At 36.3% G+C, this 60,948-nt stretch overlaps 3 protein-coding genes across 7 annotated transcripts; 1 reads left to right on the forward strand and 2 right to left on the reverse strand.

Moving 5' to 3' along the window:
• The first annotated feature begins 6,380 nt into the window (after nt 1–6,380).
• On the forward strand, nt 6,381–14,605 carry lrpap1 (low density lipoprotein receptor-related protein associated protein 1). The gene is made up of 8 exons (XM_066720100.1): nt 6,381–6,662; nt 7,823–7,967; nt 9,392–9,522; nt 10,448–10,568; nt 11,042–11,197; nt 11,417–11,499; nt 11,766–11,942; nt 12,205–14,605. Exons 1-8 carry the CDS (start codon nt 6,501–6,503, stop codon nt 12,271–12,273), a joined length of 1,044 nt encoding a protein of 347 aa, XP_066576197.1. The 5' UTR covers nt 6,381–6,500; the 3' UTR covers nt 12,274–14,605.
• On the reverse strand, nt 14,003–43,118 carry dok7b (docking protein 7b). Of its 5 annotated transcripts, none has more exons than XM_066720093.1 (16): nt 43,033–43,118; nt 42,873–42,918; nt 40,608–40,838; nt 38,829–39,029; nt 35,473–35,592; nt 31,864–31,971; nt 30,549–31,438; nt 27,509–27,583; nt 25,787–25,835; nt 22,717–23,439; nt 21,393–21,481; nt 20,981–21,050; nt 19,630–19,695; nt 18,085–18,162; nt 17,502–17,681; nt 14,003–16,079 (listed from the first exon to the last, which is right to left on the reverse strand). In XM_066720093.1, exons 1-16 carry the CDS (start codon nt 43,084–43,086, stop codon nt 15,943–15,945), a joined length of 3,117 nt encoding a protein of 1,038 aa, XP_066576190.1. In that variant the 5' UTR covers nt 43,087–43,118; the 3' UTR covers nt 14,003–15,942. The 5 variants fall into 5 exon arrangements, with proteins under 5 accessions (XP_066576190.1, XP_066576191.1, XP_066576193.1 ...); XM_066720094.1 differs by having other exon boundaries at nt 17,529–17,681; nt 21,390–21,481; XM_066720096.1 differs by lacking the exon at nt 22,717–23,439 and having other exon boundaries at nt 21,390–21,481.
• Nucleotides 43,119–44,708: 1,590 nt separating this feature from the next.
• hgfac (HGF activator) lies at nt 44,709–60,380 on the reverse strand. The gene is made up of 14 exons (XM_066720104.1): nt 60,112–60,380; nt 59,479–59,545; nt 58,587–58,680; nt 55,876–55,949; nt 55,364–55,477; nt 54,273–54,404; nt 52,594–52,734; nt 52,104–52,278; nt 51,775–51,872; nt 50,405–50,657; nt 49,587–49,726; nt 46,409–46,549; nt 45,630–45,775; nt 44,709–45,169 (listed from the first exon to the last, which is right to left on the reverse strand). Exons 1-14 carry the CDS (start codon nt 60,163–60,165, stop codon nt 44,999–45,001), a joined length of 1,800 nt encoding a protein of 599 aa, XP_066576201.1. The 5' UTR covers nt 60,166–60,380; the 3' UTR covers nt 44,709–44,998.
• Between the last annotated feature and the right edge of the window lie 568 nt (nt 60,381–60,948).

The raw sequence follows: 60,948 nt of genomic DNA on the forward strand, positions 1-60,948 counted from the left end.
CATAATGACAGAATCTAGACACACTGAGGACAGAAAAGTAAACTGGAATTATTTTCTTTAAATGTTCACTTCATATTTTACTTATTGTTTAGTTGTTGTTCACAAATGGAATTGAAGCAGTAAATAGCGATATACAAGTTATTATTAGTCATTATTTAATTTCACTATAAAACACTCCCCTTGCTATAAACCTCTCATTTGAATATTAATACATAAAAACAAATATATGTACTTTAATTAAACAGATTCACTCAGATTGAGCTCTGGAAACTACCACTTGTTCACCATAGTGGACTATCTGGTGGGGGGGGGCTGTAGGGTCCTTGGTAAACTGGTAAAACTGCAGCTGCTTTTTCCCAGTCTTCTATGGCCTTCTCCTGAGAGTTGCTTTTATACTGGGGATTATCTGATAACATGTCCTCCAGAAACTTATCCTCTGGTGCTGGCAAAAATATGCAGCGGCTGGGGCCTGGTTTTCTACGTTTCTCATTCTCAATGCCACCCCAAATACCCTTGAAGAGTGATGTTTGTTCGTCTCCTCTGTTGGAATTTTGATTTTTTGGTTTTGACTTGCTTCTACTTGTCCTCTGAGATCTCTTTGCAGGCACTGTTGAACATCTGCACTAAAAAGCAAACAAAAAAGTAATTATTATATAGTTCTTAATTAATAAATGCAATTAAATGAAAAGTACATTGTTGAGGAAAACACACTTGAACTGTACTTCCTTTAATTTATATGCATTTTAAATGTGTTTGCACAGCTATATAAAATTAACCAACTCAATATAGGATACAGCATATCATTTGAGAACTATTGGAAATTAATACAAGAATGATTACTGATAGTTTAAATAAGTGATAAATGCTGTTTACAATCAACTTGTTTGTGGGTTGCTATTCATGCAGCATTATTTCTATACTTATATTCAATTGGGTGGCTACAGTACATTATAGAGATTTTAAAATATACAGTGAGGGAAAAAAGTATTTGATTCCCTGCTGATTTTGTACGTTTGCCCACTGACAAATAAATGATCAGTCTATAATTTTAATGGTAGGTGTATTTTAACAGTGAGAGACAGAGTAATAAACAAAACAATCCAGAAAAACACATTTCAAAAAAGTTATAAATTGATTTGCATGTTAATGAATGAAATAAGTATTTGACCCCTTCGACTTAGTACTTGGTGGCAAAACCCTTGTTGGCAATCACAGAGGTCAGACGTTTCTTGTAGTTGGCCACCAGGTTTGCACACATCTCAGGAGGGATTTTGTCCCACTCCTCTTTGCAGATCCTCTCCAAGTCATTAAGGTTTCGAGGCTGACGTTTGGCAACTCGAACCTTCAGCTCCCTCCACAGATTTTCTATGGGATTAAGGTCTGGAGACTGGCTAGGCCACTCCAGGACCTTAATGTGCTTCTTCTTGAGCCACTCCTTTGTTGCCTTGGCTGTGTGTTTTGGGTCATTGTCATTGTCATACCCATCCACAACCCATTTTCAATGCCCTGGCTGAGGGAAGGAGGTTCTCACCCAAGATTTGACGGTACATGGCCCCGTCCATCGTCCCTTTGATGCGGTGCAGTTGTCCTGTCCCCTTAGCAGAAAAACACCCCCAAAGCATAATGTTTCCACCTCCATGTTTGACGGTGGGGATGGTGTTCTTGGGGTCATTCCTCCTCCTCCAAACACGGCGAGTTGAGTTGATGCCAAAGAGCTCGAATTTGGTGTCATCTGACCACAACACTTTCACCCAGTTCTCCTCTGAATCATTCAGATGTTCATTGGCAAACTTCAGACGGGCCTGTACATGTGCTTTCTTGAGCAGGGGGACCTTGCGGACGCTGCAGGATTTCAGTCCTTCACAGCGTAGTGTGTAACCAATTGTTTTCTTGGTGACTATGGTCCCAGCTGCCTTGAGATCATTAACAAGATCCTCCCGTGTAGTTCTGGGCTGATTCCTCATGATCATTGAAACTCCACGAGGTGAGATCTTGCATGGAGCCCCAGACCGAGGGAGACTGACAGTTATTTTGTGTTTCTTCCATTTGCGAATAATCGCACCAACTGTTGTCACCTTCTCACCAAGCTGCTTGGCGATGGTCTTGTAGCCCATTCCAGCCTTGTGTAGGTCTACAATCTTGTCCCTGACATCCTTGGACAGCTCTTTGGTCTTGGCCATGGTGGAGAGTTTGGAATCTGATTGATTGATTGCTTCTGTGGACAGGTGTCTTTTATACAGGTAACGAGCTGAGATTAGGAGCACTCCCTTTAAGAGAGTGCTCCTAATCTCAGCTTGTTACCTGTATAAAAGACACCTGGGAGCCAGAAATCTTGCTGATTGATAGGGGATCAAATACTTATTTCCCTCATTAACATGCAAATCAATTTATAACTTTTTTGAAATGTGTTTTTCTGGATTTTTTTGTTGTTATTCTGTCTCTCACTGTTAAAATACACCTACCATTAAAATGATAGACTGATCATTTCTTTGTCAGTGGGCAAACGTACAAAATCAGCAGGGGATCAAATACTTTTTTCCCCCACTGTAAATCATAATCTTTCTTCTTTTTATATATTCAGTATTAAGTTTACTGACACTTATGTAAGGACAGCATCTATATAAATATTTATAGTTCTGTTTCTGTTACACAAGGCATTTGAAGAGACCCTTGACTTGATTCTTTAAAAAAAAGGTTTGCAGTGTCAAGCAATTACACTTGTCAGTTAGCAGGAGAAGCTGACTAAACAGTATTTTCATGGTTGGCTAATTGGGTCAAGCAATTGGAGATCTTTACCCTAGAGAACAATTTGTAAAATACTTCGAAAAGTATCAAGAAACTAGGAAACTCATTTAAGTATGCATGCATGACTTCAAACAGTACATTCTGAACATTATAGAACAATTTAATAACTAAAACATCTGTATCATCATAAAATGTGCACAAATTGCAATTTCTGTCAGTTAGGAGAGCTAATGACTTTCAACATCTGCATTATTATTATTACTTTTACTTTAATAGTTTAACAGAAAATAAATAGATAATAGTGATACATATTTTGCCAATCAAGGTTGTTGACACTTTTATTTTTAAATAATAATAATAATAATAATAATAATAATAATAATAATAATAATAATAATAAAAAATAAAGACCTTAATTAAAGATGTTTCCTGAACCTGTTTACATTCTGTGAGTGCAGTCTGCAGTCCTAATATTCATAGACTAAGATTTCCTGGCGTCCAAGATGACTCTCGACCTTGTAACCATTTACTGTAAAATCGTGTTAAACATTGCAGGTAGCCATTTCTCCCTCGACTTTCTCCCTCACAATCTAAAAATCAATACCCATCTATATGCTTATGTAGTGTATGCAGTCTACTTGGCTTCACACTCAGGCCCACCTCAGAGAGCTTGATCTGCACAGAGCGACTAACCTGCTATGCCAAGAGATCAGTGCACTTATACACAGGGGTTGAACAATCTAGAGTCTAGATTAGATAGAGTCTGATACAGTTAGTCCAGTCTGCCATGTGAAAAGGAAACTAGTAACATGAGATATAAAATAAAATCACAATCAGCTTTGAGCACATATGATTTATAAAACCTTGTAACCTACAGGGACAATCAGATTATGCCTTAAAGAGCTAGTGTCATAGTTTCCAACAAGAGAGAGAGCTAGATATTGATATACATATGAATATAGATATACATATACAAATACATATAGATGCAACACTCTATCATCCAAACACTTTGTTTTTTCCTTCATCTTTCGACTTGCTGATGAGTAAATCATACTTGCTTTACTGTCACAAGCTAGTCAAATATTAATGAAAATGGTTCTGGTGCCTGCTTTGAACTATAATATGAGGTATCCAAAGGGAAATTGCTTTCCTGGCCTTGAAGTAGTTAGTTAATCTTTATAAGAAATGCAATGTGTTGTAGAGAATAAATTATTACAAACCTACAGGCCAAAAGTATACTGTTCTAATGTCAGGAGAGATATGAATCTTATTGTTTAAACCTAGAGAGAGAGAGAGAGAGAGAGAGAGAGAGAGAGAGAGAGAGAGAGAGAGAGAGAGAGAGAGAGTAGATGGATAAAGCTTTTTTTACTTCAGAGCTGAAAAATACCTGAATAACTAATCTGTGTAAAGAAGTGCTCACCAACCCCTCTGTCCAACATGGTGAGGTAAGGCTAACAAACCCCCATGATATTTAGAGGGTGCTAAAAATCACAGGCTGCCATAGTTTTCTGACCCTGGCTACATACCACTGCTGCAGAACTACAAACTTCAAAAATTGGATGAAGAACTCAGTCAAATTAAATGAAACATTGTAGGCCTCTGTGAAATTAGAAGAAAAGGAGAAGAACTAATTGAACTGTAGAGTGGACAAATTTTAGTTTCTCGTGGAAAACAAAATTGTCACACAAGTGGCGTTGGATTCATTATATACAAGAGACTGAAGAACAACATAGAATTTGAGAGGACTTTTGACAGATCAGCAAAAATAGTTATTAAACTAACAAAGAGATATCAGCGTCAGATTGTCCAAGCTTATTTACCCCATGTTCAGTATCATCTCAATATGAAAGTGGAACGAAGTATTGAAAAGCGGAGTACAAATTAGAACTGAAGAATCGATTTAGGATCATTCCAACACCATGGAAACTTCAAGAGAATTTGGAGGATTCAGTACATCACAGACAGGATAATATCTCTCAAGAAACAAGTGAACATATGAATAAAATAAAATAAAATAAATTTGATACAGTCAAACCCCAAAATGAAAAATCAATTACACACTGAGCTGCCTTTCTTTCTGTGTCTTGAGACACTTGGTTCCCATAACATGTAATGTTCCTTGCTTTGAATCAAGGTAAACAAGATGAATTTGACAACAAACCTTGTTGTTTCCACGACTCACAGGAGTTACTAATCGGCATTGAATAAATATTGATTGTTCTTTCAATTAATCCCATATATGGATTTTTTCTTTGTTCTGTCTTGATGTTTTAAACTAAAGCCTAAATGGCTGCACCTAATTTAGCTGAGTTCAGGGATCTTCTGTATCTCTGTCACCTGTTTCTCTTTATTATTTTATTATTACCATTATCTAATACATTTCTTATTGATTCACTGTGTATGCATGTACATATCACACAAAACAAAGGACTGACTAATATAATTTGCTCAACATGTCTAACCTTAGTATTTATGACATATCAAAGAATCTATAGGCAATAAGCAAATGAAGAAGAATACCAGAAAACTTGTGCTTCATACAAGTACTAACCCAAGACGTTTCTCCTGCACATGTGTTTGCAGCCGCCTTCCTCCTGTCTCTTAGATGAATCTTTCTCAGTGTCCATCTTGCCACTTTGTATCCGACTTCTGCGGCTGCTCCTGCCGTGCAGTCTTCTTCTGAGAAGGAGGATGTCTCTTCCAAACTGCTGGGGACAACCTCTTTTTCAGGACAGTTGTGAATGTCCATGTTTAAAACACCTTAAAACGCAGCACATTAGACAAGTTCACAACAGTCTCTTGGTTATTGGTTTGCATGCAAACGGCAAGGGACGCGGAATAGTATTTTTTAAAACATTTTAAATTTGAATATTGTTATCATGGCAAACCGAATTGAACTGCAGAGTATTAAGAACTATTAATAATGTCAACGTTTCGACAACTTTCCCTATAGTTTCCTTTTCTGTATCCAATGAGAAATCAGCAATATTTTAGTAATAACACAGGTGTAACGCCAACTTTGTTCAATGTTGGTATGAAATGTTATGTTCTGGAAACAGTGTCAGTAGTAGTAAAATGTTTCTGAAACGGGAAATAACACAAACATGCAATTGGATTTACAAATACAACTAGTGCAATAAATAATGAAATAAAAACGTTTTAAATGCAACACATTTTCCACTAAACATTGCAGACCAAAGTGTGCGTTTCTATATATTGAAACTCATATAATAATAATAGGATGGTATAAGCATACATACACACTATACATAGACATAGGCTTACATTTTATTATTATTATTATTATTATTATACAATTGTTAGCCTATTATTATCATAATCATCACCCAGCTAAATTACATATCAATTCTACTTGTTGGTGTAGGCTATTGTTGTAAACATAATATATAACTTTAAGGACAGTGTGGTTTAGTTGCACTTTCAGTGCTGTTCTGTATCCAGCGTGGATGCTCCTTATTTGCTGAAACCGTTTTTCAGCCTCCGTTGCCAGAGAACATTATTTACGGGGCATTGTGGGAAATGTAGTCCATGCCTTCGTTATTGGATTGAGTCAACCTCACCTCGCCAGCAAACAACGGACTACATTTCCCAGCATCCTGTCGCTTCCCGTTCCCTTTAAACCTTGCGTAAATACGGAGGAAAACGCTCTTTGAATTAGAGACATAACTTGTAGGGATTCGTGTGGTTAGGTTATAGTTATAACTTTGCTTTATATTGTTTATTGGAGGGAAATGAAGATGTTGTTCATGGTGGTGCTGATCTCGTATTTGGGGCTTGGAGTTGCAGGAAGTAAATATTCTCGAGATGTGAATGAGCCCAAACCAACCGAGGGTAAAAATATCGGTGAGTTCAGGATTGCCAGACTAAACCAGGTCTGGGAGAAAGCACTTCGGGTGAGTCAATAACTTACTCAGTCACATGTTTCCTGAGATCTAATTTTCCCTTTGTTGTGCAACCTTTCTGTGAACAAAAATGTGTGCATTTGATTTAGCAGAAGTGCTGAAACTAGAGATCCTGACGTGAATGTGTCTGTATTGTATTTTACTGGTGAGACGTGCATTATAGTAACAAATGAGAAGGCATGTCTTGTGAAGAAAGTATTGTGCTTTGTGACTTCTGTGCAGAATACATTTTCAAGAAAAAAACGAGAATATATTTGCATCTCGAACACAGTAGTGTATATGTCCCTTAAGGTGCATTAACCTTATCATAATGTATTAAAGTTTGTTTTCACTGATTTCAAACGTCAACTCTCAAAAGTACCATTTTCCAGAGAAGGAAAGGGATATGTGAATGAACAGCTTTAGGCAATTATTTTATTTAATTAACTTATGTTAACTTTAGTTACTTGTTAGCTAAGTCTCTTTCAACAATCAATAACAAGGGTAAGCGAATATTAACCCCTGGTAAAGGATGATGCTGGTCCTGATGACCTGAACCCAGTGTTGGTCTTTGGACCCAGTTCCTCAAGAAATTGGGAAGCAAGGTGTGGGTGGGACACCTAGCCTATTCATTAGTTAAGTCTTATAAAAAGGATTTAGGCTAGGTTCCTGTTAATAGACAAAGATGGTTGTATTTAGGCAGAGTAACAAGTTTCATTACGAAGAGGAACTTCTCACGGTCTGTTAAATGATCTTTCATGGCAAGAGTTAGTGTATTATTTCAGTATCACAAAGACCTTCATAACCGCAATAAAAATCTTTATGTATTGCTGGCCACGCCCACTTTCATTTCACCTGACTATTGCATCTTTCCAACAGTTCTCATAAATGTATTCAATGGGAACTGCTTTGTTGTTTCTTCTTCTTCAAATCTAAGGTTTAATTATTGTAATCCTGTTTTGTATTTTGTATTGGAGCTATCCTATATACCCTTCATATCCCCCCCCAAACACACACACACACACACACACACACACACACACACACACTGTTTGAGCTGTACTGAACATGCCATGCTATAGGCTAAATGGTAAGTACACAAATCCTAGGTGTTTACAAGTCCATGGCAGCTTTGCTGATAACCCTACCAACCCTATACTGTTTCCTTCCAGATGCAGCTCCCTCCGGTGAAGCAGGCCGAGCTGCACAGCGACCTGAAGATCCAGGAGAAGGACGAGCTGCAGTGGAAGAAGTGGAAGGCCGAGGGTCTGGACGACACCGGAGACAAAGAAACAAAACTGAGGCGCAACTTCAACGGTGAGGGACAAGACCCATTGCTAAAGAAGAGCAAGGATTAATTAAGTGGTGCCTAGTTGTTGATTTATCTCATTACGGCAGTCAAAGTACTTTAATGTTTGATGCCAGTGTTGAAATCGTACCATGGATGGCATGAACCTTGTGTCTGTAACACTATATAGACCTAGGAAAGGGGTTGAATTGCTTTGGTAAAGTAAATAAACTAAACTATAAGTTAAGGTGAAAAGAAATGCCTGAACACTCCTCAGCTTGGATTTGAAGAACAATTAAGACCTTTATTCTTTCTAATGAAGTCTGTTAAATATATATAATTTCATAACCATAATTTAATGAAAGCTGCTGCTCCAATAGTAGGCAGATTTAATTTAATAGTGTGGGACAGCTCTCCCCTACAGCTATTTTTGTAAATTAGATCTTGGTAAAAAAAACAATCAAGTTTATTTTATTTCTACAAGGGAGTTTATTTCACCGACAACAGAAAATCTACATTTGTAAGGATGTGAAGCTTAGAGATCAATACTTCCACTGAAACTTCCCTTCACAGTCCAACTGTTTTATAGATCATTACTTTCAGGCTGTCTATTTTAATTCCCCACTGTTGCTGGCAGGAGGTAGGCTATGTTTTAGAATCGATTGGCCATGTCATCTGTTTATTGGTAATGGATTACTTTTTATACATGACTGTATGTCATGTACAGCTCTGGAAAAAATTGAGACCACTCCAAGTTCAGAAATCAATGTTAAGTGGTCTCTAAATTTTTTCCAGAGCTGTATATTCTTCCCATGCAAAAAAAATATTTTGGCATAATTTCTGTTATTGTTCACATAGAAAGTACACAAGTACATTTTGACCAACACAAACCATTTTCTTCCTGCCTGAAAGCTAAGATTTTGTAATGTTCACCTTGCCAGCCCTATCAACCAGAGATCGTAAGCGCTTGTCTTTGTTCTTGTTAAATGAAAGCTTGTCTGTCACTGCAGCCCTGGTTCTCTCCACAGTCTGTCTACTGTGAAGGAAGATAAATGATGGAAACCCATTTATGAAGCTCAGAAGCTTTATGCAGCTAAACTTCTGATCCACAATCTTAATTAATTACCGTCTGCTTTCTTCTTTCTGTATTGTCTGCCTAATTTCTGCTATATTTCTAAAATCAAGAGGCAGCCGTTTCTTTGAAGGGAACCTGCAGTTTTAGTCTATTCTAATGAAAGCATACTGTTGAGTTAGAACTGTAATTGGTCAGTATATTTGATTGTCCTCAAAATACATCAGACAACCCTGTAATTGTGTATTGTAAGGCAAACAGAACTTTAGGGTCACATTTCTCCTAGCCAGTAAACTTCAATTAATTATTTTACGTTGTTTTTTGTTTTGTGTATTTTATTTACTACTGCTTATTTCAATGTATATGTTTTATTTATCAAAGTAATTCTTACTAAGTATGGGCTGGATGGGAAAAAGGATTTGAAGCCCTTGGAAACCAATTACCTTCAAAACCATGAAAGCAACGACGTGGATACATTTGATGACCCCAGGTTGGACAAACTCTGGAACAAGGTTAGGACATTGTTTTAATTCTTATGTGCTGTCATTAGTACTCTCACTATGAAACACATTATGTATGTCAAGTGATGCATGTAGGAGTGAAGGTTAAAAGTCTTCTTTTGAAGAATACAGTGTGAACAATTTATCTGGGTGATCTGTATATTGCAGCATCAGCCAACAAAATTCAGTAGTATCTTGGGGATTAGGTTTAAACGGAAATGCACTAAGTTTTACCATTATTTATTTGGCACGTAGGAGTTGGCAAGAACATTTTCAGATGCGGTGGGAGAAGCACACAGGTCATGCAGATCCGAGGAAACGTTTCACTTAATGCCTAAGCTGTAAGAGTTCTGCCCACTGCGCTTAATCCCATCCTTGGGTTCAGGATTTGGGGAATTTAAAAAGCGGCTTAATGAAAAGCATACAATCATGTTTCCCTTTTGGAAACAAAAAAATGAAACTTGTAGGTGTACGTATAAAAAGGTCTTTGAGAATATAGCCACGCTACAGTAATACATCCTCCGATCCTTTAAAGCCCTGCAACCAGCAGTCATGTTATGAATGTCTGTTGTTTCAGATACTCTACCGTGAGTCACCATATCCTGTTTTTATTGGTTTGCGTTTTTCACATTGTGTTTGCATCTTCGTAAAGGGTATGAGCTATGAGTGATAGTTTGTGATTGACATGCTTGTCTTTGTGTTGGTTTGTCTTTTGCATTAGTGACTGATAAGATGGAATATTAAACTGTGTGCAAAGCTTGTAGAGATGGCAAAGACAAAATATGGAAGTCCACATTTTGAGTGAAATGTTGGGATAATAGATTTAATTTCACCATCTTTCAGACGGTCAGATGATGGCTGCTTCATATTAACTGCGGAGGTCAATTACTGAGCAGCACCACACTAAAAGCCTTTCGTAAAATGCTCCTTTTCACAGGCAAAAAGCTCGGGCAAGTTCACAACTGAGGAGCTTCAAAGTCTGCGCAGGGAGTTTCAGCACCACAGGGACAAGATTCAAGAATACAACCTGGTGATGGATGCTGTTAGCAGGACTGAAGGTGATTTTTTTTGCATTTCTGTTCCTTTTTCTTTCTTCATACATTTCTTCCACAAAATGTAACCAACTGTAGAGCTTTTACATTTGACATTCCATTGGCTTTGATGTAATTTCTGGATTGAGATCTCCAGTTATATTTCCACCTAGTCAGTGCATTCCGATACCAACCTAGGATACATTGACAGACACGTGTGTATAGAAATGTGGGTTTTCTTGGAGCTGTTTTCCATTCAGAATCATTCAATTTGACTTCTCAGACATCTCAAAGCCTGCATGCAATTTTAACTACAATTGGTGAAATACTGGTGTTGTCCTTACCTAGCAAAGAATCTGCAGGTTTTTTTGGCAAATTGCAATAAGAGATGTTCCTTTTTTCAGTTGTTAATCGTTCTTAGTGTTGGTACATTTACCATCAAAGTTTAATTTTGTGAGCGATCTCCTCTTTAAAATGAGTATATTTCATATTTCCTTCAGAGATTCACAAGAATGTGGTCAGCCCCTTGGAAGGCGATGCGAAGGAGCACCTTCTCCATGAGAAGCACGCAGATCTGAAAGAGAAGATGAGAAACCTCAACCAAGGCTTTGACCGTCTGCGCAAAATAAGCCACCAAGGTTTTGGAGAAGATGGCGGTACATTGTTACCTTTTTAATTGAATTTCTATGCATGTATGTTTCAGCCTGATCTGTTTTATCTAGTTAAATGGTTTCCTTTTGAACTTTTTGTAGTCGCTTAATATTACAATGTACATGATCCCTTTGAAGTCCCAAACACCCCACTCCTCAATTTAAAAGTTGTACTAGTCTAATAATTAAAATCTAAGTCTAGTCTAATCCACCTCCCATTTACAGATTTTAAAGAACCAAGAGTCATTGAGCTGTGGGATATGGCCCAGAGGGCTAACCTCACTGATGGAGAACTTGACTCCCTTAAAGTAAGTTTTTAATATTGTTTTCATATTCATATTTAAATTTAATTTGGGGTATGTTCGATTTTATTATTGTTAAGAATTACTTATTTTTCTTAATGTTTTTCCAGTTTATTAACCCCAATAAGTAAAAGCAATACTGATTGAGTCTAGTCTTCCCATTGTTGGACTGTTGGAGCTTTGGTGGTCTGTATTATTTTGTAGTGATTATTCTTCAGAGAGCAGAAGATGTGAAGAAATTATTTTAAATTAAACTATTTTCAATTGAACAGGAGGAGCTGAAGCACTTTGAGATCAAGGTTGAGAAGCACCAGCACTACCAAGAACAGCTGGATCTGTCGCACCAAAAGCTGAAGCACGTCGAAGCCCTGGGAGATGAGGAGCACATAAAGAGAAATAAGGAGAAATATGACTCCTTAGCTTCGAAAACAAGAGAAATGAGCTATAAGGTAGGTATTTAGGATTTTATAATATTTGCCCAGTGAGTCATTTGGTGTATGAATTTCATGTCATAATATGCCTTTCAACATCAAAGTTACATGAGTTTTCAGTTTGAATTCAAAGGGATCTTCTACTGAATTGAAAGGTTCCCCTCCCCTGATGATGTCCACAGTATTTCACTGAATAACATGCAGTGAGCTCCTCTAGATTACGCTGCTGTGCTTTATTTAAATAAAAAAGAGATACAGGACTTGTCTTTGTGTGTTTCAGATGAAGAAACACATGCAGGACTTGACCAGCAAAATTACTCGGAATGGACTACACCATAATGAGCTCTGAGACCTTTTAATTTTCATCTCTCCACAATCAGAGAATAATGCACAAAGCGTCTGCCTGTCTACTTGATCAACTAGGAAGACTAGTTAGGGGTCCCAATCATATTGCTTCTGTGTTTTACTTGCTCAACTTTGTCCAATTGTAGAAATGTTTTTTCTACGACACTGATTTTGCACAAATTCAAATGTGTCCATTTAATCAGTGTGTTTATGAATGAGTGTGTGTATATTTGTGATTCAAAAATGTTATGCTGAGGAATATCCATTGCGATTACTCAGATTTTAGCTTTCACTTTTAAAAGCTGTGTTTTGTATTGTGCCCCCTCCAATTTTCTAGAGCAGTAGTGGGAAGTTAGCATGGGAGTTATGAGTAATAATCGTTTCTTAAAACCTCGAAACAAACAAGGGCACATTTGGTGGAATTAGGAAAAATGTCAGCTGGGTTGGAAATGTGGCCCTGAAGCATAAGCATTGCCTCCACACTGCTCTGGACCTTTTCAGTGGTTCCTCTGTGTAGTATGGTTGAATATTTTGGCAAGTAACGCATTTAATTTTAGTCAAGCAATAAATACTGTAGGAAATTAGAACTGAGAATGCTATGGAAAAAAATAACTGAAGAAACTTGTATATTTTACTTGCACAGAACTGTCATTAAGGAAGAATTGCTCAGCACTGCCACTGAAAATTAGGTAGCGATGCCTAGACAATGATGCAAATAAATCCCACGTCAATGGGCATGATGTAGCCCATTCCCTCTTTGAAAACGCACTAGTGACAATGAACTTGTCTAACTGAATTCGATGCACGGGGACTGGTTATTTGGCAAAGACTGAAAAAAATAGGTGAGCTTCTCTATTTGATAGCTACCAATTCCATCAACAGAGTAGAAGTCTTAATCTGCCATGCAGTAATGTACCGCTGTTTTTAATATGCGTAATTAAATTTTGAATGTGTGTGAGGGGAAATAAATCCTGTTCTTGAAAATGGTCTGCACACTTAATGTATATACAACTTTTATCAGGTGTGCATTTTAATAGTTCTTTTAGTTAGAAAACAAGCCTTTATTTAAAATATTGTACATCAAATTACATTGCTGGTGATTTCAAACCCATGAAGTTAATGACAGCTGCAGGAGTGAGCTGGTTGAATTCAGTATCTGTAATTGCATGAGATTGTTTTTTATGGCAAGATATTTTAATGACGGCAGGTATTATACATGTTGGAATTAGGAGTTAACAAAGTAACACTGTAAGTGTATTTCAACTAATAACTGGAGAATACCTGGAAAGGAAGTTATATTAAATTAAAGAACAACTCCTGAGAACTGCAGTTTTCCACCTTGGCAAGAAGAGATGCACAAAATGGGACACCGGCAACCTTACTTAGTAACTGCCTGAGACAAATATGACCATGTAGTTTTTGTTCATTTAAAAATGTACATGTCTTGTATATTGTGTGGTTGAGTTGAAAACTGCAGTCTTAAGAGTAATTATTTCAGTAGTATCAATCTTGGGAAAAACTGAATCATTAATTTGATAGAACTAATATCTGTAGACTAGTGCTGGGCAATACATCAGTGGGGGAAAAAAATACTAAAACCATTTATTGCTTCATTTCTTAAAACAAAAAAATATGGATATTAAGACATTCATAATTTAAGACCTACATCTTTGGGATTAGAGTTGTGCATAGCTATGTAAAGTAAAAGTAGAAGATAAAGTGTAAGCCTGCAATCTTATTTCATTATATATTTATTAGAAATAGAAAGGTCAGAAAAGCAAATCAATTGAAAAAATACAGACTGCTTATAATGTTATTCAATTTACATCAAATCTGTACAAAATTCAGGCATTGCAGGTAATCTAAAAGCAACATTTATGTACAGGCTTTTTAAGAAGCCATGGGTTGAGCTGACAATCGTAAGAGATTGGGCTGTTGATTTATTTTCTAGCTGCATATACTTTAATGGAAAAGCTCAAAACATTTTATAAAACTGTACTTGCTTTCATCTAGAAAATGCCACCACAATTCACTTATTACAAACATTTACAAACGGTTTAACATTCCCACACAAACTTAGTATTTTAACTAACGTGACAAAACATGAAAAGCTTTTTCTATTTTAAGAGAATGCTTGTGTCAGAAAATACTTCCAATAAAATAAACAAATACAACCATTTCTCTGGCATTTCTAAAAGGATTTGTGATATTTCCAGCGCAGCTTTGCTTAACTGAAATTAAAGGGATTTAATATAAAGTACATTATATTACTGCCTTGAAACTTGGCCAGTGAAATTCCACATTTTCCATTTGAATAAAGAAATCATTCCACTACAGACCTTCAGCATTTTTTTTGTTGACCAAGACTTTTCAACAATAACTAAAATACTCTTCCAATGGCTAACACTTTGCTGATGTGGAAAGTTTTCTTTCCCCTCCTACAAACCCCAGAAAGAAATGTTTCATCATAATGTAAATATTCAAATTGTTAATGTTGCATCAATTTTGAGTTTAACCACTCATTGGACTGAAGATTTTAATTTAAAAATGCCATACTGTGTGATTTGAAGCGTCCTTTTAGCATAAGACTGACATTCAGAGGTAAGTTGTGTTGTGATAAACTGTTTTCTAATGTATTTTTACACAATCTAAACACAGACCTCTCTAAAGCACTGCATACAAATATATGCACCTTGTATTAAAATAAATAATGGAAAATGTTCACACACCCACTAGTGGATTCTACACATTCAATGCCCCATGTGTGCACAAGCTTGGATAGCTTTATTCTCAAAATGTTTTCTCTGCTTTAATTTCTGATAAAATGTTATGCTATAATGTACTTTTTTTTTTTTTTCCTACATGCCTCTATGTTAGTATTTTTTTAGGGTTTTAATTTGATTTTTTTAATTGTCACTTTAACTTGGAATACTTCAGGGTTTGATGGTGCCATGCTCTCTAACTTTTGATTTCAAGAAACTCTCAACTATAAACATAATTCAATCCCTACCCTCCTGGGTGTAAACTTGACAGAATCCAACAGTACACTTATTTTATACTTGGTTACTTGATTTATATAGATTTAAAAGACACCACAAATTGAAGTCTCCAGGGCTCAAAAAGGGATGACTCAGTTTATCCAACAGGCATATCTCCACACTGTTCACAGACACATAGCATTTTGTCAGATAATGAACCATCTGCGATGGCAGAGGCCACAGATTGCAATACCACTTGAACACATGGTGAATTCAGACAATTTACAGGTAAGTAGCACTAGCTGGATCGCAACAGAGATGGGGATAATTTCCAAGGTGGAGCCGGTCTGTGGAAATATAGAAAATCATGAGGAGAGAAGTGAATATTGACAACATTTCTGTGAATGTCAAGCCTGAAAATGTATCTGGTTTTTAATACATTCTATTTGAACAACTCACACACAACTTGGCAGGAACGTCTGTTGAAGGTACATAAAATTGCCTGTTGTGTCAAATGGAAGAGCCAAACTGCCTGCTAGAACCATGCATCAATAACCCTTGCATTGACACGATGCACCGTACTCTGGAACCAAGTGCGCTTCCATCGCCTTTATCGAACTGCCCGAAGCAATATTCCTGTAGAGCAGGCAATCCGGACAATGTATGGATCTTGAGATGGACGTTCCACCATTAGGTCACTGTAAAGCACCCTTCTTCTTCTGTTCAAGTTCCTGCAGTCGCTCCTCTCTGAACTGCGCATGCTGGGTCCCCACTTTGTGGGCCGTCTCTGTGGCAGTGATATCAATCTGAGCGTACTTGGTGGAGCCGCCTCCTGTAGAACAATCGAAAGCAACATTGTATTTTATTTCAATGGCTTTTAAACAGTGAACATCAAATTTAACTGCCTCAGTGAAGGGCACAATCCATTACTCCAAATGCACTACAGAATCTAAGAGTCAAATTAAAGCTATGCACGGTTTATTATTGCATTATGCAGTTAGCCAAACAAGTGGAAAGTAATAGGTTAGTGTTTAATGGCATATTTTAAAATGATTATTAAGCCTCACTGCAACAATAACTACTATACATTGTTTTATATACATTGGCAAAGACATATATACATTGCACTATACAAGTTGTATATATTTCCTTACACTCCCTGTCATTTAAAACACACATAATTAAATATTTGAACATATACATCATCTTTGTATTAAATCTGAAAATAAAACTGACACAGGTTTGTTCTTCATGTAAACAAAGTCATCTTTGTTGTAATGTTCTGCTGCTTTGTAATCAAATGTGATATGGGCTTATAAACATTTGACCATTACCTACAAAATGCGACTACAGGCATGGTTTATAATTTGGTTTCAGTGTTTTATACTGAAGCGACAGCCTTTTGAATTCTGACAAAAAAGTACAGAGGAATTCCGATGCATTTTATACCGACTGATTTTAAACATTGTAGTTCTAGGACAAGGAGTTTAGGATGACTGTGAGTATTTGTTTGAACAGATTCTCTCCCACACATAAAATAGGAGAATTCATTGGGATAAGCTATACAATTGCGCCAGTCTGTATAAGACTCGTAGGTGTTGTGGCAAGTTAGCAAATATAAACATTCCTAAAATATAAATATTAAGGATCTTTAAAAAGTTATTACAAAATAACAAAGTTTGAAAGACATTATTCTATAAGTTAATCATGAATGTGAGTTTTTGATTGTTTTTTTCTAAATCAGACTAATAGTTTATTATAACACTATATTTTGCTTATTAATAATACTAATCTTTAATTCAGTCTTTAAGATAGTACGTGTATAATAAGCATATTCCATTTAAAGATGTTAAAATGTCAATGTTTAGCTTTTATCATTTCCTCATTGATATGTGTATGGTCTACACTAATGTTTGCTATTCATCTCATACTACAGATGAAACATTAGAATACAAATGTAATACAGTATTGGAAGATAATTAACTGCATTGACCAGAGGAGATTTTTAGCCATAATGATGACAAAAATGTCAATTATTTTTCATGCTTCCTCAGTCTAATCTGAAGAGATGACAATTCACACAATGCATAATAGTCTCCTAAGATTATTTTAAATTATCAGTCTTATCATGCGAGTTTCATTGTACTCAAAATAGTGTACCATCATAATAAATGAAAAAATGCAGAAACAACCAAGCATACATAACAAGAATCACAAAAGAAAGCAAACCATTATTTCAAGTATATATTCTTACTATGTCTATGGAGATGTATTGTGTTACCTCTAACTCCAGAGCTAGGGTCCTGCAGCTCTAATTCCATATAATGAAGCTGCTTCTTAGACGTTGGGCTGACAGGAATATTAACATAGGTTACTCCATCACCACGAGGCTTGTCTGGCACTGGCAGATCCGCCGGGAACACTAACATGCCCCCTAGCAATGCATAAATAATTGAGACTAAAACACTGGCACCCCTGTTTAAGGACACCAATTAATCAACAAAGCAAAGGGTACAGAATCTGAGGAACATTACAGAAGCCAAGAATAAGCAACATATGCAAAGTAATGAATCGGGAAATGTTTTTTTTTGGTTAATTTTTTGTTAGTTCTTTAAAATGACAAACTTGCTTTTATCTTTATTTACTTGAAAAGTTTTCCATTTAAAAATATAATTAACTCTCTCTCATATATATATATATATATATATATATATATATAAATGCAGGCTGGGTGACTTCCTTGGCAAATTATGTATTTGCTTTCACAATCTTTCGAGTCAGATATGACTGATGTCTTCAATTTCCTAATACATGTATAACAACAAACATTCACTAACCAAGCTCACCAGGTGTGGCGTCACATCTCTTTGGCATTTCAACAGCAGAGGCCATTAACTCATAGCTTCCTCTTGGATCTAAACATAAAAAAAGATGACACATTAAAAAAAAAAAAAAAAAAAAAAAAATATATATATATATATATATATATATATATATATATATAATTTGCAAACTGTACTTCACAGTCTTTTAGCAGTTAGTTTACAATAACAAAATTATTATATTAAACAAACACTTCTGTCTGGATATTAGCATTGCTATAAAATACTTGCAATGCATTGGTGCTTATTTTTGCTGTGTTTGGTCATTAAAATCTATTTTAATATTTTAGGTTTACTGTTCATAAAGAAATTCTTATCAGAGAAACAGTTCTGTGAGGCAAGGATGAAAACAATAGAACTGAAAGCATCAACTACTCTGAAGTGCCCTGTTTGATGCATGAGAAAAGACCAACTGTAAATTCTGTAATATTGGCAGAATAGGTAAATCTGCACTTACAATAACGTTATATAAATAATTTAAAACACTGACAAACTCTGATGTGTATTTAATCTTGTTTTTCCTGGCATTGAGATGTATGGGTTCAATGGGGCACTAATGTTTTCAGTCATTTGTTCTTTTGCTGCCTTGTCTCTGAAACCATTAGGAACAAGCGAGGTCTCAGCAGGTCTGTCCATTTACATGGTCGAAACAAATGAATGTTTAATTGATAAACTGCCAACTGCTGTGAAATTATGGAGGCTGAATATCAAAACAATCACACCCACCTCCAGAAACCAAACAGAAATTGGTATTGTGCTGCATGTAATATGCCAACAAACACCATGAACTACACTGAATTGAGCAATGTATAATCATTTTGATCCTCAAACATCACTCATAATCAAGCTCCTTTTGTGTAGAGTTGGCATTATTTACTAATAACTGTAGACTACAGTTCTTTGAAATAATAAATCAAAGGTTTACAATCCCTGCATCATGTGAAAACCTTGGGAGTGGGTGTGAGAGTCAAAGATGGCTTCTAACAGTTTCCTGAAAACTTAAAACAATGTTTGATGTTTCTATAAAGTTACTTTGTAATTATATTCAAACTTTCTTTGCATGCAGATCAATTCTGTTCTTGTTTTGTGATGATTCTAAACAACTCTTTATCTTGAAATTTAGGAGATGAAAATATTTTTTCAATCATAAAAGCTGACAAATCCTATCTCTACTTCAGTCTCAACACAGATCAGGCCCGGGGCTATGCAGGGAAATGTAAATTTCAGATTAATTCAGGGCCGGAGAAAGGTGAACTTTTGTTATTATGTTTTAATCAGTGATAAGTGTATGGAACAAAGTATGAAGCCATCCTGCAAATCCTGATTCATTCAGATCGTTTGTGAAATGGACCGACAACAGAATTACACAGAAAAACAGTAAAGGTTCATAACCTTCCTTCTAAATGAAAGCATGCACTTCCGAAATATGACAGGCTGTACACAGGGAAAATGCATAACAAACATTCTGTTCAGCTCATCATTATCAGACTGTACTCTCACCAGCAAAGATGCTTTGTTCTCTGTGCAACTTTAATGTTCCAGATGTGCCTGGTGCGGACGTGGCTCCTAAAGGAATAGGAATGGGAAAATCAGCCTTATTCACACGTGCACACACACACACACAAACACACACATTATATATTTATATATACATAAATCATGTAAAACACTGTAACCTGTATATGTGGATTGACAGCTGAAACACCTCAGCTGCCCAACAGCATAAGCTACAATGAAATTCTAATGATGATAAGTGACTATGACTATCAGAGTATGATTGCTCTCATCCTCTGACATCACCTAAACTACATTATAGCTGCCTCATTTTTATGGAGGCATCCATAAAAATGAGAGCAACAATAAATATAGTCAATTACTTAGTGGCATACTGCCCTCGCATGTTAAAAGGACCCTAATCCTTTCTGATAATACATCAATGCTTTTTGGGCATTTTGTCATATAATATAGGTCTCATTATGTCGTTTTCTTACTGATGCCATTATTAACAACATGTATACCCAAATAAATACTTAGAATAGATTTTCCAGACCTTGAAAATATGTATTACTTGATAAATGCAGATCTTACAGCAGAAAAAAGTATCTTCACTGATAAAAACTCAATCTCTAATCTGTTCAAGTTTTAGTTTAACCAACCCATCTTCCAAAAGACGATTTCTATAGACTAATAACACTTTCCAAAGAATGAAAAGAAGTAAATGTGTTCTGTTATAGCAGCATTTTCACTTTATTCATTTGTTCTTGTATCTCAATGTAAACAGTGGATAATCAATCAAGCAACAATTTCATATGCAGTGTGGGCCCCTGGGGTCTTCCGAAATAATTGCGTTTGTTCTTGAACAAATATTATCCACCATGCGCAACAAAATAAAGAACAATCCTGCTTCAATCTAGCAGTGCTTGGAAGATCACACACTCAGAGATTTCTTTGCTGATTTATGATATGACAAAAAATAATCAATTAAAGACAACTGTGAACACAATGAAGAGGGAAGTTCCATGTGGGTATTTATTTTAGTAATGAGAAAGTCAAAGACGAAGAATGTATTCATTTTTAATTTTGTTCTGTCTACCCTCTCAAAAGAAACAATAAAAAATACAGGTATTGACCTGGCCATAAAGTGTCACCTCTGAGTTATTAAACCGTGGCCTAGTGTCTCAGATAGTCAGCCAGACAGAGTAAAAACACACACGGATATGAACGTCAACTAGGAGAACACAAACTGTGGAGGAAGACAACATGTGATTAATAAAAGGAGAAGAGATGCGGACAAAAAGCAATAGACACTACAATACTGAACTACAATACATTTCAATATGGTGTAATTTACCTTCTGTGTCATAGAAGATCTTCTGTTGACCACAGCTAGCCATCAATTCATAGCTGCTTCTTTCATCTAACTGAAATGAATCAGAGGTCACATTTAAACAAACATGCTTTGATTATAGTAATTATTGAAATATATATCTTCACACATATGGATGTATTTGAGATGTGACAGTCATAGTTCATGCTGGTACAGCTCTAAAATGATTAGCCAGTCACTTACATGTATCGTGCCTACGGTGGAATTAGATAATTTCCCACCACTACAAAGTTTGTTCATGTCTTATACAGAGTTGTCTTCATAACAAATTCGGGAAGGTTTATACATCATAAATGATATAATTTCAATCCCATACAGGTGGGCATAAAAGTATTCTGGTGATGACACAAATAGTGCTATGCAAATGCACAACTACCTCAGCTGACTTCTCAACTCCCCGTCCTTCCATAATCTCATAGGCTAGATCTCCTTTACGTTTTTCATCCTTTTTCTTTGGCTTCTTGTCTTAAAGAGGGAAAAAAAAAACGTTTTAAATAATACATAACATATGTACAGATATATTTTACTATATTGTTTTTCAAAACACAGACCGCATCAGTAAATAGAGTGCTGTAAATAGAATGTGTTATATTGTAGTGAAACAAACTTTGTGTGGACCACTTCTGTGATCATGCAAAACCTCTGATATTTATTTGAGACCTCTGGCTATTCTGCACAAGGTTAGTAATGATGTATTGTGAGATTTGCCAAAGCATGTGTATAAAGGAATATTTAAATTGAAAGTAAAACAATCCCAGTGGGGATAATGCTTCCAATTATCCCCACTGAGATTCTGTAACCTAACGGAATAAAGCATATTATGGACAAAAAAAACGTATTGTTTTACTGGTAACTCTTTACTCAACAACAATTAGTTTAATTGTAGCTGGGACAACATTTACTAAACCTATATATTTATTTCACCTTATAGAGATAAAATCAGTTTTAATACTGATGTTGCTGTGCCATGTACTTTATATCCTAATTTATCTGTTTTAATACTCAGCTAGACCTTCTAGTCATCAAAAATGTATAAAGCATGTTCATATTCATATATATGAAGGGAAATAAAATGAAGGACAATAACACATGCATACATTACATTTACATATAATATATGGAGATTTAAATATTAATATAAAATATATAAACTCAGGACTTAATCTTCTAGTGAACATTAGACAATGTTTAATTCAGTTAGATATGTATATATTTGGTTAGTAACATTGGCCAAAAATATCAAAAACTCAAAAGACACAAATACAAACACATTTCAAAAGTCATGAGTCTGAATAGTTTGTCTGAACTGCCCAAGTGAACAAAAATTTTGTTTTGCTTTTTAGTCTGAATTTCTGACATCTGATGTCATGGTTCTCTTGTTCATGTGCAGGTCCCATGAAAAGGCTCTGCTACAAACTTGAAAACAGTGCCCATACAAAATCTAGTAAATGTACAAAATAAATAGAAAAGCAGTAAAGAACAAGAAGAAGAAGAAGAAATAATGACACAAAAGAACAGAATATTTATTAAGATCAATGACAAGAACAGGGAGAAGACATTTACATTCAGAAGAAACAGGAAAGGCCTCAGGTTGCCAGAGGTGGTGCAGTTTGAAAGGCCGAAAAAAACTGGCGAAGATCACAGACATAAGAAGGAAGTGGTGGTGGGGCATGGGAGTTGCATTTAAACACTTTTCTTACCTTCTTCTGATTCTCTGCAGCTACTGACCATCTGACTTTGGTCCTCTACTTCCTGAGGCTGAAAACCTGAAGGCATTTCAGCAGAGTCCATTTCGGCCACTGGCATGAGACTCATCTCCAGCTTGTCTGTCGTTTCCCCTGATAAAGGCGACTCTGTGGATTGTGATCTTATCGGAATGTCAGTCGGTTGCTGTAAACCTGCCTTGTATGTGTTCAAGATCTCTGATAAGGCATTACTTTCAGGAGAACTGCTTGTGAAGGCTCCATCAGCAGTCACTTTGTTTGATTGCATATTTTCATTCCCCTTACACTTATACATCAACTCATCGCTGTCATTCAGACACACCAGGAGAACGGAGGGCTCTTTGGTAACATCTGGTTTGACAAAGGATATGTATCTCTGAGTGGATGCCATAGGTTCATACAGGCTTTGTACACTTGTCTTTGAATTTGAATGCCCAATTGTACAGTAATTACTGTACAAACACATGTAGTCGCTGTACTTTGGTTTTCCTAGGGTTGGTCTCTTTTCATCGCCTTTATTGACTCTTTCCCATGCTAAATTCCCACACATGTGATTGCTCATCACTGTATCCATAACAGGAACACTTCTTGCATTCCAGATGTCTTCATAATCACCGTCTTTGCCAGCACTCTTGGGTCCACATTTGCATTCTGCTTTCTTCTTGCTAACTGTCTCGTCATGGTCGGTTTTGATACGTTCTACAAAACAGTAGATAATCTCTCCAGGGGTTTCTGCTGAAGTAAATTTATCAGATCTTGCTTCGTGACATATATAAATAATTTAAATACACTCACCAAGATCGTGAATTACACACAGCACTTTGAAGATCAACATGATTAAATTGTACAGAAATTACAGAACTTGACATTTAAAAAATGCATTGAGCAAGACTAACAGCATAAAGCCCTTTTGATTTAAGAGTTATATAATATAACATAAGTGAAGGAATTACAGGTTATGATGCATCATTTCAATTGATTATAAGTTGATTACAAGAATGAATACATCAATAAATAAAAATCCTGAGCCATTTACAGCCGTGCCATACTTCAATATACAACTTCATATTATAGCTCTCTGTAATGTAACCTAAGCAACTCCAGTAAATGAGTCATTTTTACTGCTGTGCTCATTAGTATGCTAGTGAATAATCCAATTTAATATACTGTTACTTTCTAGTCACGTCAAAGAAAATACTAGCCTTGAAACAAGATTTCTCTGCATAGCCATCACGCAGCATAAGGTTTTTTTAAATAAGAACCTGCCAATCAATTTTGTTAACCAAAAATGCAACATTGCGTGGGAATATAGCATATTGTCAGTATACAGAGAATCAGTATTCTTGTAGAGGCAATTAAATACACTATAACACCATACACACTATACATACAGTAATAACAAGAAAATGTGTACAGCTATATTTTTGTGAGCTGTCAGGATTACTCTAATCTTGTCATGAATATATACTATTCCCTCTATGGACTATGAAAAATGACATGAAATTGAGCGGTTTCAATTGAAAATACACAATTAAGTTTCAAATAAAAAAAACAAATACTGTCCAATTATTCTAAAATAGAGACTAAAAATAAATATGAATTTGATAGAGTTCAATGTTAATAAAGTTGCTTGGTTCTTGTAAAGATGTACAAAAACACAAAGAATCTGTTAAGCAAAATCAGCATAATACATTATAGAAAGCAGCATGACTGCGCAGCTGTAATGACAGCATTCAGAGTGATTCATTATAATAAACAAACCGCATGATAGCTGTCAGGTGGTTTCACTTTCCTTACTTAGTTTTTCATAATACTGCAAAGGACAATACGATGTGTACAGATGGATCTCCAGAAAAAAATAATTAATTACAAATAAATCACAATTTTATCAGATGAGTAAAAAACATACAACACTTAAGAATGTACCTGGTTGAAACATTTCTGAGTTAACACAGTAGGGTGTAATGCAGTTTGTGAAATGAGTTTGATGAAGACTTTGTGATTCTGACATGCAAGTAATATGTCAATACAATTATTACCAGGGACACCCAATCAGAAAAGATGTTGGTATTTTTGATCCAACAGAATAAATACCAATCACAAATACGGAGTTATCCCCATCACGTTTTGATTTATAAATAGTATAACTGTCTTCTAACAAGACATTAAACCATGCTAGGGTACAGGTATGCACTTTTATGATTTGCGGGTGGGTCAAAGTTTAGATTTGGTCAAGCCCTTGGTGGCATTCAAAATTTGATTATTCAAAGTACCAGTAATGGTTTTATGTGTGTGTGACAGTCACTGATTAAAACAGAACTTTTTAGTTTGTACTTTTTAACTACACGCACTGTTTCGTGGATTTATACCCTTCTGATATAGTGGCATGAGTAAAACATCACATTATGTCTAGAGAATTGTGATGTTCGTGTTTATACAGCACATTCAAATCTTCATAATCATAATTCATAATCTCACATTCAAACTTTAAATATATGAAAAAATATACTCAAATTAATATAAAACTAAAATGAGTTGAACCCCCCCAGGTCCTCCTATACAAGCAACAGACACATGCCCATGCAGAGTATGCGTGTCTATGGATTGAGCCCTTTTTCTCTTTCCAGCATAAGTAATCTATTTTAATGTTCACAAATGATCAAAAGAAATATAAATGACAAAGTAACTGGATAAATAAACACAGACATATATTATTATTATTATTATTATTATTATTATTATTATTATTATTATTATTATTATCATTGGTGTAACACAATTTTTCAGTTTAATCAAACTGGGAAAATATTATAAGCTATTATACTTCTTAAAGGTGATAGCCTTTCAAAAAATATCCAACAAAATACCATTATCGACACGAGGGAGGACACAGTACCGCTGTGTCCGTGGAACAACCATGTACCATACTGACAGTCATGCGCTCGTGTGTACCACTTCTTTTAATCATTGAGAGAGTCAGCCATCTGAATGCTAAGCAGTGTCATGGTTTACTGTCTGATGGGTTTAAACATTAAAAAAGACATACCTGGTATAGCTGGCATGGGTAAGACTCCTGAATGTGAGAGTGTTGTTCCCTTCGGAATAAAAAAAAATCATATGAGCATTAAAAAAAAAAATAAGATACATTAACTATGCAGTCAGTATTGTTTTCAGAGTCCTATGAAATTGGATGCATTGTTTGCTACATCAGAACTGGATGACATTCAAATGAAAAGATGACCCACAACCAGTACAAATACCCAGGCATTTGAACAGTGATTTTTAATTTTTTTTTCAGTCCAGCTGCTTTTGAATACAGCAAACACTGCTGAGAAAATGCTAATTGAAAAGGAAAGCTCATTTAACCATATTGAAACTAATGAAGTGTGAAGATGATTTCAAGTGACCATGCCCAGTCTAAAAAATATTGAAGTATAACAAGCTAGTAAACAACATAAGATATATAAAATAAATTACTTGTTTTGTGTCACTAACATTTTGATCAGTTACAGATGTAAAATTCAGTGTTTTAGTTTGTTCTTTAGTGTCTTTCTATAGACTATTAAGTTGGTTAAGTTTATTGTTCATTAGATTTCAATATGGAATGAACAATGAACAATTCCCAACTCTCATTTTATACGCAGTATGTGGGTGTGTCTTTAATCCCATTGAGCAGTGGTACCCAACCTCTACCCTGCTGGGATTTTTTTTCCAACTGAGCTTTCATTACTTAATTGAACCCTTAATAGAACGAATAATTTCCTAAATCAAATCTAATTATTTTAAACAGTAGGGGTTTTAAGTTAAGTATTGCATTGTATAAATAACTTATTAAAGAACCAACTCTTTTATTACACAATTTCAAACATCAAATCTAGGCAGATTTTAACTTCAATTAAGGTTAAATTGGAACAAAACCAACAGGCTCTTGTTGTGGTCATAGAAGGTACAATAAATATTTCAAGGCAATAATATTATGAGGGTTTTCTTTATTCTATTTCAGACTATTGAGCCAACGTTTATTTATTTTCATTAACGGTCAATAATGGTTTTAATTGAATTGTGTTCCAGTGTTCCTTTGCCTCATCTGCCAGTTCCTCACATTCCAATCCTTATCTATCACCCCTGAAAGTGCACATACAGCAATGTACTGAAGATTATTCATAGAGCAGTATCTCAGATCACTGTCAGCCCGACCACACAATGGAGTGTTATTGCTATGCTTCTGGCTGCAGCATTGTGTGGGTGGGTTGAATCTAAGACACTTTAATGAGGAACAGCAATTACCATGTTCACAACGAACAAGTAGAAAAGACCAGACATGCATAATAAAAGCAAGTTAGAAATCATATTGAAATAAAATAAATATGTAAAAAGTGCTGAATAAGTACATACCGTTTTTATTTTTTGGTGTGGTTTAATATATATCATCATGATTTATTTGTAATTAAAAATAAATGAAGCCTTGGACATAGAAATAGCCATTCAAGATGTACAGAAGCTAAAAACCAAGAAGCTTTTGCACTTTTACAGCAGTGATCAGTGGTCACAAATGGCTACAGAATACACTGGCTATAAACTGCAACTATGATGAAATCTTTGAAGTGGACTTCACAACAGTAAAGAAAAATAAGGATAACGATGAATACAAAAATAACAGGTATCCTAGAACAGCTCAGACACAAGGGTGGAGAAAGATCTTACTGGAAAGTAATACAGGATAAAAGATTTGTTCCATCAAATTGAAACTGAATTTCACATCTCTTACCTCCACACAATATTTTTTCTTAGCTGTGTACCACTGCTCATGGGTAATGTAGTTTGGGTGAAATGAATGATTGCACTATGTGGAAAAGGGAAAGAAAGGGATTTTGCTTAAAAATAAGGTGTTGCCATTACATACAAAATAAAACAAAAAAACATGTACATTAAGCAAATTAAGGACATATCATCTGCCTATCATCACCTGATGCCTGACATGTCAGTGATCATGTTTAAAGGTTGATGGAACATAATTTGTGAGACTTTTAAGGGTTTACATTTCTTAGAGTTAGGTTTGAGACCAAAGACAATTAGGACCATTTCATTTATGAATATTTCTCTATGCTGAATATATCTTAATGGCCTGGACCAAATATAAAACTTAGCCTACCAAAAACTTGTGTTTTATAATTCCAATACTTGATGACAGGTTTGTTATCGGGTCGAAAGAATAACAATCTATCAAACACACAGGTCCAACAAGTGCCAGAGTTATCATTTGCATTTGATAGGGGGGTCAAACATTATGATTCACCTCAATACAATTCCTAAAAAAACCTAATTGTATATTTGTATTTGTTAATAAAAATCAAACAAGTGTGTGATTGAAGGAAATATCCTGAAAATACCCCTCAAGAGTTTTATATTCCTTCAAGCCAAACGAGCAGGATGGGTTGAATGGCCTCTTCTTGTTTGTAAATTTTCTTATGTTCTTATGTTCGTATGTATAATAATATAGTGTGATAGTTCTCTGTTTATGTTAACTGGAGTTTTTGCGTTGATGAATGTTTTGTTTGTTTGATTGAACATCTGAGTCCTAAACTCAAATTACATCAAATTGAGGAACAGAAAAATAATAATCAGTTATAACAGTATAATCATACTATAAAGTAGCTGAGGATTTTGGATTTTGAGTTCATTTAAGTATAGAGCAGCGTTTGTGAACCTGGCTTGCCAATAATAAACCAGTGCAGTGCAAGAATTTGTATAGCCCTGATGTACAGAAGCTCTGTGACTTTTAAGTCAAGGTGAAATCATCAAATATTTCTATGGAAACAGAATCGGGCATATAAGAGATTCTATATCTGTTCTGTCTTTGTTTCCACAGGCTGTTTTAATTCAGATTCTCAGAAAAGGATTGATTCATATGTAACCTTGAAGACTTTTTGTTTGTTTGTTTTTTTTATTTTTGTTTTATTCTTCAGCAAAGGAAGAAAAAATTATGTTGGTAGTGCCTGGGTTATGAAAAGGGTATAACAGAACATATTGTTTGAAGCCTCGATGAGACTTTTGCTGTGACAATATTCCATAAACACATTCTATTGTGAGAAATGGATTTGTAATCATGCACACATGAAAATAACCACTATTATAAACATTTGGGACATTATTCTTCTCCGGCCCAATGTAACAGAAAACTTATTGCAGTATTTTTGAAATTCTTTGAAAACATCCGAGCAGGTGAAAGCTTAATAATCCTCCATTTGAAACCTTACAGGAAATTAGTTTTGTGACAGAGGCACAGCTCCAAAAAATTTAAAAATCCTAAATTAAACAATAGTTATCTTGATTGAAATGCATTCTAGTGTTCCCACCCACTGCTACAATTGTCTGTAAAAGCCGCAAATTGCCATTTAAAGCAAAATGGTGCTATAAAATATAAAAACATATATACTGAAAAAGCTTTCACATTAAATTATACAAACTAATTCTGGTTAAACAAGACATTCTTTCCCCCTTTCAAATCCCTGCGCAATATAATGTTATCTTTTTCAAGCAGCATGAGATAAAAGCACAGAATACCTAAAAGCCATTGTAGTTCTACCATCTTCATAATAGCAACATAAAAAATAAAATAAAAACCTCATGTAATAGTAGCTGTGCACACATTTATTCTCCCAGGTTGCAGAAGTGTAACCAGATTCAGTCAGCTCTTAAGGTAGAGCACTGTTATGAAAACATGATTTGCTGTGAAGGGGAGATATATCCCAGAACCTTAAAAATGTGCCCGAATACAATACAAGATGCAGGGATTGAGATACAAATTAGTAATTTGGGTTGCAATACTGAAAATAAATAAATAAATAAGTGAACGAGAGAATACTCTGTTAATCTTGCCTAGATTAAGAGAAGAATCGCTCATTTTGAAAAGGCATTATAAAGCCCCAGTACAAAGGGCTGAACATGCAATTGCAATGACATGAGCTCTCTGAGGAAAATTAACGAGGACTCAAATCTAAGTGCATAACCACTGAAATGAAGCAAGAGTTTTAAATAAAGCCATCTATAACTAAATGTCACAACTTTAATTGGTTTGAAAGTGCACAGGATTCACACTTTGGCTAGTCTCATTACAGTCCTCACACAAACCACTAAAAGGTTTTACACCCGATATTTATCACAGAGAAAAGATTACAGGTGGTCAGCAAGTTGCATGAACTGTGTAAACTATCTATTAAAAAAAGAACATTATGCATGCAATCTTTTTTTTTTTATTTCATAGCCCAGTAGTAAATGTATGAAGATAAACTGATTTAAACTGCTTGTCTTAACATGTACCATATATTAAGAGTTCTACTAACTTGCGGTTGATAATTAAACGTTAATATCCTGCAACTTCCTGAAAAGACTTGTATACATCTTCATAATAAAAAAAATGAAATTGCTGTCAGTTTCTTCCTACTGTGATTAACCTCAAGTTAAATAGTTTCTTATGTAACCTTATATAAAAATATTGTTTTATAGTAGTGAAACAAAAGCAAAATGAATAACAGAGAAAGACTTACATGCAAGAAAAAAAAGAAGAAAGGGATAGAGAATTGTGAAGGCCTTAAATGAAGAACATTACAAATATACCTATATACCTGAAATATATCCTTCAGTTTATGCATGATTCACGCTTTAACCTATAAAAGATGAACCTTGGATCCAGTACGGACACACCTCTTGCACTTTATCCTTTTGCAGTGTGTGATTCCAACCTATGAATGTTCTTATTACCTTGATTGTGACAAATAAATAATTGAAATTAGGCAAGGTTACTCTACCTTTAATCCTCCACAGATGGGGCATGTAGCAAACAGAGCTCTTGAGATCCCTGGGGGTGGGGTGCATATCTCACAGGGGTCTGTGGAGACACCAGCAGATGGCGCCACCTCACTGCTCCTGGATTCCAGCATCTGTCCCTGCGGGAGTGCAGCACACCACCTTGGAATAAGATCCATGTAGATCTCATCGGAGTCCCTGGAGCTTTCCTGGCTTGACGGTTTTGCAAGCCTCCTTTCCGAGCTTTGCTCAGGTGTGGCTGCCTTTGTGTCTGTAATACCTGTGGGGAGGGACAGAGCTGCCTGGTCCTTTGGAAGAGTGCTCTCCGGGCTCTTGCTCCGTGCGTCCCTGGTTGCAGTCGCTTGTAACACACTCCGAGGCGTGTCATAGAGATGCCTGAGCGAGCTGGGAACCTGATACTCGGAGCCCAGACCCCGCTGAGGCTCGCCACGCTGGCAAGTGCACAAGCTCTGATCGGATGCAAAGTTCAACGGTAGGCTAATCAAGGATCCAAACTCATCCCCGTGGCAGATATCCAGGCTGCCCGTGTAGGAAGAGAAGCTTCCAGAGTATGAGGAGTGACTCCCAGTGGCAATCCCACTGTCGGAAGAACTCTGGCGACCTATTTCCTGCAGCTTCCTGGACCGAGGAGGCTTTGGAGGTGGCCGTGTTCCTCGCATGACTTCAGCGTACAGCTTCTCCTCTCCCTGCAGTGCAGTCTTCGTCGCTGGCAGGCCCTGAGGCTCCAGCGGCGCGCTGCTCATGGGCGGCTCTGGCCAGATCGCCAGGCGGCTCCCGATGCTGGTGTCTGAGTGGCTGGTGTCAGAAGAGGAGCTGGACAGGCTTCTGTCATCGCCCAGTGCACCTGATGTGCTGTAACTTGAGGTGGAAGCTATATCAAAAAATCAATGACAAATTAATACAAAGATCTGAAAACAAGAGAATAAATGATTTTACATAGCCCACTAAAACTAAAACTGATTCCTTAACCTTTTGAATTCCCAAGACTACACCAAATGATTCTCCAAGTATAGCTGAATCACAAATTCATTTTTGTTAAAAATGCAGAAACAACTCGAATATGATAGATAACCAGAACCAATGTCTTACAAACCATGAATTTATCAACTATTAATCTTATACTACTATCAGTGAGAAAACTTGTTTTACTATAAGCATTACAAGACAAAGCTCAACTAGTAAAATCAGTGCTAATCAGTGCTATGGCCACTGCTTGTGGAGATGCTGTATTAATAGTCCTCCTGTAGCACATGTCCAATATCATCCTGCCAAGTCTGACCTGCTGCAGCGTCCTACCTGTACTGCTCTGCCGACTGGAGTGAGACAGGAGACTGAGGCGTTTCTCCAACTCAAGGGCTTCGTGGCTAACCCTGTCTTCCATGTAGGCTGGATTGGCATTGGGGTCTGTGACAGAACACACATAGCATGCAATGGGCGTGTTAGTGATCATATATGCACACTTGTACATATCAAACTAAGCAAAAAAACAGAAGTATACATGTTTGGTGGAGTGCATCAAATGGAAAAACACAGATACTGAAACTCGTGCAATGTCTTTGGTGTCAGTCTGTGGTTTTCTTGACCCAACAATAAGTAAAACTGGTAACTATTATAATACCTCTAACACTAAGGACTACACCTCTCAAAAATGACTAAAATAATACATAAAACTATTCACATCGTTATATGGGTTGTAACACATGCAATACATTGCAAAGTCAAACAGCTGTTCATGGAAAAATACAAGTTTCACTATTCACTAGAGTCACTATTGATGTTTTAAAAGATAGATTTGGTCAATGATAATCCATAGTTCTGCTGAGGGAGTGAACTTGCACAGTGCCGTTATGGACAAATTATGTTATTTTATGTATTTATTCCTCTCAAACTACCTTTTACTCAGGTATAAATACAAAAAAATACTCATAACACTGTACTCCTTATGTCAGTTTTTACCTACTCTAGGTTTACATCAAATATATTGAATGTGGGGCTGTTAAGGACAAGTCAAACAGGAGAATTACTAGGTGTGTACAGCTGACCATGGTAGTACGCTAACTGTGTACTTCCTAAATATGGCTCAAACTCGTATTACCAAAATATGGATAAACCATGGGGCAGAAGGCCAGTTGTAAGATATGGGGGGTTTATCACAATCCCCCTATGGAATTACACCACCCCCCCGGAGTGATTAGCCATGTCCTCTGCAACGTTGAGAGAGCTGTGACTTTGAGCTCGGCTGCCGCTGAGCCATGTTCTACGCCGTTTGTCCTGTCTTACAGTTTAATAATAGGCAATGACCTAAACTTCTGATTAGGTGCGTGTAAGTGTGAAAAAAAGGCAGTAGCTAGTCCTGACAGCTGTCAATAAATATCCTGTTCTTAACTGTCATGTAGGAGACATACAAAAAATGGAAAGTGATGTTTGGGGAGTTTTTTTTCCCAGTCAAATAAAGAAATGTAACACCTCTTCTTGTTTGTGATAGCTGCACAGCAGGACAGAAAATTCCAGCCCTGAATAATACATGTTTTGAAGCAGAAGACAACAGGAATTGGAAATCAATATTATTGCTAAACCTGTTTGGATGCATGCAGAGAAAAGGGTTCAAATGGGGACGTGAATTAAGATTTCCAGAAACTGCAATGTTCATGATATTATTGTTAATCTAACTGTAGGACATACGTCAACAAGTGAACTGTGTCAAATGAACAATTAATACAAGACCATAAACCCACTGTGAATATGTATGAACATAAATAATGAAATAGTTTACTTTTGAAAATGCCTTTATGAAGCAGCAATATTTTCGATTTTAAATTTTCATCGTTTTCACAAAAACATTTAAAATCCACTAAGTATGTCAGTACAATTTGTGAAATCCAAATCTATATATGTTTTAATCTCTTAACAGTTGCACATTTAAGATTAATTAAAAGGTTTATAAATCTAGCAGCTTATGTTGTGAAACTATATGGCATAGTGATGCTACCAAGTGGTTCATTCATCGACTTCAAATAAGCCAAGCAGTCTCTCCAGTGTCAGGTTTGCGGTTTAGTCTTGAATTTATGGCTTCCAGGATCTTATTTCACTGACTGGCACAAGCTTGTCAGGGTATGTTCTTGTTTATACATTTTTTTGTTAGTCAAATTAATTTTCTAATTTAACTTAACCGAAAAATAAAGCAGCTTAATCTTTCCAGGAATATGGTCTGTTATTTAACAGATTTATATGGTGCTTCTTCCTTTGGATAAAGTTCCCAACAACACAGACAATCTTGGTCACTATGCGTAGTGTCACTTCAAGTATTGCTCCCCACTGCTAATTATAGCACATTTACAGCCATGAATGTCTCAGTTTTAAAAAGGCTGCAGCACTAAAGCATTCATGAAGCATATATATTACTCAACGTGTGTGTTTTTCTAATATGCATTGAATAACGGCTTTAAACATTGTTGGCTGGGTGTATGAGACGGGAACAAAAATTCAGTTTTCATCCAAAGATGCATTCATACCTCCACTTTAACCATTATATGATAAAACTGGGAACCGATTATCATTTACTGTTCACATGGTATGCTTTTAGCTTTTGAAGAAGCAGAAACACATTCAGCTGAATGTCTCTTCACAGTGAAAGAGACAATGTAAAAAATGTAACTTATTTCAAAATAAAAAATAAAAAGAACACTGTTTTAATCCAAGGAAAAATGAATGTCTTTGTATAGCTGCTAAAGACATGAGTCATGATAAAATACATGTATACTCTGCTTAATAATATAATAAGCTTAATACATACACTCTGACTAGCGGTAGGTAAATTACAATATATATATATATATATATATATATATATATATATATATATATATATATATATATATATATACTTTTTGTTTTGGGGAAACTGGGAATGTACTAAAACACACTTGAAGGGCACACTACCATAAGCCTTACTAAATGTAGTCATTTTTCCCTGTCACAGTAAGCCATGTAAAGTCATGTGAGGGTTCTTGCAAATGCCAATTAAGCAACAATACCCAGACACAAGGGGTCCCATAAGCCAGAGAGCTGCCTGCAGAATTAGTCTCATTCTCATCTCATGAGTCGCATTCCTTTATGAATGACAAGGTTACCCACATGACAGGTAAGGATACGGCTGCTTGTTATTCATTCAAACGTGTCCCGAGGAACATGCTGCTGAGTTTTACACAATTTAAACACAGCATTTGTGTCCATTAAATAATCAATCATTTATTTGAAAGGTATCAAACCCTTTTTAATGTTGTCTCTACTAATGTTTAGAGGAAATTCTTAAAAAATGACATAATAATAATAATAATAATAATAATAAAAGGCCATATTTTACAAGAGTCCGATATCTTTAAAAAGTCTGAATACTGTATTATGATTTTAAGAGTTCAATTTGTGTCAGAAAAATACAGAAACACTGTCAGTCTCCATACGATCTAATACATTCAGTCAGAATCCCAGATTCAGCACAGCAATACAAACTGTGGATCCATTCTAAACATTCAACTTACTTTGGCATATGTATATAGTATAAGGAAACAATACCAGAGTGAATTGTACCACTGTGCCTGTCAAGGATATGAAGAGTAAGATAAATACATAAGAGTCTGAAGGTGCAAGCACAGCTTACTTAAGAAAGAGCCCAATGGGTAAACAGCTCTGCCACCTCGGGTTCTTATGAATGAGCTGGTACGAGACTGATGAATGGAAAACTGCATCAATTTAACTGATAAATATACAGACTGACGTCCCAGAATGAAAACCACTTTGCACTTTCCCCTGTCCCCGTGCAAGCAGGCTGTAATTCTAATCAGAGCAATAAGTGCTAGACATGGCAACTTTCAGCTCATGCCGACACCCTAGACTTCCTATATTAACCTGGGAGGACTGGCCGCAGTCCAAAGGGGCCTCTGGTCGGGGAGATGCCGCGGACGATACAGTCAAAGAGAAAGCTGATCTGCTCCCCTTCGACGCAGGACAGAAAGAAAACACCAGCCCCTGCAAGAAAATCAGAAATACCGCATCACATTTTGTCATATGAGAAATGCATTTCAGGAGAAACATTTTTATAATCACCAAGTGCTCAGGAGCAAGAGTCACATAATCCAAGAGTCAGGGTAGGTTTCTTGAACAAAGTACCACATTGGTAAAATGCTTTAGAAAACAAACTCCTTGGATGTCAGTTCCTGGGATGGCTGTGGCGATGTGCACTTGCAGTCCAGTTCTGAGCAGCACTTTTTATGCATTTCTAAGAGTCAGTCATATAAATGATTTAATCTCACGTACATGTGATGTTCAGTGTAAGTGACTAGCGTAATCCAACATTATATTTTCGTTGTGAACAATGTGTTTTGGTTCCATTTGTTGCTGATGTTTTTGCCACAGCAGTCAACATTGGCAAACACCTCGTTGTTGATCTTTGTAGACCACCTAGTTCTAAAAACAGCAAAAGGCTGGACTGGAAGGACATGTATTTTTCTTTCCTCCACCTGTTACTAGCGTGAGGAAACCCTTGATTTCCAGCCGAGTTCATCTCACAAATATCTGGAAGCTGAAGAACACTTGGAATGAAAAGCTGTAATGGCAAGCAGCTGCTTACCCACCGGGGCTTTTAGATACTAGAGGTCTGGCCTATTCAAGTGAAGAAACTAATGGCTGTCATTAATGATACTCTACAGGACGCAGATATTATGAAACTCCAAACTGCACAGAACCTTTCATTGAGATACAGATACACCATCAAAGCCAATTATTCAATTTACAAAAAATGCTTTCATAGAAGGAAGATTTTACCTGATTCAATCTGTATTCTTAAAAAACAAATCTTTAAAAAAAATAAAATTTTCAGAAATTGAAGATGAAACCAAAAGAAAAAGAACCTCAGCACCTCAGGTTGTATTATAATTTTATAATATATAATTATAATATACAGCTCTGGAAAAAATTAAGAGATCACTGCACAATTATCAGTTTCTCTGGTTTTACTATTTATAGTGTTTGGATAAAATGAACATTTTTGTTTTATTCTATAAACTACTGACAACATTTCTCCCAAATTCAAATTCCAAATAAAAATATGAATAGAATGGAATGGCTGCCATACATTTAAGAAAAAATTGCGGTGGTCTCTTAATTTGTTCCAGAGCTGTAAATCCGTGATCCTGAATTTGTATTCTTGCGTATTTCTAATGAGGAAGGCAATCTCAGCATATGCAGTCATTGTTTTACTACCAAAGTAGTTTTGCTTTTCCATAAGAAGTGAGCAGATTGTAAAATCCCAAAATTGGATGATACATCTAAAGTCCATTTGAGAGCAAAAGGGTGTAATTCAACTAAATCAGCCCAACAGCAGTCAGACATATGTGGTCGTTCATGGGCTCCAGCATCCCGTGTGAAGAATATCTATACCATGAACCCACTTTCCTGCCCTGCTGGCACCCTCTCAGCTGCTGACAAACATGTTGTGCACATGTCTTTGGCACGCTCGAGTCTACTTAGTCAACAACACAAAAATGAATGTAAAAACTATCTGATTACCATTATTTAAATCCCTATGCACAACAGGTTCCATCCACCAAGCTGGCATCAATTGTAATACTTTTCCTTACATTTGAGCAATATACAAACACACAAAAATAAAACAAGAAAAGTATGCATATGTGCATTGCACACACACAGTATATATATATTATTATTATTATTATAAATATTATTATTATTATTACTCACAAACAGAATATGTCTGAAGTATTTATAGAGTATATTTCTGAATTATGTAATACAATCCTTATGGTCTAACAGTTATTTTTGTAAACCTATATTCACCCTTAATCACATGTGGACGTAAACATAGTTTGGGGTATTATACAGCACTATATTTATCGCAATGTACAACAAAGTGATTCTGACCACCAGTCATTAGGGACAATTCTCAGCAGTGGAAAATGTGGTAGTATAACTTCACTATGGTTCATGCCTCCCTCCACTACGTTGTCAAAGGCATTTACACTGTCCTAAGAACTCAAGGTTTGTCAGACAACCTGGTAAACATACCAATTGCATATTGCTCATTGCTCATTAATAGGACTATCCACTCAAACAATAAGACAAAACAAGAAACTTTTGGTCTGTGAAGCATTTACCCTTAATAATGTATTTTCGTGTTTCTGAGAACTGCTTGTTCCTTGTCATAGTAATTGAGGCAACTCTCCATTCACGCTACTGTTCTTAAATGCTGTCAACTGGCAAAGCGTTCTGGGTTCATCCCATCCAACATGAAAGGGTATAAAAAACTAAAGATTGAAGTTTTCCCGATTCCAAATAAGCTTGAATTTGCACAGCCTTCAGTGGGATAACACAGGCTTTAAAAAACCTTTAGGCAAAGTCGCAGAATAACAGGAGCTACCGCAACTACTCAATTTGACTTCAAACACTCCAACAGTAAATCCTGGTCCACCTCTACTCAAACTCGAAGAAAGAAAATGTTGAAGATGAAAGGGAAATAAATGCCAATTGTGGGCAAAGATTACATGACGCTTTATAATTGACACTTGAACAGATATTTGGAATACAATGTTACATATACGGAGAGGAGATCATGTACAATTTTGACGTGTTTAGAGGTTTTGGTTTGTACGATATTCACAGCACTTACTATATAAGTGTAAACTAACATTTAATAGTAAACTAATATGCCATGTAAATACAACCCTGATAAGGGACAATGATCGTCATGGAAGCATATTTATTACATACATGTGTTATATAAATATATATAGTGTAATATAGTCATTTCTTAAATTACTCAAGAAGCCTAAATGCTGATGGATAGCAAATCAAAATCAAAATCATGAAATTAATTGAACACTCAAAGGAAATAATCACTCAGCTTCTCAAAATAAACTCCAAAACAGTCATTGCCATAAGAGACGAGGAATTATAGATGCATAATTATTATACCCAACATAAAAAATAAATACACTCGATACAGAAAGAGTGTCCTTTAAAAATCTTCTGTGGAAAACATTACATTTGATTTGTATTGTTTAGTGGTGTGATTTTCTTGCTGTACTTTTGTGCACCTTTTAATCTAATTATAATGAAATATTTCTAATAAACCTACTGTAAGAGCACAATAAGAAACATTTTCCTCCTTGACACAAACTTGAAGTCAAAGTTTCCCGCTCTCTGGGAGTGTGAGTATAGGTGCTGTTCTCAGAAACAAAAATACTTACAGTAGCCGCACCGTGTGCCTCCTTCGAAGACAAAGCCATTCGGGACAGCTCCATATCTCCTGAGGTCTGACAGTTTCCACTGTCCAATTATTGCTGGTGGAAGGTCCCTGACAATAACCAGCAGGTTATTACACAGATGGAGGGTAGCAGGCCCGCTCTCCAGTTTGGTGCCCGGTAGCACTACGGCATTAAATCTGTGCACTGCAAGATAAAACAAACCGTGGCTGAAAAGTACAGCGAGGATAATTCATCAATTCACAATTCCTACATGCGCCTTATTCCACTTTCTTTATGTTTAGATTTTTGTTGATGTCAGGTTAGTTTGTTGTATAAAAAATATCCTGCTATTAAAGTGTTGACATAATACAATGCCCACTGTCCTCTTTTCAGGATTTATGATCTCCTCTGTAATTTGTAATACATTTTAAATTTAATAAAGTAAATCAAAAAATATATAATAATAATTTGAATTGATAATTTAAAAATTCATCCAGCACATTACAATTTAAAAGTAACCAAAACTTTCAGTGATGTTTTCTAGTAATTGTAGCTCTGACATTCTGCTGTTTAGTCTATTACATGGTAGTAATGCAGAATTAATTCACTCAACAAACATCTGTTAACACTGAAAGTGAAACTGCTATGACTCATTTATTTCAAGTTTGAAGTTATTTCCTACATTCTTTCATTGAAAACAGGATGAAATTTTATATAATGCCATTATTTCTAAACCAGCAATAATAATTATAAAACATCCATGAATATTTTAAAGCGCTTAATGTACCTGCAAAGTGTTTTTCCAACATAAAATATGACTGCAAAGCCGTGGGTGTTAATATTGTGTAGCACTAAGATAATAGAATTAAAACGGCCTCAGGACAAATGCAATAAACTGTGAGAGCCAGCCATGGCTAACGTAAGTGTTGGCTTAAGGACACATTAGAATCATACAAAACACAGATTCAAAAAAATAAAAATCTGCAATTAAACTGTACCATAACAATGTGAGAAACTCAAGTGCTCTACTGCTTTAGGTAGAAAAGACAGACAGGGGCCTTGTCAGTAAATGTAACAATTTTGAGCATGTCGTTTATCAACTCCAAAGTAGGGAAAAAAACTTGAGCAGGACGAGAAGCACTGTCGACTCCAAGATTGATTGCGTTAATAAGAAAAATCTGTACTGATGACTGCCAGCTGGAGCTTGTCATCACACTGTTTATGAATGATGCATAGAGGACAATGAACCGGGATTCAAGACAAAAGGTCGGGCAGAGAAAAATATATAATGGTATTTTGCGCTGACAAAATGAGGTGATATTTTAAAGCCCCAGACAATGTTTCTAGTCGGGAATTGCCGTTAAAATAAATAATGAGAAAAAGTTGTTGATAAGTGCAATCAACTCAGCTGGTTTAATGCCTGATTGTAACAGTATTTCAAATTTCACATTATAAGGAGGAAAAGAAAGTATGGAAAGAATAATTCCATGACCAAACCTAAGACCCTTAATGACAGATGAAAGCAACTGAATATTAGTTATAAATAAAGACATACAAAATGCTTGGGCATAGGTTTCGCATGACCATGAAAATCTAGTCTAACAATCATTTTTGCAGCTTTTTGTTAGTTATGTAAGTAGCTAAAGGATCGTCAGCTGAAAAACAATAAAGCCCTGACCTATAATTAAACCCTACAAGATAAAAGCATTGCCTGAGCAGCAGGGGCCTGGCTGTTAACAAGTGACAACGAGAAGTCCTGAAATGCGGCCCGTTCAAGGTTACCTTCCCCGAGGCTGTAGCGGATCCTTATATCCCAGGCATACATGGTCTCCTTGTTGTCGAAGCCCAGCATCACTGCCTGCGTCAAGCAGATGATTGCAAGGGTGTGACTGACCCCTTCATAGGAAAGTCCTGGGTCGAGCCCACAGATGTCCTCTAGCGTAATGCTGTTTCTCTCCTTGTGACCTTTCGTTTTGTCCGACTTATCTTTGTACACAAGCATTAATAGACAATCTGCAAAAGAAATAAAGCCACATCATTTTTTTTCCTCCCATGGTGAGGGTTGATATTCGATTTTCTATACGTACAATATTTCAATGTATATGTTATTGTTATGTTGTGATTACATCTCGTTCGGCTCAGGTCAATGATTTATTGAGAAAGCAAAAAGCTCAGTTCCTATTTTATAGTATTTTAAATAAGTATTGGTTTTTAGCTCGTCCCCTTCTTGAAATATGGCAGTATACTTATTTTATATTAAAGATCAAATAAAATTATTCAGTTAGTTAAACACTGAAGAAGTTAAACCTCTGCATCATCTGACATAACACTCCCATATTCTGTCACACAAAGACACCTGTGAACTTCAGCAGCTGTGAAAGCAGAAACTTCAAAGGGTTGAGTGATCCTAGCATGCAGCTGAGGCCTAACTCATTAGACAGCACAGGAGGCAGCCAGAAACAGCTAAGTGGGAGGATATTTCCATATAAACCATAGGGAACACAACACCAATGAACAACAAACATAAATGGCACATGACTTCAATATCAGCAAAATATTTATTTTCACTTCTACTGTCAATCACTTATTGTTTAGGTATCCAATCTGTGTAACACAAAATGTTCCTTGCAATTTAGATGGGCAATACACATACACACAGCAACGAGGCTGTCAACATAATTCAGCATCTGCTCACATTCCTGAGTTCAGATTAGTCACCTCAGAAGTATTTTTCTCCAAGATACAGTATTGATATAAATCACATAGAATACCACAATACATAACATATTTGTACATCTATTTGTATAGTTTTTTTTATGTTCTTCTGGAAACTGAATTTAAAATTGCCCACAGTGCAGTTGTGTTTGATTCTTAAGGCTACATTCTAAGAAGTATACAAACACACAACATCTTTGACTTTCCATTGATGTGAACCATATACAGCCTCTAAAATCAAGCCCTTACATTTATTTTTAGCTGCATCGTTTCTGACTAAAACTTGGGGAAATCAGATCTTCACCCCACCCACCTGCCAACTGCAAATAACAAATTTGTACTTGATGGTGCTTCTTGTTTGCCATAAACTTTTTGCTTCTGCACAAAGTGCTATCAAGTAATGGTACCGTGATCTATGATTGGCAGGTGGGTTTCGATTTTTATTACATTCTGGACTTTCATTCCAAATATTAAAACATCACAAGTAATTAAACATGAAACACAAATACAATATTAAAATATTATCATACACTAACATTTTTCAGGAAAGTAATCAAAGGGAAGCTGTGTATTAATTTGTATGTAGTACTGGGAAAATAAATAATGTAAATGAACTGTAGCAATGATCCAGTAGGCTCTGTATCATTAAACTCATCAACACAAGGTGAGCAATTGCTATTATATACTATATAGTAATGTTATTGAAATATTCACAATTTGTTTTAAACTCAACTTTTAGCAATATATGTTTATATATTTTTAGAAATGAGAGCATGACAAGGATATTGAAAACTTTCAAATTTCAAAGTTTAGGTTTACAATAATAATATTTCTTTAAAAATAATACTGACCACATGTCTTAGTCGAGGTAAAAGTTTTGAATGAGCAGGATGAAATTTAAGCTGCCACGAAAGCAGTAGCAAATCTGGATGTATTTCAAAACCAGCACACTGGATCTAATGAAGAATTGAACGTGCTATTCCAACATATGTATACGTCTGTCAATTGCAAAGAAATAAAATACATCGGATTCTAACACATGTGCCAATGGGAATATAAATACATAAATACATAGATGTATGTATGTATGTATGTATGAGCAGATGCAATGTATCAATCATGACACACGCTCAGCTATGGTTAATGTTTCATTCAGAAAAAACTATCTGCACACATAACCAACGACAGAAAAAAGCTTTGGATATTAAACATTTCAAAAAGTGACAGTACCCAACTTTTGATGTCATTAAGATCCTCAAAGACAGACTATTTCTATGGTGTTCATGTTATTGCCGCAAGCAGCGCGTCAAATATAGCACAGTTGAGACATACCTGCTACAGGGGAGGGCTTTCTGAGCGCAACCCACCTACTCTTCCACTGCAAGGCAAACAAAAGCACATGAAACGAGTTAAAAAGGACATCTGGGTATCCCACGGTGACACAGCTCATGCCAAAATGAACAGAAAGACGCAGAAAAGACGATTTTGAAACCTTTTTGCCATCTCTGAATTTGACTTGTCCCTCCACGACCACCGAATCCGTCATCTTCAGTCATGGTTCCAAACAGCTGCGCTCTGGACTGCGGCCGCTGCTACTGCGGAGGGGTCACTTTCAAAATAGCTTTATTGGCTTTCAGCACTGAGGGGCACAGAGACACGGCTTGCACCCAGACACACTCCCAAACTCGGGGCTTCTGTCTCCACCGGCCACAAAAGGCATGCAGGACAGTTTGGACAGTTGTCACAGTGTCTCAGGGAAATTGATTTTATAGCCAAGGCGCAATTGAATGAACACAAAGGTCCTGAGACGCCAGGGGCAGGTCAGAGTAACCTGAACACTACAGGTTAAGAGACGTCCCTCCCAGAAATGTGATATAATAATAATAATAATAATAATAATAATAATAATAATAATAATAATAATAGAAGTAGAATAAGTATATATGAAAACAACAGTTTATATGTTGAATATATGTATAATTGTTTATAAAGTTTGTTTTACTATTTCCAAATAATTGAAAGGGGTTGATAGTTTTTCTTTAATGGCTTTTCATTTTACTTCAAGAAGACATCTGGGGGTATTAGGCAAGAATAGTAATAACAGATATCTGGAAAAATTGACATGCAGGTTTTTACTTGATTTCTTAGCAGAAACCCTTATCCAGGGTGACTTACAATTGTTGCAGTATATGACATTATTTTTACATTTTAGCCATTTATACAGCTGGGCATTTACTGGAGCAGTCTAGGTAAAGTAGCTTGCTCAAGGTTCGTTAGCAGTGTCCCCTACCTGGGATTGAACCTAAAGTGCATTTGGGAACAGTTGGTAATGTTTAGGGGAATCACAGGTAAACAAATGTCCAATCGATACTCTGTTTCTGGGCCAGTTTTGTTCTGTCTCCACTCAGGTACAATATCTGCCATTATAAAACCTCATGGTATGGATGTTTGTAAACAAGGAGCCCTTCTTCCACTGAATGGGTTAAAACTGGTGCCTTACTGTGTGCCCAAATAAGTCTCCTTTGATTTCTGCTTAGCTCTTTGTTGACCATGGAAAATGTTGTGGTATGTTAGTGAATAATATATTCCATTAAAAACATAATCCATGAGAAATGCTGAAGTCTTATTGAAACACATCTTTATATTTCCATCTTGTATTAGCTGTTCACTTTTTTAGGACTAAATAGAATTTGCCTTAATTTATGATTCACAATTTATCTACTCAAATTAAATCCAGCGAATTGAAGCTCTTCTATTTATACTGGGATATAGTGTTCGGTTTATAGTAACTGACCCAAATATACATCTGTTTTAACCTCTTGTAGCTTGACACAATTTACATCAACTGCTTTTTGTTGAACATCAAAAACATTTCTTTAAGCACAATTTCATGTTAGCCTTAGCTCTTGCTTTTGTAATTGCAATTATTCACTGAAAATATAATAAAAATTGTAAATGATTTTGACATGGACTAGTAATCTTAGGACTCATATCTAAACACAATTTCATTTTGAAATGCTGTTAACAACCAATTCATCCTAGAAACCAATTTCACTGGACTACACTGTATGTTTTTATTTTATGATGAAGACAATTCTAACAGTCCAATACACATGATATCTACTCATTGCAGCATTGACCAGTTTTCCATTAAAAATACACAGCATATGATATTGATTTAGCACATTTTATTAATAGTTTTGTTTTAGAAGATTTTATACATCAAATGTATCCCTATATTTTGATGCACTACAATTCAGTTTTATTCATCTGTAAAACAAAGGGGGAAAAAGCATATATGTTTTTATTCAGAGTAGGTAGCCATAACTTCCTCTAGTTACATACCTAAATACGTACCACTAATTTACTTTTTCAGTGGGATTGATTTCTTCTATACTCACAGCATTGGCAATGCACACATATTACTACACAACCATGATTCAAAAAATGTTCATAAATCAGGTCTTAACAATCGGTGTTGTGACCCTGTTGATCCAATCCACATATTGAGAAACCCTGGTGTAGACTCCAGGCTTCTTTGAGTTGCCACATCCTTCTCCCCAGCTAACAATGCCATACAGGTAAGAGACGCCATTCTTTTCACAGGCCAGTGGGCCCCCCGAGTCACCCTGTGTGGGAAATGAACATATTTGTTGTCTGCAACAGCTTGTAATCACACCATTTAACATCCAGCATTAACAATACGTTCAAGCTTCAGCCTGCCAATGAAACAAAAATCCCCCCAAACAGCAATGAAATAGTACTTCTATTGTTCTATTGTACGTGGCACAAGTAAACATCAGACCTTGTCAGCAGCAAGAGATAATCTCGGTGACATACTTGGTCCTCAGTGTCCACTTTAGCTTCAGTACCTGGCGGCAGCTGAACATATTGGCTCTGATCTCATTAACAAATTCAAAAAAAGAAATGAGAATGGCACACAGCTGTCTGTCCGTGTCCTAACAAGAACAGCACTGTAGAAGCTAAAAAGACCTGTTTGAAACTACACACAAACTGTAGCAATGTTAGTAATCGAAGGCCCAAAATGGTACAAATGTTCGTGTCTCCTGGCCTTTGTTTCATTCTTACCTGACACGCATCCACACACTGATTGCTATTGGCACACAGCATATTCTCATTGACCTCTGTCCCGTAAACATCAGGCTTCGAGCACTGGTCAAATGGGATTATGTTGACCAAGCCCTCCTGTAAATGAGGGGCATAGGCATCGGCCTCTGAGGAAGGAGATTACATAATATTTGTTTAGCATTCACTCCAATGACATTACTCAGTTCTGGAGAAGAGAATTGTTATAGATCTTTTTTTGCTTTACTTTAAAGAGAGGCTGATTCTGGAGAGAAACAAAAAGCGACAGATGTGCCTTTAAGCATGGTCACATAATTAAAGCAAATGAATTTAAAAATGACTGTTTGATTGTTACATTTAAAAAAATCTATTCAGGTAATAGATGTTGAGACCAACATTATAAAAGAGTATGACATTAATTTGAAAACCCCTATTTTGTTTTAAATTATAGTTATTATATTTCTCCACATGCATACTAGTCGTTTATTTAGGAAGGCTTCTCTAAATATTTTGAACTTTTAAAATAAAATCAAGCAGAACATTAAAAAGATGCAAGACAACATAATTATTATAATAATGAGCATTACTTTTGTGATAATAAGCATTGCACTTCTAAAATGTCTCTTATCTTCATGTAATTGGGTTTCCTTTTATTTACAGAATATTAAATGGCTCACATTTTGGAATATTTAAACTTTGTAAAAGTCCCTGGGTATTTGCTGCTTTAAACATAATTAAAGTTTGTACAGCAATATAACAATACATATTCCTCACATACTTACTCTCATACATATGTCCCCAGCCAGCAATTTGACAGCAGTAATTGTCTGGGAAGGAAAGATGCTTTGTGGGCAGGCATATAGGACGCACAAATTGAGTCCGTTTAGCACAATGTTTGTTTTCCTTCTTTAATTTAACCAGAACTATGGAATGAGAAAGATGAATCATTCTTTAGTCACATACTGCAAGATCAGTCGATCAAGCACAGTATCAGTAATTTGTAATTGGCCATTGCTTTTTATTTTTTTATTTTATTAAATACAGGCCTATGATTTCCACAATAAAGTCCAACAAAGTGGCTGCAGTTACTTAAGAGTAATTTCAAGAGCATAATACCTATGCTGTAAAAGCAAAATTGATTTTCTTTAAGATCAAAACAAAATGCACATCCGCACTGATTGTGAAAATTGCATAACTGATTGATATGCCAATTCTGTAAAACCTGTTTAGCCGTGCTTTAGGACCATCATGTATACAGGTAATAGAAATTGAACCAAAACACAGAATAACTATTAACTTAATTTGGTAAGACCCTTTATACTGGGATTGGCATCTGCATTCACTCACACAATTTAAAGCAGGTCCCCCCCCCCCCGGAAACACCACTGTCTCTCAAGTTTTGATTCTTGGAGCAAATTAAAGGGAATCACAGTAACTGGAAATCTTGGTGAACTGTCAAAACAGGCCAAATCCTGCTTGAACAATTGTACTGATGACCTATTAGGCAACACATGAAAAGGAACACATGGGAAAACGCATGAGACGTTTAAGGGATTTTTATGTCTTTGTCATCTTCACAAAAACCGCTTCTAATGACACAGTTGCCTTTTGTCTGAGAATTTGAGAGCAGCTGTTAAATGAACAGCTTTCCCAAATTCCTGATTACTGAGACTACACTGTGAAAAGCCTGTCTCCGTGTCTTTATGCCTTGACATGAGTTCAAACTGTACTCTCAGCAGGCTTCAAAATAGATGTATATAATATTACCCTGTTGGTATAGATTAGTTGAAATGATTACATATTCTAGCACGGACCAATTCATATTTTTATTTTTCATATGATTCTTAGAATGCAAATCCTAATAAAGCCACTTAAAAGGGTATGCTAACTGTGATGATGGGAGCTTTGTTTCAATTGAATCAACTTCTAGATTTTAAGATCAGAAATACAAGCAAAGATGGGGGACTGGAATAGCATGGACATGTAAAAACCCTGGTGAAGATTAGAGATTTGGGACCTCTTGGATTTGACAGGTCATTGTATTAGTAATAGAGGAGAATTCATTCTATAAACTCTTAGAATGACAAATTAGTTCTAAGAATGAATTGTACAGCGCTAGCCTGTGGTTCTGGATCTCAGAATAAGGTCTCAGTGCCACCTGCATTACGCTCACAAACGGCTAACTGGAAGCTCCCAGGGTAGCCAGCAGTAGCATAATAACGGTGCTTTGTGTGGTATAGAAAAACGGCTTGTGAATGGTGAATAGTTAATAGGTTCCTGGCAAGAGAGTTCCTTCCTCTCAGCCAGGATGCATCGCCCCCTCGCTTCTCCAGGCTCTGAGACACTAGTGGACTGAGGAAACTACATTGCCGTTTATATGCTGCCACCTGAGGCTTTGAAAATGATGGCCCCCATTAAAGGTGTCTGTTCAGCATTAGCAGTTGTTATGTTCGCCTGTTTGTGAGTATATCAGGATATAAATATGTGTTAAAGACAGTTCTCATATCTCTTCTACACGTTTCACAGGTCTGTGGCTTTGAAGTGCAGAGCAAGTACATTTATCAGCTATATACCTCCCCACTCCCTTCCAGTGGAATTAAAATCTAGATACTGAGGTTATCTTAAAAGCCACTAGAACAGCATAACTATAGTGGAGCTCTCCAAATCACAGTTCTGAGCATTATTTAATCACTCAAACAAATGATCTGCTCATCAGGCAGGTCAACTGGGGTCTATAATCAAGGCTCTCAACTCCACTGTTCATTTTGTCCAACAATTAACTGTTTTTGTACCTGATCAGTGGTGTTGACATCTATACTCCTTCATGCTGCTCACAAGAGCTCTTATATGTTCTAGTTTGATGTATTAATGAGGATTTTAAGTGCAATGTGCAATTTAAGCAGTGCAGATTTCAAATTGAATGGTGTCGGTTGGATCAACATCAATTTCAACATCAACATCAACAAATCAGTACCTCAGAGGGTCATTGAGCTGAGAACACCCTGAGCAATTTCAAACAACATATCCACTTATCTCTGTAACAAGGGGATAAAGAGCTGCTAGTTCAGAAACAATGGCAACTCTGGAAGAGTATGTTTATAAGCCCAAAATCAGATGGACAAGTAAGAAAATCACACTTTAAGTTGAGCTCACTTATATATCTAAGTCTTTGGATTACCCCTTGCATAACACATTGCAAGCAATACTATAAAGCATGTGTTTTGTTGAATCGTGTCCAAAGTGCAAACCTTATTACTAATCTGCAACAAATCAGCTACTTCCACCTATCAAATTAAGTCTATAATAAATTGATTCATCACACGACCAATACCTGCATTTTATAATGGCTGTTGGCAGCATAAGTAATCTAATCTGACCTAAATCTCATATACGCTAAATGGTAAACCACTTAATAAATCTTTATATTAATCTTTAAATTAAAGCACATGCAATGATTGTATCATTCCTTTGCTTGAAATTAGATGTGGCCAAAAATGTGTGTGAAGTGAAGTGGCTACCGATAAACAGTTTCTGAGATACTGCACTGTCTACTCACAGTTTCTGCACCACTGATCCTTGATGGAAAATATTTTATATGGCTCCCCACTCAGCCTCACAGACAAATCTGAATCACCCTGTATTATGTGGTGGTTTATATTTTATGCCACACAGACAATATCTGCCACTTGCAATTTTACAAATTGTAAATCAATAAGCTCCTGTTTCAAAGCACAGCATCCAAAGCCAATATTTTCTGATCTCAGTGCAATTCTCACAATGCAAAAATAATTGTATATACATAAATCATTTAACTACACAAGAACTAACATAACTGCAGGCTTTTATAAATTCTAGATTCAATTCTTGTTAGTCAATACATAACAATTCACATGTAATGTTCTGAGTTCATGTAAAATTGTGCAGAATACTTTGGATTTATAGCGATCACATGCTACTTACCTATGTCATTGAAAGTTGGATTGAACACCGAAAACTTTTCAGGGAAGATATATTTCTCAATTTTGTAGGACTTGGAATTTTGACCTGTGTCATTGTAAAAATGCTGACCCAAGACAACCCGAACTGTGGAAACCAGGGGGCTAAAAGAGATACAACAAAAGCCTTTCTTACAGCAATGGATGTTTTTCCCATTCCTCACAAGCAGCTCAAGTAGGCCAGGTGTCAAAGTGTGATTTGGACCTCATCCATGACCCCAGTGTCCTAAGAAAACTGGGTACAGTGGTCCATCCAAAAGCCCTTAATGAGGTATTGCTCTGGACGGTGTGGTCCAAAGGAAAGCATATTCTCTACTGAGTCTCTACTTCTCCTCTGATAGGGTAACTATCATGGGACAGTATAGATTTAATAGTAGAGAACTCAGGGTTGTAATAATTAAATACTATATTGTACAGAAATATATGTGTATATATTGTACTTGTATATGTTGTACTAATTTACTTTTCCTGTAAAATGTACTCACCCAAGAATAAGGTTCAAAGCACTTATTACAAAAAAAAAAAAAAAAATATATATATATATATATATATATAGTATGTGTATACAGTATGTGTTATAGGCCTATATATATCTATATTTGAAAATGTGAAATAATATCTCCGTTCCCACATCCAAACGGTCCCAATATGTCAGTGGGGTACCCGGATTATGTGAAGCAAGTCACAGTGCTGAAGTCACACCATGTTGGAACCCATTGGATCAGGCAGAAATGTTTTATTTTGTAGTGAATTAAATTATAAAATAACTACCAAAGAGTCTACCTGTGAGCGAAGCAGTGGGCAGCAGAGACGACCCAGCACGGCTTTATCAGGCTCCCTGCACAGAAATATGTCCCGATATATATGGCAGCCATCCAGGGGTGGGAGCCAGGCAGGGCAGACTGTCCTTTTATGATCCGTCCCCTGAACACCCTCTTTTTGTGTCTCTTTCCGCAGACAGGGTCTTGAGACGTGTGATTCTCATCTGATAGCATTTCAATGTTAGTGTTGGGTAAAAGCCTTGTGAATGACAGCGCTGTAACAAATAATTAAATCCACCATGAAGATTATACTGTCTTAATTAAAGTATTTTATTAGTATTAACATCATGGAGACCTGAGGGCACATAATTTCCCGCTAAATTGCCTTTTCTTTAAGGATATGTCAAATCCATTTTAAAATATTTTGTTCAACAAACTTTAAATTGAGTGAAAAGGGGACAGCAGAAGTGATATACAGTTCCATTAAAGATGCACTTCCTTATGGAACAAAAGCCATGATCAAAAAGTTAGAAACTCCACACTTTTACATCAGTTTAAAGAGATCCATAGCTTTGAACACAATAGGTTAACCAAAACTAAACAAATCACAATTTTAAATCAGGATCTATATATTTTTTCTGATGTCTAATTAACGATCTTCATATAATAATACACCAGAAAAAGTCAGTTAATCTTTTCCACTCTCTTATGAATTATGGAGAATCTAATAAAAGTGTTACTCATAAAACAGATGAAGGATTGAGGTTGCTTGAGCACTGACTAATGGCCGAGGCAAATACAATGGGAATGTGTCTCTCTGCAGTGTGGATGTCCTGGGAGGCATAGGTTTAGGGGGGGAACGATAAAATGTCCCTCCCAATATTGACCGAGTTTCTGAAAAAAAACATTCACCCCTGCTGGGAGGGAGACTGAAGACAGTATATCTGTAGTTTAAAACAAAAAAGAAAATATAAAACAACTTGATCTGGCTCTGGGGAGGGTGTAATTGAAAAGCCCTCAGCTGATGGTACTGTGAGACATTATTGTAGATGATTTATAGTATTAATAGAAAACTCTTGTTCTGGCCGCAGTGCTGCAGATTCGCTACCATTTGCCTGCTGTACGAGCTGCAGGTGCAGGACTGAGCATTGTGTTTCTGGAGTCCATGTGGAGCATTAAATCGTATCATGAAAACAGGCTTGCTGGCCGAGGGCAACGGTGGTCTTAAAACAACAACCTATATCTATTTTTGAGCAGTAATATTATGCCATCTTATTAAAAGTCTCTAGATTTAGTGTTTATTTTCTTTTACTGGTACTTGGAAGCAGTGCTAAACATTCAAAACCATCCAAGCTGCAAATGGCTTGACTCCGGAGGCACCCAGGTACTCACAAGCAGTTGACTGACATGGAGGAATGTTACAGTACTCCCAGGAGATTTGTGTGTTCTTCAGCACGTAACACCAGGGAAACTGATCATTATCTGGGTTTCTGGGGAGGAAAAAAAATTTGCTTTCAATGACACGATTCTAATCTAAATTCAGTTTTTATGATTCAGAGGGATGAAGAATATACAGGACAGCGAGACTGGAAATCCCAACACATCAAGACACGATGCCATAAATGAAGAATTGAAGGTATAGCTCCATGCACTGGAGTTCTGGCTGTCTTAAAGACTTGTTTGTTCTGATGAAGTTGCCGGTGAAAGGAAAGACTGCTCACCTGCAGTAAGAGTGCTCCCCCAGGCCCAGAGAGGCAGCGTCCTCCACAGTCCCTAAATGCAGTTCATGGTACAGCAGCTCTGAGTTCCAGGGCAGACATCTGCTGCCAGAGATGCCAGTATTGGCCATGCCTCTGTAATTTGTGCCGTTCTCCTTAAAGCAGTCCATGTCACGTTCTTCAAAATCAAGACAGAGATTAACTATTATTTAGGAGCAATACTGAGGTGTAACCACTAAGCAAAGAGTTGTTCTGATGGGAGACTTTAAGGGATATTGGAAAGATGTGAAGACAATTGCAAACAAGAGACAGAGATTACTTTAATATAAGGTAACTATATCAATCATATCAACACAGAACCACTCTGAGCATTGTGAGAGTACTGCAGGTAAATGAAAAACGTAGTAGTTTGATTTCTGTGTTCCCAGTTGTGTATTACCAGACATGCCTATTGGTGTTACAATAGACTGGTAAGAAATGGAAAAAGTAAAACCTTTTGGAATATACGGATTTCTTCTTGGGATGATGCTACAGTGTGGCCCTGCATAGCTCGGCCTGCAGGCACAGACGGTCTTCCCTGTTGATATGATCTTTCTGCACGGTGCATCGTTCTGACATGGGTTCGTGGTGCAAGCTAGGGATTTACCAAAAAAAAAAAGTTACAAAAGCAATGGCATTTCTGACAGGAAAACTGTTTTCAAAACCTTAACATTACCTAATTTTACTTTTAGACCTGCAATATAAATATTACTAAAGGTGTGCTAACAACAATAAAATGTAGAACACAAGAATGAAAAACTGAGTAAATATAGTACAAATTGGGTGGAGATTCAATTTTTCAACTACACTGAACAAAAATGGAAACGCAACATGCAACAGTTTCAAAGATTATACTGAGTAACAGTTCATAGAAGGAAATCAGTCAATTTAAATAAATCCATTAGGCCCCAATCTATGGATTTCAAGTCTCAAGTTCAGAGGGAGTGTATGACTGGCTGCTGACTGCAGGAATGTCCAGCAGAGCTGCAGTCCGGTCAAGACCCTGGTGAGGATGATGAGCCGCAGATGAGCTTCCCTGAGACGCTTTCTGACAGTTTGTCCAGGTGGCTGGTCTCAGACGATCCCACAGGTGAAGATGCTGGATGTGGAGTCCTGGGCTGGCGTGGCTACACGTGGTCTGCAGTTGTGAGGCCAGTTGGATGTACTGCTAAATTCTTTTAAAACGACATTGGAGGCGGCTTATGGTAGAGAAATTAACATTCAATTATCTGGCAACAGCTCTGGTGCAGTCAGCATAGCAATTCTACACTCCCTAAAAATGTGAGACATCTGTGGAATTGTGTTGTGTGAGAGAACTGCACATTTTAGTGCGGCCTTTTATTACCCCTAGCACAAGGTATAACTGTGTAACGATCGTGCTGTTTAATCCGCTTCTTGATCTGCCACACCTGTCAGGTGGATTGAATATCTGGGCAAAGGAAAAATGCTCACTAACAGGGATGTAAACAAATGTGTGCACATTTGAGAGAAAAAATTAAAATATGCGTATGGAATATTCCTGGGATCCTGCATTTCAGCACATGAAACATGATGGGACCATCACTTTACATGTTGCGTTTATAGTTTTGTTCACTGTTCTGAAAGTACACCACCCCCTCCACTTATTGCTAGAGTAACAAAAATAATGCAATATATCGAGATTCGTAATATAGCGAGACACAAATAAAAAAAAGCCACAAATAATATAAAACTAACTTTAGTTTTAATGCCGGCCTCAGACATTAAGATCAGGTAGCAATACATCCAGAAACACAGGAAGAAATAGCAGGCTAAATATCACAACCAAACTTTGGTTAAAAAATAATGAGGTTAAATATATTCAGAGACATGTGCATCTTGACTATAAAAAAGGGAGCAAACGCAATATATCCCAATCAGCAGGATAATGAGAGCTACTATAACAATGGGGTGGTGTACCTGATAATGTGACACTGCTGTGAAATGTGACATCTCCATACTTAACTTTTCTCTAGAGATATTTCAGTGACTTTTATAACATCATTTAAGATAATTAGGGACATGAATATATTCTACTACCAAAATGCAAGAATATGCACAAACTCCACCTGTGAGCAGCTGAATTTCCCACTTTCAGAACCGCTCAGAACCCACCTGTGTAGCGAACGCGTTGGCACTGGATTACACCGAGCATGCATGTACACTGCTCCACGCTACGATTGTGGACTCTTCCCCAGGTTTCTCCATTCCCATAGTAGCGGAGGTGCTCTGGATCGTAACACTTTTCTTATATAAAACAGGCAACATATAAACTTGCTTAAATTTGTGAAGTATAACAGTACAACCACTGTCTCACACTGCATCCTCTACTTAAAGACTTAAATAAACATGTCACATACGTTGCATGATTTCTAAATACAAGGAAAAATCGCTTTGGTTGAGACTAGACACTGCAAAACTAATCTCACTTCACCAATTATGCCCACTTGAAATAGCTGGAATAGTTCCTTTACTGAGCAGATAATGAGGTGACATGGTGATGTTGCAGAACACAATGTAAAAAGGCCTTGTGCTATGAATTCGTTAAGTTTTCCAGTGATGCAGATGAAGCTTTTGGGGAATTAGGTAAACGAAACTAAAAAATAACTTTTTAAAATGAAAATGATGAATTATACAGATTTCCAGATAATCTTTAAAGCAAATACAGTCATCGTGGTAGACAAAGTTTATTAATCTTTTCTTTGTAAAACAAGTCAGGGAACAGAAACACAAACAGATTGCCGATAGCACTTATAACTTCAAATTTCTTGGATACACAAACTGAAAGATTAGAAATGGATTTTGGGGGGATTTGGTTGCTGCGTTTCTTCTCTTAATCATTGTTTACAACAGACGCTGTGTGAATAAAACTGGATCTCAGGCCAATCAAAGCAGTTATAAGTGAGCCTTAATTGGGGCATTAAAAAACAAAAAACAAAAACTTTGTAGGTCGGAGAAATGAGTAGGCAGGACTTGTTGCTTACCAACCTGAGTAATGTACTAATATCAAAACTATTTAAACAACTGTGGCCTTACCTTGTGTAGGAGCTGAAACATAAATGGTACTCAAGAAACATCAATTCATCTCAGACACCTGCTCCTATGTGCCACAGGGGCAAACTGTCACCGGGATGATTTGTAAAGAGTAATCGTAGGGGCTGAACTTGATACAAACCATCTCCCTTCTAAGGAGTAGTATTACTCACCCAGTGTGCACTGTCTCCCACTATATTCTTGCGGGCACATGCAGTGGTAGGATTTCAAATGAGGGACGTTGGTACAAAGGCCATTATTGTGGCATGGGTTCTCCTTGCACGAGTCTATGATGATTAAATCACAAGATGAGCTTTATAACTGAGGGCAGCAGTGGGTCCATTCATGGATAGCAACAGCAGGAACATGCAAGGTACTGTAATGTCACATCCAAGACTTGATTTTTTATAATGATTCAAATATAAATACTATGCATCAGATAATCACATGTTGTGAGTCATATATATCCAGTCATATACTTATTACTTATGATTACAGTTTATATTACACTGGAGATATGTTTAATATGTTGCATGTGATGTATATTATATATTTTTTTTGCGACCTTGATGGATTTTAAAAGAATATCTGCTGTAAGAATCACTTTGAAAAGAACAGCCCTCAATGTATACTTTCATTTTTCTATATTAATTTGAAAAATGGAACTGAATACAATATCTGTTACCTTGTGTGTCTGAAATTTCAGTGGCACAATATCCCCACGACTGATCCCGGTCAAAGTTATGTGTAATGGAACACCTACAATGCAAGGACACCTCACAATGGTCATGTGTTACTTAGGAAATTCTCATTATAAGCATGCATGCCTCTGCTAAAACTAATTAACACATCAAAATAAAATTACCACCATTAATAATAATAATGTCAATTAGAATGCAGTAATGATTGCATTTAGCTAAACAGTGTGAGCCATTCACATTAATGGCAAATAACTCATCATGATTTCTCCTTAGGGACAGTTTTATTAGTTCTATATGGAACCTAAGGAATGTCTAATAATTTTTCATCAAAACCATGTGGCTATTCTCACTCCTGTCCTCACAATGTGATGCGCACATGTAATCTGTTACTGTGCAGAATATTTTGGTCAGGTATTCATGTCTAGGGAAGCTTTCATGAATAAATTGATTCCTGTAACAGTTATTTTAATAATTGGTCCAAAAGAAGGGGTAGTAGTAGCAGTAGTGGTAGAAGAAAAAGAAGAACATATTTATTAATTGCATTATTTTTATTTTATTATTTATTATTAATTATAAATGAATTATTTATTCAATTTCTCATTGCAAGTACAGCATTTTGCTAAAACTTGGCTATGCTGTACAGATGAAAGGTTGAATTATAACCATCTTAAAAGAGACTGTGGCAGAACTGCACAAATATTTTCTAGACTTAGATAGATCTGGCTTTCTGTAATGTGGACATTTATTTTTGTGCTTTTTTATTTTTCCAGTAAAATGTATTTAATGTTATATGCTAGTGTTGTAAACCACTGTGGGTGAGGATCAATGTTGATTAAAGTAGCTCTTAATAAAATATTCATTTTGACTGCTGCTATGTGACAAAGATAGTGAGGGAATATGCCATCTTTCTTAACTTCATAACTAAGTCAATAAATGAATATAATTTAGATTGTAGAGGTTATTCAAGATTGGAGATACTTGAACTCCAAGGTATTTAAAACCCTCCTTTGACCATTTGAAGGGAAGGGCTATTTCACGGACGTTTAAAGAACACCAAATAGGACCTTTCAAGGAGAAAATTATATAATTTTCCTTGGCGACAATTTATTTCTCAGTCAGACACACTTTTCTGAGGTGAGAAGATAGTGCAGAAAAAATCATGTCATACTATTTTTATTGTTTTGTTATTTGGGATCCACCCAAAGTGATGTACAGTATATCAGTATTCAGCATGTGCTTAATACATGTGAATGCACAAACAGTACTGTTGCTTATTTACGTTATTAATTACATTCTTGTGAGTGTATATTTTATAACTGTTTGTAATAATATGGTGTCAATGTTCATTAATAAAGTAAAGCTGAATAAATGATATGAACTACTCTTCCATGTGACTGAAAAAAACATAAATACATAATGACCCTGCATAATATCCCTGCTGAACACATTATTGACAGAAATTAGTATGAGAATAATGCTGCTAGGGCATAAATATGCATTAAGTTAAAAGTGGGTGTGCTGTTGATGGCTCTACTGCTATCTGTCTGTCAACTAAGAGTAACCTGACAAAAGCAGGAAATGAGCAAAAGATGGAAATACATTTCACAACAGCGTTCTTCACTTAAAAAAGTTATGCCTTGTGGCTACAGACTTGACACCATGCAGGGAGTGACACTAATAGCATTTAAAAACATTGTTTCACATATCACTGCCATTAGGTTGCACATTAATGCTAGGCAAATAAATATACATATAAATATGAATATAAACTAAATAAAAAATATATACATAAACAGAAATACACTACACAAATGAAATGGTAATTCCAAGTTTAAATCAAAATATTTGTGGTTAATAATAAATCTGTTCAAAATGAATCTAAGAACCCAATCCATTAAATATAATAATGATGCCCCCCTCGTTCATGTTGTTTTTGAGCATTGCAGACAGTTACCCAGCCAGTCTACTCTGCTGCTTAATGCATTCAAGTTGATTTACATTTCGATTTTATCCGTCAGTCACATCTGAAAGATGGTGTGAAAATGAGTGCAGACCCAAATAAATTATGAATATACTGCTCTTATTTGCTGATGATCACTAATCTTGTAACACCCTGCTCAGAAATGGGATTTGGAAGAGGACTGGAGACTGTCCCGGGAGAATGGCACTAGAGTATGATAACAGGGATCTGAAGGCTTTATCTGAGAAAAGTTCATTTTAAATGTCTTACACAATGATAAATGCAGCCATATCCTACACTCAAGCTTCAATATACCTGCCAGCGAATTCCTGCCAAAAGTGAAGCCTGCACTAAATGAATTTGGATAAAAGCCACACAAGAAAAGCTGACAGTATGAGGTTACTATATTTGAAGGGGTGATGTGAATATTTCAGGGCATCTTTACTTCAGCAGACACTAAGGGGTGTAGGTATGTATGTATGTCTGATTCAACGTAGAGCAGAAGCTTCCACAACATAATGAAAGCAAAGCTGGTTAATTAAAATCCATGCTGAGCATCCTCTGCAGAGAAAAGACTCTTTACCTTTGTGAGTCAACAATAAGTTTAATTAAATCTGCATTAAAGGCCCTTGTATCAGCTGTGCTTTGAATTCATCACTGCTGTGATTTTACCAATTTGGGAAATAACTTTAATGAAGCAGAACTTGCTTGTAAACAGCCAATCAATCAACTCACCATAGTTTCTGATTTCTATCATTCAAGCAGTGGTGATATATACTCCCACCATAACGAAAAGGGAATTTGCATTCATGCCCGTCTTCAGTCAGCACTACAGAAAATTAGGATAATTGTTAGAATTACCCAACAGAAGAAGTTCAACAGAAAGATTTACACAGATACAAAGAAACAAACTTTCACAATTACCACACACAGCGTGCATGAAAACGTCTCTTGACTGATACTTGCTGTATATTTGTACTGATCAGTATTTGGTATTGGTTTTACATTTTCAACATTCTCCTATACAGTAATATTCATATTTTGACCTTCTCTGTGGGGCCTCAAATAGTGCCCATTGTAAGCTGAACTCAAAGCAGCTGTTTTTACATAAAATGTCACTGTCCAAAACCTGGAAGGTAAAAGGTTAATCACTATCTACACTCAGAGCGTTGGCTCTGGCCTTGCCTCTCTGTGCTGATTCGATTCTGTGGAGTAAATTAAACTGTAAGAATGACCCACCTCTCCATGACATTGAACTCTTAGTATGGAAAGACATACTGAACAAAATCCAAGGAAAATAGTTTCTGACACTGATATTGTTGTGCAACAGTATTTAAGCAAGCAATGTTGCAATTGTTTCTGGTGGAAAATGTGGTCAGAACTGAAAACATTTCCCAGAGTTTTGATTTGCTCAAATGCTTGGGATAATGACTTCAGAGGGCACGGCAATCATCACAGCAGGGTTCCCTATCCTAGGATTATCATCATCCTTATTATTGTTAAAAAAAGAAAGAACATATTGTGCATAGTTTTAAACCAAGCAAAGACTATAATTAGGTGAGAATTTTTTTATGTTTTTTTAAGAGACTATATATATATATATAGATATGGTAATTAACTTCCTTACCTCTATGATAGCTTTGATTTTGCAAATTCAGAGCAATTGCAATTTCGTGGCCCGGTTGGACTGTGCGCTGTAAAGACATTGACACATCAATACTGGGCAAGATCACTACAGTTCACTGGGAGAGCAGCAGCAGCACAGAGTCTCTGCAGTACATTGTTCTGCACTGATCTGTCAGCAAATGTGGACAGAGTTGTACTCTATGCTGTTGCATTCCCCCTTATCACAGGTTGCAACACAGTTTTTGTGATAGCTTTTCCTCCTCCCTACATTTCAATATTTAGTTTTTTTCCTGACAAGCTTTAATTTTAGCACCCGATGCTGCATTTTCCTAAAACGGATTATTGAACTAATGAAGCAGAGTTTATTAAACAAACACACCGCTCTCAATCCAGCTGCAAAACAACTGCAGCACATGTTGCTTTGTATTTGGATAAATGAATGCTTCGTCCCCTAACCTGAACTGCAGATACTTAAAATGAATAACTCAATATAACTGATTTGTGGTAAACAATTGCATTACTATTTATTAAACTTTATTCACTATGTGATCTCAGCGCTAGGAAAGTAATACTTCTAGTGTGTAAGCATTCAAACATTCATATAAAATGATTAGATAAAAAACAAACTACTTACCACCATAACGCCAAATACACAGGAAGGCACCAGAAGAGTTATTAAAAAGAGCATATTGTTGTTTGGATTTTTGTAAAATATTTATCTGTATAATGGAATTATTAATATCCAGCGTGGTTTGCTTGCTCATGCGGTAAGTTTCTCCCAGAAGATGTCTATATGTTTGGCATTTTTAAGTAAAAGCTAAGAGTTCTTAGAAAACAACCCACAGATCCAACCAGCTGCAACGCAACTCCACAATAATGCTAGTTCAGGTAGTGGCAGCTGGGAAAGGTCTTTGTCGGGGCTGGTTAATGGTAACCTAAAATTAAGAGAGTTGTGTGGGTGGTGGCAGGGGGGGTTTACATAAAAAGAAATGAAAATGGTTGATATTTCTCTTCTGTGAGAATAGATTTGCATCCTCAAGACAGTGCACACAATGTTTTTGGAGAAAATTGGAAGAGGTGAGATGTAAAATGTTGAGATTAATTTCATATGTGGATTTGTTCTGAAACGTTTTGCAATTATGTAAATGTACAGACTGTCAGTGAGGTTCATATTTCAGTGCCTTTAAAAACACAGTCCTTGGTTCTAACTGTGAACAGCTCCCATGTCTCCATTGGTTTTGCATGAATGTTTTGTGGTTCGTCATTTTAAATTCAGTGTGGTCTAGAGTTTATGATTTACCCGTGGGTTTTTTTTTTGTTGTTTTTTGTTTCTCAATACACATGAAGGTTGAGTCAACTTTTCTCCCAATTCCACCTGGTGATGTGAGGTAATATAATCCATACAACCTAGGTATCCAGTGCTACAGTTATCTGAAACAACGTATCACCAATGGGAAAGCAGAAGGACTTT

This window comes from Amia ocellicauda, chromosome 13 (assembly GCF_036373705.1).
Source record: "Amia ocellicauda isolate fAmiCal2 chromosome 13, fAmiCal2.hap1, whole genome shotgun sequence".
NCBI lineage: Eukaryota > Metazoa > Chordata > Actinopteri > Amiiformes > Amiidae > Amia > Amia ocellicauda.

What these genes read in the sequence shown, in the direction of transcription:
- dok7b (XM_066720093.1), bottom strand. Translation starts at nt 43,086, where the DNA reads ATGACGGATTCGGTGGTCGTGGAGGGACAAGTCAAATTCAGAGATGGC. An exon ending in AGGCACACGGTGCGGCTACT is followed by an intron (nt 35,593 to 38,828) that starts GTAAGTATTTTT and finishes ATTTTCTTGCAG; the next exon opens with GGGCTGGTGTTTTCTTTCTG. An exon ending in CAGTCGGCAGAGCAGTACAG is followed by an intron (nt 31,439 to 31,863) that starts GTAGGACGCTGC and finishes TTTTTGATATAG; the next exon opens with CTTCCACCTCAAGTTACAGC.
- hgfac (XM_066720104.1), bottom strand. Translation starts at nt 60,165, where the DNA reads ATGCTCTTTTTAATAACTCTTCTGGTGCCTTCCTGTGTATTTGGCGTT. An exon ending in GTGTATTTGGCGTTATGGTG is followed by an intron (nt 59,546 to 60,111) that starts GTAAGTAGTTTG and finishes ATGTCTTTACAG; the next exon opens with CGCACAGTCCAACCGGGCCA. An exon ending in CCAACGCGTTCGCTACACAG is followed by an intron (nt 52,735 to 54,272) that starts GTGGGTTCTGAG and finishes GTAAATCCCTAG; the next exon opens with CTTGCACCACGAACCCATGT.
- lrpap1 (XM_066720100.1), top strand. Translation starts at nt 6,501, where the DNA reads ATGAAGATGTTGTTCATGGTGGTGCTGATCTCGTATTTGGGGCTTGGA. An exon ending in TCTGGGAGAAAGCACTTCGG is followed by an intron (nt 6,663 to 7,822) that starts GTGAGTCAATAA and finishes GTTTCCTTCCAG; the next exon opens with ATGCAGCTCCCTCCGGTGAA. An exon ending in CAAGAGAAATGAGCTATAAG is followed by an intron (nt 11,943 to 12,204) that starts GTAGGTATTTAG and finishes TGTGTGTTTCAG; the next exon opens with ATGAAGAAACACATGCAGGA.